Source organism: Sinohyriopsis cumingii, chromosome 12 (genome assembly GCF_028554795.1).
Source record: "Sinohyriopsis cumingii isolate HCF-2022 chromosome 12, ASM2855479v2, whole genome shotgun sequence".
NCBI lineage: Eukaryota > Metazoa > Mollusca > Bivalvia > Unionida > Unionidae > Sinohyriopsis > Sinohyriopsis cumingii.
Window position 1 is genome coordinate 65,920,413 of NC_142972.1, and position 54,090 is coordinate 65,974,502.

Sequence of the window (54,090 nt, forward strand, 5' to 3'; positions counted from 1 at the left end):
ACACAAAAATGAAGGAATTAGAATTAAAATACAAGATGGAACTTCAGAAAGAAGACAGACAAAAACAAATGCACTTACAGTTGGAAAAAGAACAAATGAAATTGGAGAAAGAAAAAGAACAAATGATATTACAATAAAAACAGATGCAGTTACAATATGAGAGAGAGAGAGAGAGAGAGAGAGAGAGAGAGAGAGAGAGAGAGAGAGAGAGAGAAACAAATGCATTTACAAGCGGAAGAAAGAGTAAAGACAAATGGAATTACAAAAAGAACAGATGCAAATACAGTTACAAGAAAAACAAATAGATAAGGAAAGAGAGAAGGAAGAAAGGGAATATCAATGTAAAATGAAATAAATGGAACTGGCAAGTGAGATACACACTCATACTTCAAATTCAAAATTTCAGTTTTGATCTTGCAAAGAACATTAGGTTAGAGCCCACTTTCAGAGAAAGAGAAGTAGACAAATATTTTATTCGTTTTGAAAAAGTTGCTGAAAATTTGAAATGGCCAAGGGAGCATTGGACTCAGTTGATTACAATGTGTAATCACTGGTAAAGGTAGTGATATTTATAATTCACTGTCAGTTCACCAAAGTGGTGACTATGCTGTGGTTAAAGAATGCATCCTAAGGGGTTATGAGTTAGTCCCTGAAGCTTATCGGCAAAACGTCAGAAACTATAGAAAAGAATCTGGACCAACTCATGTCTAATCTGCTAGAGAAAACGAGCAATTATTTGATAGATGGTGCTTAGCCAAGAAAGTTGTGCGAGATTATGAAAGTCTCAAACAACTTGTATTACTTGACGATTTCAAAAATTGTGTCCATAGTGACATTAAGTCTAATCTTGATAAGCATCAGATTGAAACCTTGGAAAATGCTGCTCGTGCTGCTGATGAGTATGTTTTATCTCATAAAGTTCCTTTTGTAAATAAAACTTCTACTCAACATTCTTTTGGCAGAAAGGTATTTCAGCCTATTACAAGCCGTTCTAAAACTCAAACTGGCACAATTTCTAAAAATCAAACTTCGGAGAAGCTTGATTCAAGATTCTTATCTCTTCCTACGTGTACCTATTGCAAGAAAAATAGACACGTTATTTCTGATTGCTACAAATTGAAAAATAGGCATCAGAATCAAGATAGACCTATTAAAAATGCTCTTCTGTCTAAGAGGTTAAGGTCACGGTCATGTATTGAAAGCAAAACATTTGATGGGTCTAACAAACTCCATTCTGATTTGATTATGGAGAATTATGAACCATTCATATCGAAGGGTTTTATATCACTCTTGTGTGATTCGGACAATCATATCCCTATTAAAATTTTAAGGGACACAGGAGCTTCTCAGAGTCTTTTATTGTCGGGTACTTTGCCTTTTTCTGAGAAGTCTTCTTCTAATGAGAGTGTTCTTATTCAGGAAATAGAGTGCGTCTTTGTTAATGTTCCTCTCCATTGTGTAAATTTGTCATCAGACGTAGTTTCAGGACCCGTGACAGTTGGAACTGTCTCTGTTGTACCTGTTGAGGGCATTGATTTATTACTATGCAACGACCTAGCTGGAGACAAGGTTGTGGTTAATCCACTTGTAACTGACAAGCCTTGCTTGGATTGATCAGACAGTCGATCCAATTGAAAAAGTATTCCATGATGTATTTACAGCTTGTGCGGTTACCAGAGCTATGGCAAAGAAAGCTCTTGAGAATGATGCTGATAAGGGTAGTATTCCTTTAGCTGACACATGTATTTGGCCAGGCTTTTCATTAGGTCACTTTCACTCCTTGTTTGGATCAATCAGAAGGTATTGATAAGAGTGATCCTCTTTATTCTAATCAGGGTGATAAATGACAATCACTTGTCGTCGAACAGGAAAAAGATCCAGATATCTCCTGTTTGTTTCAAACGGCTATTATTGACACTGAAGCCACTGAAGTTCCTGTCTGTTATTTCATTAAAAATGGAATTCTTATGAGACAATGGAGACCTCCCGAGGTACCTACTGATGACGAATGGTCAGTGAACTATCAAATTGTAGTTCAGAAACCTTACAGACAGGAAATACTTAGTCTAGCATATGACACTCCAATGGCTGGTCATTTAGGGATCAATAAAACTTATCACAAGATCTTATCTCACTTCTGTTGGCCAAAAATCAAAAGTGATATTGCCAAATACTGTAGATTTTGTCATACTTGTCAAATGGTAGGAAAACCAAATCAGAAGATTCCCAAGGCTCATCTAAAACCTATTCATGCCTTTGACGAAAAATTGAGTTGAATTATGGTAGATTGTGTTTTTCCCTTACCTAATACCAAGTTTTAAGAAAAGAAGTAAACAAACAAACTAGGTAAGTGAAAGTGTGTTGGTCCACTTCCCGTCGATGCTCTTCATTTGCTTATCAAGCTAAATTTTATCTGTGTGATAATATCTACTGTTCTTATATGCTCGAGATGGGGTGGGGTTAATTATATGTGATGAATTATTCTATAAGATATAGATTTGTATTCCTTATAGACAACAATTGTGTTTTTAGTGCTTACTGATTTTCTACTTGCTAAACAATTACTTAACGGCGATTTATCTTCTGTAATAACATTCACATTAAGAGTACCATCTGGGTGCTGGTCCGAGCAACGGACATTTATTACAAATAAATTTTTGTTTGTTTGTTGTTGTTATTTTTTTCTATTTTTTTTTCTTTTTCCTCTTGCTAGTTTGCAGTAGTGCAAACTCTCACAATATATAAACGCCTTGCCTAAACTATTTCTTTCTATCAGCAACTCGTGCAGTCATAGCTGTTCCATAATTGCTTCCTGGCGTAAAAATATCAATCAGTATTCTTGCCTCAGCAGCTAGGTATTATATATAGCAATTTGTTGACATATCTTTTCTTGTTGATATGCCTTTCCTTCAAGAGACCAGTAGGATGCTTAGGCGAAGCACACACACACACACACACACACACACACACTGTTAATACCGGTCTCTGAACCGTAATTTAATAATTCATTCAATTGATCATAATTATTAAACGCTTGTAAGAGAACGAGATTTAAGTAGAGCATCTGTTCAACAAGGACGTTTCAGTGGCACGAAAATAAATAACGCGTGCTCGTTTGTGTTTAGTAATTTTTATTAAAGGTTTGTCAATGATTGGAGCAGGTTATCGATCGGAGAGGCGAATATTTCCATGGATAAGCAGGTCTTCTTTTTGTATAACACGTTTGAGAGTAAATGTAATCAAAATGATGACTAGGTCATGTACACATCGCCAAAAACAGTAGACTGTAATATACTTCTCACACGGCCACAATATATGCTACAGTACTGAACAGTACACACATTATGGATGTGGGATCGGGATAGATTAAGTGCCCATTATACATGGGTGGCTGTCTACTACGTGTTGTGTACATCCATATAATCTACTGAACCCCTAGACTACTGAACCCCGTATCGGATTTGATTGAGCCCTTTTATGGCATACCTCACTGATTATATTATTGCATTCGGCCCGCGATTGGACACACTAAATAAACTGATAGGAGAGACCCTTACTCCGCAAAACCCGTCTATGACAGGTATCAGTGTTGTGGACTGAAACCTCAAGTACGAAATCTGCGAGTACGGAAAACCCCTAGTTCTACAACTTGAGACGTATCACATGATATTTTTGGTACTACGTCTTTCTGCCTCAATAACGGTCTTGTGTAGCGCGTTCCCAAATTTGACTGACTTGTACTTTTAAAAGTCTCAAAGTATGCACCATTTCTCCCTGTAATGCATCCCCATGACGTGCTTTATTTTCACCCAGGATGCCTCCCCCCCCCCATATTTTGGTCATCCAAAGCCAGTCTGCAGAATAGTTAAATACTAGACTTGATTAAACAGGCATGAAGCTAGTGTGACTACTTAACAGTTAATCCTTATCACTGTAATTATTATCTTGCGGAAAAGACTGTCTCTCTGAAGGCTACTCTGATGTACTTCAAGGAAACCATGTTCTGTTGAATGTGTATGTAAGCACCTGTGATTGACTGGCAAAGAAACAATGCCCTATTTTGGTATAACAGTGCTTTACTTGAATATAAATCATGAAAGTAATGAAAGTTTTTTCAAATCATCAATATGCCATAAAAATAATAACTGCTACTTAAGTACATGTGATTTCCATAGGGTACTGCAGTATCAATAAAGTAGAGACTTGTAAAGAATGCAGAAAGTTGATTCATAAAAATGAGCTGGCAAAAAATGTTTTCATTTTTAGGAAGTTGGACTTGAGATGAAAATGACAATAATGCCAACAAAAGGACAACACTTAGCAAACATTCCATTTGACTTGTGATATTTGAGTATCAGTACCTAAAGTTTTTGTAAATTTATCTTGACAACAGTTCAAATCTGCAGTCTCAAGCTGCAAATAATTTGGTAACATACATGTACCAAGATTAATTCATCTTTTCTACAGAGCCCATGTTATATTGCATCTTTATTTCTTAGGGCCAACTCTTAAATCATTTAACACTATACTAATTAACACATTTATTTTGAATTAGGTTTTTTTGCACATATGCTGATATATTTTTTTATTCCTTCATTTCGGTAATTTATGTTGATATATGTTGTATTGTGTAATACCAGGTCTTTACTCATTTTAGTTTCTTTTGTGGTAATGGAGATTCTTGATGAATTTATTGTTGTTTTTAGTGTTGTAGCCGGGGTAAAAAAAAATTTTAGATAAAATTTATATAAATAATATCCAAATTTAACAAATATTTTCTTTTGAGAGTGATATTATAACTAGTGAAGAATTAAATCTTGATATATATTAAAATAATGACCTTTTCTATCATTTTGAAAGTGAGGGACTCCTGAATTTACCTTATGTACTCACTTATAAGACAAGCCCAACTGCAAACTAAACATCCATCTCTGCCATCGCATAATGTGCTGGCAGATCTAAATCTGTGCAATTTCTTAGGAGTAATCAGTAGAGCAAACAACATAGACCCTGATCTGCATGAGCATTATTCTACAGTAGATCAGGAACTTTGTTGCTTATAGTTTGACTCAAATTATAAGCAAACTGATAATACTGTATGCCAGAGACTCACAGAAATAGGCTGGGAACTCCTGAAACTTGGTTGAGAACTCTGTGACTTCAAAGATGGCATTGATTATTTGAAATATGACGGATTTTTTATGTGAAATTTGTTGACATTTTTTTGGCAGATGTGCTGTTTCAGTGACTATTTATATCATCAATGAAGTGATTTTCATGAGAAAGATTACTTTTTTAAAGAATCATTGGGCATCAGCCAAGGAGTGACAGTATTACTTTTAAGACAGATGCTTCACTTCACCTTCCTGGCTTGAGTCAACCATGGCCAGTGAGGAATAACATGAGACGCTGGGCAGCACCTTTAACACTGAATATTGATGTTATTTTTAGCACCAAATTCTCAATATAATTATTAAATACTGAATGAAAATTGTTATTGTCACAAGACCAAACAATGTAAAACTATTAGTTTGTGCAAATGAATTTGGACTTGTTATATAGACTGAGAAATGCAATGAGGTTAGAGACTGAACATTAATATAATGGATAACATTTTTTTTCCTCTATATGTCAAAGCAAGATTTTTTTAAAAAGTGTTTTTGAATAATAATAATGAGGACTTTGTATAGCACCGTATCTTTAGAAGCTCTAAGCACTTTACAACATTAGACAACACTTATAAGATAAAAAAACATATAATGATATGATTACAAAAACAAACACCATGAAATTATAAAACATTAAAAAAATATGCTCAGAATATTTCAGGTAGGAAACATTATTAGGTCTTTAAGTTTGTTCTTGCAGTCGAAATACGTGAGTTTTGAGAACACTCTTGAATGTGATCACTGTCTTTGTGTCTAAGTTCAGTGGGCAATTCATTCCATGTTGACTTCAGATGATTACTTTATTAAAGAATGAGTCACAATTTCAGAAGGATAGAAAGGAAAATGAAAATGTGCATGATGATGTTGTTATTACATATTTGGATTAAATTCTCAGTGGCATAATATCACATTAGACATTTGTTAAATCAGAATTTGTTTTTAAAAAATACATTGCAGGTATATAAAAAAGAAACCCAGCATTAGGTTGTCAGTCCCATACCTCTTTGTGTTTCTCTTATTTTCTTTTATTGTCACTTATAATTGGTTTTTAGTAGTAGCAAGCAAAATAAAAATTAATTTTTGCTCATTTATGTACCACAGAATCTGTTTTTGATTACTTATATTCAAGCACATCATGGGGATTATTTTGAAAACAAAGGACTTGTATGCAATTAAGCCAATACAGATTTTAAAACATTGTAAAGAGTTGAATGAATTAATTTTGATACCATTCTTATTAAAGAATAAATCAATAGACAAATTGAAGAAATTTAAAGTTGAATGAGACAGTCTTGCTGTTGAAATTAAAATGAACATGCAGTATTTACTATGACCCTTCACTTAATCCCAAGGTTCACAGTAAATGAAAAATAATTTGAAATCATATATATTTGAAGTCATTTGATATAAAAAAATATAAATTTAGAGCAATCAATACAGATGCAATTAGAGTTATTTTTTATTAGCCTTTGCAAACATATGACTTTGTAATTGGGGGCAGTATACAAGGCATTGTTAATACAAAGGATGTGTACAGTGTATGTAAAATATAACATGAGAAAAATTATTATGAAAAGATATTCCATTTTTGAGCAAAAATGTTCAAAAACTATTGACATATATTTTACAGTAAATGCAATAATAGCAGTCGTTTAGGCTGGATTTTACAAGATCATTAAGATTATGATAACCACCATCATAATCAGTCTCATCACAGTCATCATCATCATTATCCAGGGCTCTCAACAGAATTTCAGGATATTGGGTCCTGACTTCCTGGAGATCAGGGGTCCCCTGCCTTTTTCTGGCATAACATATGAGTCACACTTTCAGAAGGATAGAAAGGAAAATAAAAATGTGCATGATGATTTTGTTATTACATATTTGGATTAAATTCTCAGTGGCATAATATCACATTAGACAGAAACTATTCTTTAGTAATTGTCCAAAATATTTTATATCATACTGCAGTCTACCATCTGCATCCCTGAGAGGTTATATAATAGATTATCAAATAAAGGTGCTTTTTCTGCATACTTTTGATTTTCATGACATTATAAAAACATGACAAGGGAAAACAAAAGACAATCATTCAAATTATGGTTTGCAGTGTAGATAAATTGTATCCATAATTCCATTCTTATAATTGATTTGTTGGGAGACTAATTGAATCACTATATTGATGTTGCAGAGAGGAGTTCAAGAGCATCTATGAAGAGTTATTTAGTAATGATCCTGAACTTCAGCAGCATGCCCTGAACAGAATCTGTGTTTGGCAAAGCAGGTACTCCACCAGCCCATGTTCTGATTAATAATTAGCTGTTTGATAAATTTATTTGAAATGTTCACCTTGATAAATTTATTTGAAATGTTCACCTTGTAGTTTATAATCTTATTCATAAATCTTAAACTGTCTTTGTAAATGAAAAAATAATTTGTCATCTCCATCCTGTCTTCAGTACTTGATCATACTGTAGTTGTAGATTTTTGGGTAAAATCCATGCTTCATTAATATATCTTTGCTCACAGTCAGTTTTGTGTTCATGATGCCTTGTATTTTGTTTGACATGCACATTATACAGCACTGTCTCAGATAATAAGGGAGTACTTTATAATGAAGGGCCATATAGTGATGGAGTACTTATTAGAAAGGGCATCATAATGAGGGAAGATTGTATAATCAAAGGCTTTATAGTGATGGAGTACTTATTAAAAAGGGCATCATAATGAGGGAAGGCTATAATCAAAGGCTTTATAGTGATGGAGTACTTATTAGAAAGGGCATCATAATGAGGGAAGACTATAATTAAAGGCTTTATAGTGAGGGAGTGATGTATAATGAATAACAGTATTTTGAGGAATTACAGTATAATGAAGCCCTTATTGTAAAAGAATACTGTATAATGAAGGACCAAATGGCAAAGGATTGCTGTGTAATGAAGGGTCTTTTAAAGTAAAGAAGGAGTACTGTATAACAAAGGGCCTCATGATCAGGGAGTACTGCATAATGAAGGATCTTATTGTAACATAGTGTTCTATAGTTTAAAATAATTAATAAAGATTCTGGAGAATCAAAGACTTAAACAGCTAAGTTCAGAATTCTTCCATGTTCTTCTTAAAGATGTTGTGGTTCATATGGGGTGGATCTTTTTTGTCTAAAAATGAAAATGTCCTACAGGTTACATTTGTTAATGCCTCATATTAAAAGAGAATCAAGACTAAAAAATTGGATGTTTTATCTGCTTTGTGTTCCTTACATCAAAATCAAAGGCTGTAAGATATTTTAAATGTTATATGAAATTTGATTTTTATTATTTATAAGAATTTTGTATTCAGGAATGCACATTTGCTTCATATGTTGTCATATCATTCGTACAGTACATCTTATGTACAGTTTGAAAAATACAATGTAGGATATTTATCATTTTGCTTATAGGATGTTAATTTAATTTGGTTTGTTAGTAAGTTCATGATCACATTAAATATTTCTTGCTAAGCAAGTGCAGGTACATCTGTATTTTCTCAGGAAATTAAGTATCAGTTCACATTCATCTGACATATGCTACATCTTTGTTTAATTGCTTGCAAACATACTGAGACTTTTACTTGAATATGAGAAAGCAGGCCTCCTTAGGTTGTGCCCAAAAACTTAAGTTGATGGAAAAACTGTTTTGTAAAACATGATCCAAAATTAGCAAGCCATTACAGATTTATTTTGTAGAAATAATTTTTGGTGTCTAAAGTAAGTGTCCAGAGTCATAAAAAAATATGGTACAAACTCATGCACAAGTCATCATACATATGCAGTAGACTCTCAATTATCTGAAGTCTGGTTGACTAGAAGAAAACTTAAGATAATATTGGGGTTCGAATAAAGGTACCTCAGATCATGAAGGTTTAGGTGTACACCAAGTTGAATACATGTTTTCCTACACTGATTATTTTAGCTCTTTCCAGTTTTGTATAATGAAAATTTGATACACCACTACCTCGATAACTTGCACCTTGATAACTCGCGAACCCGGTTATAAAGCAAGGTCAGGTGTGGATACCATTTTATTAAAATCAGAAAATGCCCAACAAAAATTTATCCCCATTTCCTGAACTTGAAAAAAATCGCAATCAAAACTGGTAACTGGAATGTTGATATATCACTGGTTTTATGGTCAAAAATGGTAGATATGACCTGGAAACTTTAATTAACGTTTTGAAATTATCAACTTTTATTAAGAAGTCATATAATCGGTTACATTTTCTTTCCCAAACAATATTTTTTAGTACACAGTAATTAAAGATATTCAAGGAAATTTCAATCAATGAAAATTTCACTTATGCCTAGTGTAGGCAGTACATTAATAGTTATGTGCCAATTAAATAATTTGTATTAAGTGAAATTTGTGTTTTAATTCTATATTTTAGTTCCACTTAGGTGGCGCTCTACAGTTTCATATTTTGCATAGGTTAGGATTTTAAAGAAAAAGAATTTCCATGGTTTTCTTCACTGGTTATACTGGCTATTTAAAAAAGACCTTTTATATCTTAGGTATAATTCAAAGAACCTTTAATTCCCGTTATTTTGATGTATGATTGATGGGTGTACTATGGGTTATAGAGTATACAGCTTGGCCTTACTTCAGATGTGCACCTTTCAAAAAAGTGCTAGCTCTACTTGGTCATTTTCACTTCTTGAACATCAGAGGTAAATTGTACAAAAAAGAGCCAATATCTCTTTTTTACATTTTATATATTTGGTAATTCATTCATTGCACTTTCAGAAGCTGGTATTGTCTAGTCTGGCAAAATTCATTTTCCCTGTTTTAATAGCTACTATGTATAGTGTACTTTATACTAATTCAGTTATTTTAGTTAGCAGTTTGCTTTAATCATGTAAAATTTCTAAAACTACAATATCCAAAGAAATATCATTCACATTACATTAATGTAGCATAGAGGTATGCCAACATTCTCTCCATTGTGCATGTTTTAAATGCAACATACTTCACCTTACGTATGTCACTCTCTCAAAAGTACATATTAACTGGTGAGCGCCCCCTTAAGCATAATCATCATAAATGCAATGTGTATTTAAATGTAAAATGTGTCAATCTACTGTAACAGCTATGTCTGCAAGCATTTCTCTGTAAACCTAATTAAGTGTCTACCGTGTTTTGATAACTGACTTGCGGAAGTATTTGTTGTATTGTTGCACTGATTTAAAAGCTGGCCTCCTTTGTATTATCATGTTAATTATGTCTTTTGAATCAAATAAAGAAGGTGGAATTTTTAAAAAAGTTAAAAGGCACACAAGTTCTACATACTTCAAATCTAGCATCCCCGGTCCTATGTCGGGTGAACTCACCTCATTTGATCAGTGGATCACTGTTATAAATTTTATTGTGTATGTAACATAAACTACCTTAAATTAACCAACTCTTTCATAACTGTGATCAAAGATAGCAAGGCAACCAAGTGAAGCGAATACTTTGTAAAATAAATAGCTTGGTTTCACAGATATGGACTATTGTGGGCAAGCAATTTTCAGAGAATTTCTGAACTGACACTTAGAGATATCCTTAAGGATGATAAGAAGTTTCACTCTTACTTTCAGTTAAATCACGACATCAATATTGTACTAATTGAACAATACAAAATTGTTGTTGTTGTTGTTGGGTTTAATGCCATTTTTCAGCACACGATTGGCTATACATGGCGGCCAGTATTAATGGTATAGGAAGATCCCGGAAAGAACCACCAACCCACGAGAAGCTACTGGCAAGCTTTCTCACATACCCACATTAGCCGCAATACAAAATTGAATTTCGATGTAGGCGATTATCTTACGAAACAAATGTCGCTATTTTTTGGAAAAAAAAGGAATCTTGTTTGCTGGTATATCAACAGATAGTCTAGTTTATGGCTACTTTGACTCGCGACTTGCTAATATACTATTTAATTCCACTCCGGTAACCAGACTAATCAACAAAATAAAAAGCAGTGACATAATTCATGTTTTCGCGTACACATGATGGTTTTTGAAACCAGTTGGAATGAGCTTTAACATTTTGGAAATTTTGAAAATAAATGTTATTTATACAGAATAACAAACAGCTTCATTAGAAAAAGTGCGATACTAACAATTATTATTGACATGATTGTAAAAGGAGGATTCATTCATTAAATGGCCCAGTTCCTGGCCCCCCCCCCCATTTTCTCGATGTATAAGTGGATTTTTTCAATTTTTGGAGGTCCCTTGATAACTCGTGCCCTTGTTTATAGTGCAGTCTATGTTTGTGGACCCCATTGTGCACAAGTTATCAAGAGAGAAGTGTATCAGGGTCTCCAGCATATTTATGCCACTTCAGAGTTGCCTCTTCAATCTCATCGAGGTCCAGGATTTCATTGCATTCCATTTTAGCCCATATTTCATGTACACATCTTTAATTCTTTGTTTTTCTGCCATGTTGATAGCATGTTTGCTGGAATGTTGTACTGCTTGGTAATCATGGTCTAGTTTCCTGACTGACACTGCACAAATTCATGGATGGCATTACATTTGGTTTCTCAACATTTTGACTCCCTTTTCCACATTGTACCTTCTCCTGTTTCCATGACTTGGTGATACAGACTCAATGTAGTAAGCAGAGTGACTTCCTATAGATGTTTTGAAAATTAGTTTAATGTAGCTTTCATATGGTTTATATGACTTTCTGACTTTCTTTTATCAAACCTACTTTTCATAAAATTATTTCCTTTAATTGAATTAATTAAAGGGTTATAAAAAAATGAGTCAATTGATGGATTAGTGACAGAAAGTAAACATCAGCTGCTTTTTAATCAATTAGTACTCACAGTTTGGGCTAAGATGTGTCACAGTTTAGGAATTCAGACACACCACTCATGACATGTTTTTACACTTCAGATATTGTGTCACAATTTTAATAGGATTGGAGAATTTTGAACTGCTAAGTTTGATTAAACAGGTGAATTCAAATAATCAATTTTTGTATGTAGATATAAACATGGAATAAATTCAACTAGGACTTGACAAATAGTATGGATAATAAAGAGTATTTCAATAATAAGAGTTCAAATAACTGAGTCTGCTGAATATATTTATGTCCTACTTTACAGCCATTTTTCAATTATCACTTCTCTTTGCTTGTTTTTTAATCTCATGTTTGTTGATTTCTTTATCATTGAAACATGTAGAAGTCAAATATCTATATTGGTTTTTGTGTTTATTGTTTGTTTTGTAGATATAAGTTTTGTTTCTTCCACTGACAAAGAGATTGTCTAGCTTGAAATGTTGGAAATATCTGCCTCAGCAAGCTTTAGGAAGAATTGCACTATTGCAGTTAATGAAACATTTAAATTTTATCTTTCGATAAATTCAGTTATTGTTCAGTTGAAAAACTCTGCATTTAAACTTTTGTTTCATTAAAACCCAGATAGCATCTTTCGTTTCACATTACATTTTTTTCTTACAGGGCTTTGCATAAGCTGTCAGTTGCCATAGATAGCACATACACAATAATTAGTGCCAATTTGACCTATCAGAGGTCATTAAATCACCAGGATGATGTCGATGTAAATTTGAGGCTAAGGAAAGACTACAGTCTGGCTCTTATAAGGTAACAGGAATAGTTATTTTTACATGACATTTTTTTTTTTTTACATTTGTTTAAAAATTTCTGCTGTGTTTAATTCTTAGGGTGCTTGTGGAAATTGTTAGTGTGCCTTTGTCTATATAGTCTCTTAAGCATGTCTAGTTCTAGGGTTCTAGGGCTATGTGATGGCTGCAAACATATTCTTTGTTGTAATGTTCAGGGACTAGGTAGTGGAAGTAGGCAGATTCCTTGCCATTTGCTATAACATTATATACTTGAGATACCACTCTGAACAAACATCTGTGCAGCAGAAATCTTTAAAGAATGGCTCATATGCATATTGTATGCAATACATTTTATTAGATATGAAACACTGATAAATCTATTGAATCAAACTTCTATGGGACCAAAAATGTATGCACATGAAAAAACATGAATTTATGGAATTGTTTTATTAATTTATTTTTAATGACTGGAATCATGTTTTATTAAATTGTTTTTCTGGATGGGAATTATTTTCTGTTAATTAATTTGTTTTAGGGATGGGAATTATGCTAATTAATTTGTTGTTTTGGGATTGAAATTATGTTCTGTTTTGTAAATTAATTATTTTCGGGACTGAAATTATTATCAAGACTTTGAAGTAGCTAGGGTTCAAATTTGCTGCTGAAGTCAGTAAAAGTAAAGAAAGTGATTTTTGAATGCAAATATTCACATAAATTACCATAGTATTTTTATACACAGGTTTGTGAATCATTTAACAGAGAAGAATCAAACCAAACAGTATGCTCAACCAATTCACATTCTGGCAGCAGAGGTAATCCATCACTGTTTTGCTAACTTTAATGCATTCTCATGATGTCTTCATCATGCGTGTCATCAATATTTTGTTCCAATTTTGGTTAAACATTTTCTGTATTCTCACACTATATACTTGCTTATAAGTTAATTCCATCTGCAAATAACAGACTTTGATCTGCTATTGCATAATTTGCTGGGTGCTTATAAGTTGATTCCAACTGCAGATAACATAGACTTTGATCTGCTCTCGCATAATTTGCTGGGTGCTTATAAGTTGAGTCCAACTGCAAATAACATAGACTTTGATCTGCCATCGCATAATTGGCTGGGTCTGTATTGTTTGGTCTGCTGATTACTCCAAAATAATGGCATAGACCTATATCTGTCAGCACATTGTGTGATGACAGGTCTGGGTCTGTGCAACTTGCATTTGAACTTAACTTATTAGCAAGCATTTATGGTAAGTACCAATGCTCCAAGGGATTGTTGTCATATTTTGTAGATTCAAATCTATGGACTTCAGTCTACCCATTGCTCATGAGGTAGCGTCAAGGTCATTCAGATATTTAGAGAAAGATTTGGTTGGCTTTTTGGTATATCATTAGTACCAGACTTTTGAACAGTTGCTGTGATAATGGGAGCCATTTTGCATTGACCTTCGATATTTGTAGCCTCCTCTACCTCCTAAAGCAAAAACAAGTTTATTAAAAGGTATAGATGTGTCTTTGGTTAAAATGTTTTAGTAAAATGATCATGAGTTGGAAGCCATTGAAGGGGATTCCTGCTACATATACTTGCAGGGTTAAATCTGTAAGAATATGATTGCTTATCTACGCAACACACTCATCTATCTGTGCCTGAATCAAGGCCTGTTTAGTAAAATTAATACTCAGTTTATTGATTAGTGGACTGAGAGAAGGCCAGACAGGTTTTAGCCATTCCAGAGAAAAATATGCCTTCTGTCATAGTTGCATACCATATGTAGCTGGTGTTTAGCCTTCAGTGATTGATCTTTTGAAAGTGTTTTGTTCTTGTGGGTGGTGAATAAAATTTGCCAACTTTTGTCCCATCATTCTCTATCTTTTGACAATAATGTCTGCCTGTGTTTTTTCAGATTGGTGTTCCAGAATGGATAGTAGAACTTCGTCATGATGCTACACATGGTGCTCTTCCCTCCCTGCCTGTTCTCAGAGCAGGTGCTAGGTGGGCATTGAATTGGCTCAAGGTGATCAGCTGTTTACAATCATGCACAATTTTTTTTTAACTGTAGTGCTACTTCCCAAACATTTTAACCTCTTATGCTGTTAATCTTACATTAAGCTACAACCTTTAATATCCAGCCAGACTTCTTAATGGCATTACCTAAGTGCTGGTAGCTGGGTAATTTAATTACCTTAATCTGCAAGAGCAGCCAGTGTAGTTTGCTGCCGTCTGTACCACCATTAAGGAATCACCCCAAGACACCTCCATTACTTTCAAATATTTACCTGACACTTCCAATTTTATGGAATGTCCTGTTTTTATTTTCTCTTCCTATTATTTCCTGTGCATATTTACCCTCACCTCCTAAACCGTCTCCCTTAAGAACCCAACAATTCATCCGTTATATTGATTAAGAGAACTTGTACTATTCATTTGGTAGATAAGATATAAAATATACACTTATCCTTTCTTAAGGGAGGCTGCATAGATCTTGTGTGATTGACAATCTGGGCATAAGATTGAAATTATGGAATTTGAAGCAGTTATATCCAATTTGTTTATGTCCATTACCAGGGCAGTCAACCTGAATTGAATTAAGCAACCTACTTTTTTTTGCTGTTTGTTTTGGGCACTGTTTGTTTCAGACACCAAAAATTGTTTCCAGAATAATTTTTCTTGCTTTATAATTATCAGATGTAATAAGATCTGCTTTTTGTTTTTGGACTTAATTGTTGTTCTCCATTGATTTGGCAAGGCAGGGGTGACGGGCAAAACTGTAACTGATTGATTTGGCAAGACATGGAGACCAATAATGTTTTAAGAAAGTTGAGGAATGACTTATCTTTAATTGGAAAATGGCTTGTCAGTTGATTGTTACAAATTTAGAGAACTATGATTAAGTACTCATTATGTTTACAACAAGGAGAAAACTATTAAATTTCTAACCATCAGCATGAAAGAGATGCTTAACACCACCATAAATGACAATGCTTAAACCATATCTATTCTTCACTTGATATTTATTCAGTTACAGACATTGAGACTTATCTGATTTATATATACTAGGTGATGGTAAGAGAGTAGCACGACATATTTTGCTTCCTATGTAAAGTTGTGTTTCTTTTATGCTTGCATTTTCTTATTGATAGAAAGAAGATACAAATAGGCAGGTAATGTCAGTTTTCTTTCATTACCATTCATGTAAATGATCAGTTTGCATTTTGGATAAAGGGGTATCCCAATAAGATAATTGCAGTATTCTTTGATTGGCATGCATTTTTAGTTTGTTCTTTTTGGACGCTGAATAAATTATTTGTGTATGTATTTGGACAAAAAGAAAATGGATTTTATGTCTGAGAAACAAATGGTACATACAGTAGTTTAAAACTAGTATGTATGTGGCATTGTCAGAGATAGAGATTAATCTGAATTAGGACATGCCTCACACAAACATATGCTTCATGCCATTGAAATTTGAAAGAATTCTGGTACTTAACATGAAATGGTGGACTTTTAAATGGAGTAAACTCCTCATTATAATGTTGTTGTTGAGTCCGGTTGCAAACTGCAGTGACTCAGATCTTCCTTTTCATTCATGTGCCAGCAGATATGGGTCTTGTAATAATCATTTAAACAGTATAGACCCTGATCTGATGGTGCATGTGATGGCAGAACAGAATCTGGTTTTTTTTTTGCAGTCAGACGTGACTTGAAAGCAAGTATATACGGTAATGGCTGATAATATTACTATCACATATAATGAGGTTCATAACCATACCACCTTACACAAGAGCTCATGTTAGACTGATGTGCCATGGTTGTGATGGACCATTTTACATCCTCATCCACCATGTGCTGTACATAAACGCCTATAAGTCGAGTCTAACTGCTAAAAGCCTAGACCCTGATTTTGCTGTTGTATAATGTGTCAGCTGATCCAAGTCTTTTGTTATACTGATGAACTGAATAGACCTGGATCTGCTGGCATGTTATGTGATGGCAGATCTGGGTCTGTGCAATTTGCAGTTGGACTCAACTTGTAAGCAAGCGTTGATGGCACTCAATTTACAGGTTCAGATATATCATTGTATATACACAAAAACTTGCATCCAAAGTTCCTTCTGCCACAAATGATCACATTATGCCAACATCTGAGCCATGAAGAGTGCTGAAATTAAGTTTGGATGACTTGCACAATCTGTGTAAAATTAATAAATAGAATTGGAACTTTAAACTTTTCATTATATCTTCCAGAATGATTATCCGTATTTTCATGGACAGTGACCCATAGGGTCAGGTTTTGTAGTACATACAGCTCTGCCTTGTTATGAATTTCTTCATGACAGTGCAGTTCCAAATAATACATGATACTGCTATGAAACCTATGACCACAATTATAATTTTTTATTTATTTGGCATGGAATTTTCAACATCACTTAGTTGAACAATTTCCCTTTAATTCATTGTAAAATGAATTGGCTAGCAAATGTAGGACAGTATGGGTTGTAAGAAGTCATGGAACTTACTTAATATTGTATCTTTAATTTCTTTAGAAACAGTATTGGATAAAATTCAGTACACTAATACCATGAGGTGAAGAAAAAAAATTTGATTTAATTAAATAAACTAAAATCACTGATTATTCTTGTTGCCACCCCCACCCCCATAACACACTTACATCTACTCACAGAATTTTTATCGATATTTAACATGGCATGTGATTTTGACTGAGTATTGTTTACCCCAACCCCTGATCCTAACCCCACAACATGTACTTATCAAATGTACAGTGACTCGCACTATAGTATGGTCAACAATTATGGACTCCGACTAATATGCTATTTTGAGGGAGGGCTGTAGCCTTTTACTATTGTTACAAGTTATTATTGCCTTGAATCAAAGACTTTACTGCTAATAAACAGAGTATGCCAGCCTAGTGATTGTCTGTTATAATCAGATGTTGTTATATTTTTATTTTCAATTCAGTAGAATACATTTATGCTTTGATCTATAAAGTACTTAACATATCTTTCTTGCAATTTTTAATAATTGTTGGATATACATGCTATGGAGATACCCATCTTGAGAGATGTGTTCCATTTTTTTAAAATGTTGCTAATGGAGATATCTCTGTTTCAAAAGTTGGCAGTTATCTGAATGCCACCAAGGAGGAAAGAATCATGTTCTTTAGTCGTGTTTCCAAAAGCACAATACAAACCTGAAAAAGAATATTTTTTTTACCTTGGTGACTGTTTTGGTGACTGTTAAGCTTTTCCGTGTTATTTGGGTTAAAAATACCTTGTACAGGATATGTTAAGGAATATGCTAGTCAGAACCACAATCATAAAGTTTGTACAAAGTTCACAGTGATGTCACATACATGCCAACCATTACACTTTTTTCCACTAAATTAGGCCTTATGCATAAACTCATTCGGATTATGCGATTTCAATATGTCCCCCTCCCCAAAAAGTTAATTTGTTTTCTTATTTTTATTCTCATTCCATTAATCTTTCAGACTGTATTCTAGAAAAGATGGCTTCTACGTAGCTGCCAACCCTCACTAATTTGGTGTGAATTTCACAACTTTTTCAGCGATTCACGGATTCACGCCATAAGACAAAAATTCACGAATTTACCGATCCTCAATTATTTTAAATCTTTAATTAAAAAAAAACGATTTCCCATTAAGCGCTAGTCGTGATATTCGCAGTTGCCGAAACGGTCCGGTACCTCTGGTCACGATATTAGTAGATCTACAGCCGATTAGTACAGTTGGCCCGGTTGCAAGCATTTTAGCCTATTTTAATCTTTATGTATAAGAGTAGTTTTACAAGTGCTTTTGAGAGAAACTGGGGCCTAACCAGAAATTTGCTCCACGCATGCGTCAAAACACTAATTCGAGTTACCGTTCAGCATCGCATGTAAGATTTTGAAAATGTCTTCACCACCAAGGAAAAAGAAATTTATTACTCAAAAAGTGAAGTTTAATTTGGAATATATAAAAAATTGGCCGTGCATTCTGCCATTAAACATTGATATTCATTCATGCTTTTTGCACTCAGTGTGCCATCGCAGAGACGATGTGAGGAAGAATGTTGGTTGCAAAAAGCATGTAGAAGTTGGGAAAATTAAGAATTCGCAGATTTCAGCTCTGGAATATTTTAAACCATTGGCAGAAGACCTGCAGGCTACCAACGCTGAAGCATTATTTGTGAATTTTCTTGTGTCGAACACAATCTACCTTTATCAGCTGGAGACCATGCTAAACATTTGTTCTGACATATGTTCCCGGACTCGAAAAACGCTTCCAAATTTTCCTGTGGAAGAACCAAAAATGCTGCAGCTCCTGTGCATTCCTCACAGCAACAGTGACAGCGAAAGAGTATTTTCTTTAGTAAGGAGAAAAAAGACAGACTTTAAGGCCTCCTTAGCTGCAGAAAATTTGTCAGCAATTTTAGTCCCCAAGATCAACCAGCAGGCAAGAAGTCAGATCTGTTTAGAAAACAAATTTACGATCAAGCAGTTGAGGAAGTTCAAGTCTGCCACAGTATCATGTCATGATAAATAAATACTTCTGCATATATGTAGTGTTTTATTTTTATTTTGCAAACTTGATATAGTGTAGTATTGACGGTCGGAGTAGTCAGAGTAGATGGAGTTATTGTCATGGTATTTTTCACGAATTTGTGTCCAAATTCACGACTTTTTATCCCTATTTTCACTAATTGTGAGCCTGGAAGGTTGGCAGCTATGTTTCTACGCAATTGCTACATAAGAGTACGCTTGTCTGTAGACTTGCATGCACTTTCTTAACAATATTATGTTCTATTTATAGCAGCAGCCCTATTTCCAAGAAACATGCTGGCTACTAGTTTCAGACTTTTGACCTTGGTTTCTATTTATAGCAGCTGTATGGCTTAATTAGGAAAACAGACTGGTTTTCTAATGTTTAATGTTTGCTTGCAGATTCTTTGTTCTAATTCATATCTGGTACAGAACCATTCTTTAGGTATTTGGTGCTAAAAGTCAAGTCAGATTTATTCTAGTAGATGCGTGTGTTAGAGCAAAAATGTTTTTCAAATAATTTCACAGATGGATTAGAAAAAGATGAAAAACCGATTCAGAGATGAATACATGAATTACACAATACAGCATTCCATTCTAGGGTAGCTTCACACCCACTGCAGGCAGTGTGGAAAGGATTTTAATTTTGGTTATAATGGTAAAACAATTAAACTTTGAATTAGCTCATTTTACTTACTCCAATACTAAGGCAATGTGTAACTTATTTTTTACAACAGAACTAATAAATGCAGAGGCGTTATTTACCGAGTTCCCAATAGAACACGGACTACCCCTAGCAGTAGAAGACTACATTGGTCTTTTGTTCAAAGAGATGTTTCCTGATTCCAAAATTGCAGAAAATATGCATGTGCAAGAACAAAATCATCTAATATTGTTAGATATTTAGCAGAAGATAATTCTCTTAAAATTGCAGAAGCCATAAAAATTGGGCCTTTTAGTATTGCAACAGACAGGAGCAGTGATTATGATGACAAAATGTTGGACCCAGTCTGTGTAAGAGACTTTGACAATGAAAATGGCAAAGTCAGAGTGCTCTTCTTTCATTACCAGTATTAACAGTAGATTCCACTGGAGAAAACATTTTTTATTTGCTTAATAATGCTTTAAATAAAATAGGATGGCAGAACTGTATGGGGTTTTCAACTGATAATGCATCATTGATTACTGGAATTCATAAAGGAGTTGCATTCTGTATTTTGAAAAATATTTTCATCATTGTACATATCAGGTTGTCCCTGTCATATGATGCACTTTGCTGCAGGAAAGGCTGCTCATAAATTAGAATAAGAACCCCTAAAGTACCATGTTGGCATTCTACCTGACAATGTACTTCATGTGGATAGAGTTGATGTGCAATGGCATCTTATTTCCCAGCTAAAAGATCCAATAACTGGAAGAGTTATATTTCCTCTTCTTTGTCAGGTTATGAAAGGAATATTAGTTCTTTACCATTCTAATGCTGACTGTGAGAGATTGTTCAATATTGTTTAAAAAAATAAAACTGAATTCAGATCCAGACTCTGTAACCCAGCACTTGGTTCTCTGCTGGTGTGCAAAACATTCATAATCTCAGCTGGTACAAAGTGTTTTGAAATGGTATATGAGAGACTGTTGCTTTCTAAAGCTCAAAAGCGCTATATATGAAAATTTGAAGCAGTAATTGATGTCAAAAGACCAGAAGGGGTAAATAAATCATTTTGTGCATATGCTTATTGAATTTTATTATGTTATGTGAGGATTACTCTTTTACTGCTAAGACTACTCTTTTTGTCCACTTGGATTACACTTTTTCCTTGCCAGGGGTTGGCATGTATGATGTCATGATAACTGATTGGAGATTGGAGGTTATAGGTTATTCTGAAATAATTTAATTGTGTCTGATCAAAGATTACTTGCACTTCTTTTTTCAGGTCAGGTATATAATTGAAATTCTATAGCACTTTGATAATTCTCCACAAAATAACATTATTGAAATTTCATTCCTTGATAGACTGAATATTGGGAGAAGCAGGTTGCCAGCATGGAGCTAGCAGAAACAGAGCCTGCAGCAGAAACAGAGCCAGCATGCAGCTCAAAAAGTATGGATTCAGCAGATAACCCAAGACAGATTGTGGAGGACGTACTTATTAGATACCAGCAACACCAATTTCATGTACATATCACTGCCATGACATATGAGTGTTAGGTTTAGTTTTCTTACAATGCTGTTGTTGTAATTATTGTTCTCTTAAACTTCATTTTCTTATTATTATGTATGAAAGGAAAATAGGTTCCAGATCAAAGTTTAATTGAAGACTTTTTGCCTGTCTCATATATTTATAGGGATAATAGTGGACAAATCTCACATCCTACATGTCCATGACATCAGAGGTCCAGTGGTCACATATCAACAGTTTTCCAGTTTTGATGTAAAGAAGTTCAAAAATATTAAACGAATATCACTATAATGTTGATAAAAGAAGTCAGGGATGCCTATATTTTTTCCAAGAATAATGACCAGTAACCTGTCACTGTTGCAGCAACCTAGAGAAAGGTAGATTCACCAAACAGAGTGGAATTGTCAATGTTGGTCATGTGCTCAGTGCTTGATGAATCTTTCTTTCTCCAGGTTGCTGACATGTTTCTGGTCATTATTCTCAGAATAAATATGCTGAGAATTAAGTGTACGTTCATTTTTTGTACATTATGCGACTTCATTTAATATTATCAAATTTTGTGTACAGCAACATCGGAAATTGATTGGTGATATCATGTGACAATTGGACCTCCGATGTCATGGACATGTAGTATGCGAGATCTGGGTAGTCATCTAACTAGCAATACAAAAGGCGAGTTCTGGGCCAGGTTTCATCAATGCTGTAGTTTTGTCTCATCTGTCAGCTGATTAAAGGCATAAAAAACCACATTGTTTCTAGTCAGTTTGAGCAATAACTCCAACGACTACTCCTCGTATACTCACACTTTCTGAGAAAATATATTATCTTCCTATCGATTTCATGAAGGTATGGCCCAGTGTAACTTTGTTTATTTTTGCTGCGCCAACTAGTAAACAGCTACCTTCTGCAGACAACCGAATGTGAATTCCAAATTTTCGATAGGCAGTTGGATTTTACTCTACACCTCATCATAAATGTCCAGATATTAAAAATGGGATGGGAAGGTTCAGATGAAACTTAGGTTACCTCAATTCGGGATATATGTGCACTTGTATGCAAAAAGTGATATAAGATTTTACATATAATTTTGGTAGTGCTGATTTGTTAACATTTCTAACTATGATGATCTAATCATAGCAAAATTGGTTGCATCTTGCCATCTTGATGTACTTTAAACAAGGCTGGATAGTTTTACATCCCGAATTACTTTTTATCCAGGATGTTGCTATAGTAATATTTCTTTTAAATGGTATACAAAAGTTGAAATTAAATTTTGGAGCAAGAGATTCATTTTTGAAAGTTTCATTATGTCAGGTTTGTGTAAACTTCAAGAAATTGTTTTCTTTTTTAGGAATTAAGTAATCCAACAGTAAAAGACCCAGAAGCCAGAGTTGTAATGGAAAACTTGGAAAGAGCCTTATTGGAACATAGGTAATATCACTAAATCGTGGGACTTTCACCTTTCTAGCTTGTGTTTATGGGGCATCATCTGATGATACAGAGAATGCCAGAGACAGATTTTGAAAACAAATAGATTCTGTTTATTTCAACTCAAGTCACAAGTATGATTAATATGAATTTTGATTAGTTATAGAGATCTATTGAGATATGCAAGAAAAGCGGAAACAGTACATGTACCCCTGTTCAATTCAAACATCATAAACTATTATGATTGACTTTATTTCTAAGTGTACTTATAATTCTGTTCTTTGTATAGTTGCCTTTGGGTCAGCTGCTGTGTTTAAAGTTGTGTACACACACACACACACACACACACACACACACACACACACACACACACACATGAAGTGGTTAAGATTTTGCAGAAAACCTGACAAAAATGACATGTTTCTAAAAGAATTGTCTTCATATTTTTGCACATAAGTTGCTTATATTCATGCTTTAACCTTGATAAAACAACAGTCCATATTGGATATCAACCCAGATTTTCAGTCAGAAATACACATCTGCTATAATTACATATTTGTACAGACCCTGAACTGTGTAATTCTACTAGATTATATTTTTCTATGCACATCATTTGCATTTGAAATGCTTGTGAAAATTTATTTTGTTTATGCTTCATTGATGTTTCATTCCTGTTTGCATTTCAGATATCATCTTGTTTTTGGTTTTTTTGTTTATGGTCTTAGAAATGCATTTTGAGTTTATTTGTATTACTTCCATTCAAGTAGAACTGATGCTGATCTGCCTTTAATTATGGCCACAGTTACTAAAAATACAACAATATTTCAGTGACGTATCCCAAAAAGGGCTCATAATGCAATCCACAGCTTTGGAAGAAATTTCTGCAGAAAGCATCCACATGACCCATGTTTTTGGTCAACTGCTCATTTGTTTGGTTGTTGGACAGAGTCTTACAAGTGACTAATCTCCGGCTGTTTCAGAGCTTCTTGTTTTTGTTTTTATTACATTATCTTTAAATTTCAGAGCTGAATTTGTGTCAATTCTGCTAAGGGAAGGATACCTTGTGTCAACTCTTAAACAACTGCAACCATTGGGACTTTGCATCAAGGGTAAATAAATATTATATGAAAATTGATGACCATGGTAGTTCTTTTATGTTTATGGCAGCATTACAGAAAATGTAGGTTTGGAGTAATTTTGCTCCTTTTAAAGTTACTACATTTTTAAAATTCTTCAAGTAAATGTATTCCAGGAAGTAAGATAGACTTCAGATGGAATTGATATGGCCTGCTTTAGTTCTACACAGACGTGGTAAATCACCGTTTTATGTTATAACATAGTTGAGTCAAAAACATTATTATTAGAGGAGTAGAGTTGCATAAAAACCATGAACAGACATTTAATCATGAACAAAATGGTCGCATTACTACATTTTCATACACTCGGTAAAATATTAAGTTGATCTAAAGCATATGTTGTTGTTGTTGTATGGTTTAACGCCATTTTTCAGCACAAGATAGGCTATACATGGCGGCCAGTATAATTGGTGGAGGAAGAACCCTGGAAAACCCCGGGAAAAGTCTAAAGCATATGTACAAGCAGTTCAAACTTGTGTAGTGCAGTGATAATATATATTTTGAACAGACTACCCTATATTTTGGCAAGACCATTTTTTATTTACATATTAGCATAGCTGCCAAGTGTCCCGTTTTTTCCATATTTGTCCCATATTTTGGACCTGAATACGGGTGTACGTTCTTTTGGCAAAAAATAAGTTTTTTCTTATTTGTAAAAAATGTTAAAAGCATTCCTTGCAATTTTCAGTTTAGAACGGGCACTCGGTTCCATTCCGATAGAAATGTATCACATGTATATAGGACTATAGTTCTACAATATGATTGTTTCATTCAAAATCGAGGCTACAATGCCTGTCTTTATCCGCCATATTGGATGTTGCAAACAGTTACCGCTGTCACTGTATCTCATTTTTGTAATATTCAACTTATAATCATGTTGAATAGGAAAGCTGAATGTTCAGAATTTTCTCCAGGAAAGACAAGAAAACAGAACTAAAAGGACAATTGTGCCGTCTTGTTTAGATTTGTGAAACCATCTAGTAAAGGAGAAAACTCTACGTTTTGCAAGTTGTGTAACTTGATTTCGCTATTGGGCACCTATGAAATAAAGAGGATGAAAAAGCTAATAAACATCAGCTTGCTACTTCATCATACACAACTCAGCCTGAACTTATGACGTATATAAATACCAGAGAGAACCTTGATGTAATTTGATTGAAATTCAATGTTTTAGATTTCTTTTGGAAATTAACGTTCCTCTTTCAGTTACTAGTGTTGCTGGTGATTTATTTTGCACACGTTTTCCAGACAATAAAATCACACAGAATTGAGATCATCAATGAAAGTTGATTCATTCAAATTGATAATGATTGGAAAAAAATAAGGCATGGAAAAGGCTACTATAAAAAGTCTGTGTCTGATTGTGTTGCACTCTTGCACCTTCTGAATGGGCACCCAATTGGAATATGGTACAACACATGCATCTTTGACATTAAATAATTGTGTAAAACACTGTCCTACTTTACTGATGGTTCTATATGTTTTAAATAGTTACATATGCATTAAAATGTTAAAAATCGGTATTTGTTCCTGTACTTTACTAATGTTTGTATATGTTGTAAATAGTTATATATGCATTAAAATTTTAAAAATCAGTATTTGTTCCTGAAAATCAGTATTTTTGTCACAAGAAGTCATTATTTTTGTATTCGGGGGTTGGCAGCTATGTATTAGTATTTACTTATGTGCATAACCCATACATGCCATCAAATCTGTGCTCACTTGCAAGTTACTAACATTAAGAAGTAAAAAATGTCAGTAGTTGTGACCCACCAAATAATGTGGAGAGATATTAATTGTTGTCACCATACACTGTGATGGATAGGAAATGTTGTCACCATACCCTGTGGAGGGATATTTAATGTTGTCATCATCTGTCCATATTGATGCCTTGTTTTGGTCTTGAACATAATACTCTGGAAATTCGAGTCAAGTTTAATCTTTCACTTTTTTCTGTTAAATATTGGGTTATGGACCCTTTTCAGCAGAAAGGTTCATATTGTTATTAATGCAGTTCACCCATACATCTGAATGACAAACTTAAACCCATCTTAGCACAAGAACACAAAACTATTTCACTGAATGCCATAACATTTTCCATGTTTCAGTATGGTCACAAGTAGAAGATTTGATTAGATTATCAGACTATTCAAACTTTCCAGAAGAAGGCAATGCCTGTAGGAATGTGGAGGCATTCCCTTCCATCTGTTGGAGTGGTATAGTCACCCCTGGTCCCTGACCAGCTTCGTTATCCATGTAAGTCATAAGAGGGAAAAGTTCTGGTTGACACATTGGTTCAGCTGATCACTGTATCTCACCAGCGTGAGGTTAACCAGTATATAGCACCTAACAGCCACTGCAGCCAACACAGCTACATTTTTGCCCATGTGACATGGGCACAGTTAGTTCATAGTAGGCAGACATCACAAAACCAAGTGTTTGCAGCTGGTGCACTTGGGTTGAAAGTATTATTGTTTAATGCAGCTTGGATTTGAATGTCGTAATTCTAACCTTTGTTCATAAATATTGTTAAGTACAAAAGAAGGGTGCATGCATAGATAAGTAGTTCTGTTATTAATTTAAAACTCTTTGATTTCTGTATCACGTGATGTCATTTAACCAATCTGAATGTTTCTTACAAAGGCTTAAGGTACAAATGTGTAATTATATCTAATACAACAGAAAGCAGAAAGTGTGAAATAAAATAAAAGGATTGTTTCATAATGATTGATATCTGCATCATTTTTACTGGTGGAGTTTACTCTCTATGCTTTTTGCAGATTTGTTAGACTCCAGTGATCTCTTACTACCAGCCAGTTTAGTCAAATTCTGGACGCCTCTACTGAGAAGACTTCATCACAATAAAGTGATCCCCCTTCTCCTTCGTAGTGCTCTATCGTCTTTGCCTTCATCCCTGTCAGCTGACAGTGATACACTTCACACCACTCAGATATTAAGATGGGTCTACACAATACTATATCACATACAGTTAACGGGTATGTATCTCTGTATCTTTATATACTTGTAATTTTGACAGTAGATTTCATCAGCACCTAAACCTGCTCCCCACCCATACCTACTGTAACATGTAACACAAAAAAACGAGATTTTTGACTCCCAAATCCCCTGACAAAGTTGGCTTTAAAATAAGCATGATTCTTTACTCAAGTGTTACAAATAATTGATTTTCTTTTACTGCTAAACCACCTGATACAGTCCTGTCTATAAAAAAAAAATTGACTCTAAAACTCAATACATTTTTATCTGTCACAAAACATATATTTGCACATCCTGTAACCATTATAAACAGTAAACAGTCCTGCTTAGTGCTCACATAAAACTATCCTTGAGGCAGTTTGTACAGTTGATTGTCATAGAGTGAAGTAAAAGGTAAAGTGGCCAGATATAAACAACCACCATTTAACAAGATTACTTAATTGACTTGACAGTAGCTAGGGTGATGCCATTTTAAGTCCTGCTTTGGGAGAGCTCATTAGACTATTTTGCAGAGGTAAAATGCACTTAGTGGAAAAAACCCAATTCATCTGAAGTTAGATCAGAGTGATCCACTTTTGAAGAGAGAAGATTGATTTACACTTTGTTGCTGACACCCACACCCCAGATCCACAGATTTACACCTTTTGAGTCTCACCCCATCCCCCAAACACTGCCAGGCAGGTTGGCAGGTATGCCATACCACCACCACCACACTGTTTCTACACTGGATCTGAATGGTCCTCATTCATATTCACTTCTCATACTTGTATATGAGTTTATTTTTAAGGTAAGATATTTAGATAAAACTTTTAGAATTATATACAGATTTTGTATTGTTCTTTCGTATTACACATATTTCAAAACAACCCAATAATTTAGGAAGGGGGGCAGTAAAATACTAAAGGTATTCTTGAGATAGAACAGGAAATAAATTTACTTACTTTGGGAATGACAAAATTTATTCTTTTATTTAGTCTCAGACAGCCAGATGTATATCTCCAGATCAGTGAAGATAGCAGTCTGGGTAAAGAGCACTATAAACTGCACCTTGGCTGATTGCTTATGTCAGTCAGACATGTTTTTGTCTCACAACTTGATTGAATGTTGACATCATCAAGTTTAGGATTTCAGGTACATGCCATCAGCAATAAAAATGGACTGCACAAAACTGAAATTGTTTTTTATTACATGTACATTCTTTCTAAAAATATTGATTTTATTTAAGTTTACAATGATGAAAAGATTTTATTTATTTTGTTTGTTATTTCTTTAATTGATATATAGATACTGTGATCAAAAATTAAAGCATAGTGTAGCACTGCAAATTTGGAGGCTTCTTTTTTTTCAATGTGTTATTTTCTTCAAGAGTTGGTTTGAGTTTTCTTGCAATGTGTTGACAGACAAAAGTGTTTTGGATGACCTGGGGTTTAAATTATTAAGAAGTTAAGCTAATTTCTCATTTTTATGGTTTGATTGAAAGGTTCATAGTGGCCGAAAGGAAATGCAGAATTAAGCAGTGCTTATATATTGTTTATTAGTAGATAACTAAAAACGAAAACCAGCAAAGTTTATTGCATGAAATGAACACCTTTGATGAAATAATCAAATAGTTCAGGATTATGGGAATCATTTCTTCCCATAAACTTTTATTAATTTTGTTTATGTTTAATAAATTCATTCTTTTATCATTACCGATGCCTTAAATTCATTCATGTGTCTATTCTTAAATGTAACATTGATTGCTTCATCACCCCACCCCCATCAATTTATTACCCAGATCAAAAAGTAGATGCAATTGACTTGTTCAATTCATAAATCCTCGAGTCTATTTTTAACAATCTTTTTCCCTATTCTTAAAGAGCACTTTTTTAAACCTAATAATTCTTTGTCAGATCAGAAAATCATTTATTTACATATGGAATTATACCATGTGGAGAGACTTATTGAATTAACTGCTAGAACTGAACTCTGGAATTAGAAATTACTGTAGGAAATGATCATAACTGAGAAATTTTTGCAGCTCAGTGAAAAAATACAAACCAAAAGGGGTCCCTGAGTGGCCAAGTGGTCTAAAGCACTCACCATTCCGGATCACAGCCATCTCATCTCTGTCTACGTGGATTCGAGTCTCAGGCTTAGTCAACATTGGTATGTGAGAAAACTTGCCGTAGCTTCTCGTGGGTCCAGGGTTTTCCAGGGTTCTTCCTCCACCATTTATACTGGCTGCCATGTATAGCCTATCTTATGCTGAAAAATGGCGTTAAACCGTACAAAAACAACAACCCAAAAGAACAGTATCAAGAATTTTGCAGCATGGAATGATACAGATTTCTGCAGCATGGAAAGGAGGAAATCGAGATGTCAGCAGCATGTTGAATTACTAAAGCAGATATGTAAAGAACTAATTAAAGATAAAGGATTTGTTTGCATTTTATTTGTTTTTCATTGCAATTTACATGAATAATCATAGTAATTGCCAGTTTTACTGGTCAAAACACTCTCATAAATCCATTATGAGCTGTTTTATTTTCGTATAATATAGTATGTGAGAAAGTACTTATCTGTTTTTGACAAGTAAATGAATTGGAAAACATTAAAAGGACAGCAGGTAAAATTTCATGTTATGTTTACACTAGATTCTTATTTAAACCCATTTCCAGAGGCAGGCAAAGGTGTCCATGCTGCTGTGAGAGTTTTCAAGTCATCTTGCAGTCTACCTTATAGAAGTCTTCTACGGTTGGCCCTCAGGAACCCAATCAGTCAGGGATGTGCCCCTCTCATTGACCTGTATGTCACCAACTAACAAAATTATTGTATACAAACACAAATGAATATAATTTAGTATCATTAAATTTTGTTATTTTGTAACATTAAGTGTGGTCATACTGGGCTTAATATGTATTGTGTTACATCACAGTCTTTAATGTGAAAAACATTTTTGCATATTTAGTTTCTGTGCTGAACCGACCTCTCTGAAGAATGAACCAGCTACTAATTAACATTAATTCATTCATTATATATGTTTGGTTATTGTTCAGGAAAAAAAAATATTATTGAGAGAGGTCTTTTGAAGTATGTAGTAAAAAGTTCAAGAAAATTGGAATAGAGTTGTTGAAATTATAAGATTTAAATTGTAGATGTTATATAGTATTACACATAATATCATTGAGTTCCCAACTGACCACTTGACTGACCCTGCTTGTAGGGAAACAATATTACATAAACACCAAGCTTGATGATGGTATTGGTCAGCAGGCCATTTGAACTTACATTAAAAATGACTGTTGCCATTTTAGGGAGAGAGGTCAGTTTTGTGAAAATTTTAATTCTCTTGAAAATATTTTTTCAGAAAGTATTGACTCATCTATGCAATGGATGATCGATATGCTTTTAGCTTTAATAAGATGAAAACTTGAAATCAAGCTGTAAAGCTAAAAATATTTAATAATCTGTAATTTTACACGGAATGAAGTTAGAAGCATAGAACTTCCAGTATCATTTAAAGTGTGTTAAACCCATAGAAACTTAAGATTTTCTGAATATTGTCATCACTCTATGTGAATTTTTGACAAGACATGACCGAACATGTTATTTATAAGAAATTTTATCCACAAAGGAAAAAAAACTTACAAGTTGCCCGCCAGTATTCATTTTGTCTGTGATGATATTAATACATTCGCTTAGTTTTAACATGTTGTTTTATGAACATGTCAATTTTGACATTTTTGTGATATTAGACTGATGAACAAACAAACCACACAAGCACTTTCTGAGGAAAACAGAAGAAAGTACCAAAGGTTGGCAGCAATTTATTTTAACAAGGAAACAGAAACAGATGAAGTAGAGGGTGACATTAATGAAGAACATATCGACATTCACACTGTTGAAGGTAACTGCTTATTTTCATACATGTATGTTAATTAGTATAATTAATGTATGAATTCATGTACCATATATGCTCATTTGTAAATATAGTTCAACTGTAAACTTCATAGACCCAAGTCTGCAGTAGCATAAAGTCCTGGCAGATTGTTAGGAACATTGACCCCAATCTATCAGTGCATTATTCAGTGGCAATCTGGGGTCTATTTTGTTTGACTTATAAGTGAATATATATGTTATGATGATTCAAATTAATTACATGACATTATTAAAATGATGCTTCATAAATCCATCTCATGTTTTTTACACGTTTAATGCTGTGTCTCATCATCATACAAATTGATTGTGATGCATTAACATGTAACTCAAATAATGTGAAGCAGTTTTTTACATTTATTATATGGAATGTGTTACATTACAATGTTGTCCTTCCTTTATCCATCTGTTCCCTATTTCATTTGTATACAATGACTAGAAATCACAGCTATCCACTGCTACCAAACTTTATGGATGGCATGCAAGTAAGGTTAGAAGCAAGCCTATCAGTCTTGGGGTCCAAAGGTTAAAAGTCAAGTTCACTGTGACTGAAAGAACAAAAACTGTTCCTGCATGATAGCATTGGTTCTACATCACAAACTTAGACCATATTTTACAGGTGACAAACTTGGGGTAAGGATAAAGACTACTGATCTTAGGGTCAAAGTATCAAGGTTACTGACTAAAAGGAGAGAATGATGTTTGCACAGTAACTTTAATTTTATATTACAGACCTGGATTAAACTTTATTGATGGCTTGCACTTCAACTAAGATAAAATACACTGATTTGGGTACCAGTAGGTCAGAGGTTAAGGTCATGGGCTGAAACATGAAAAATTATTTATACACAAAAAACGTACTTGATCATATACACTACCTTCACCAACGTGTATGGGATCTTTGGATACAAGAAAAGTCTGTTATTGGGGGGGGGGGTCAGTTGAAAAGGGTCAGAGGTCCTGGTCACTTTGACTGAAAGAAGATGTTTTTATATGCATAACAACTTTAGTTCTAGACCACTTAATACCAATGTCTGGAGGGCTTGTACTTATGGCTTGGAAGAGGTCTTTTGATTTTGGGGTTTTACAAAAAGGCCATGTAAAATGTGACTGAAAGAAATGAGCTTTACACAATAACTTTTGTCAGAGTAAGGACCTTGACCAAACTTTATGGTTAGTTTTCAGTTAGGGTAATAAACAGAGCTATAGATTTTGGTGACTAGGTTATGACCATGGTAAGTCTAATAAGGAAATGGTTTCTTCATAGCTGGTATATTTGATCAGTTATTACCAAAAATTCTGTAGTCGTTCTTAAATGAACTATGAATGATGTTAACATGAGCATTTATAACTAAGACTGCAGCTATTTTTCCTATTTGGCTGCATCACCAATACATTTGTTTGTATTTGCCCTTAAAGACAGCCATGAAGAGTCACAGTGTGTTGTGACATGATTTTTATTTATGCACATATCTAGTATCAGTTCAGTTATTGTAAAGCGATTTGATGCTTCTGTTTAGTAGACAGTTTTTATTGGTGAAAGGTTACAAAAATGTTTAGAACAAGGGTTCATAAGCAAATGGAGGTGTGCATGGTTGAAGACTAAGCCAAGTTAACCAGGATAAAAATTAATAGAATCCTAGAGCTACATGGGAAGGCTTAACCTACCATTGGCCATCAACAGGATGTTGCCCTTGACCCACAAGGGTGCCTCAAGTGGCCCCTTGACTCACAGTCCCAGGTTTTCAGTATAACAGTATCATACACTTTCATCCATGCATACATTGACCTAAGATCCTGTTTTGTCAGGCATGTCCTTAAAGTGTCTACATAGAGGATAATGAAGTAATTAGAGGTCATAAAAGCCACCATTAATGGTACTCTAATAAGCTCAATATCACCAGTTACATGCACACTTTTGCTGGTATTTTGACATTGGTAATGTCCATTGTCCTTTGGTCAATTTTTCTTGTAACCTGAACTCATCTGTAGATTATACTGGTATTGTGAATGATAAGAATGAGTAGATGACTGCAAAAGTTTCTGATCCTAGCTGCAGCTCCCTCAGGACAGAGGGTCAAGGTGGGGGGGATTAAAAATGATATAGCTTTACACAATGGGGACTATTCCATATAACCAGAATCGTGATTGAGGGAGGGTGATCATATTTGGTATCATTCATCGCAAGGAAAATAAAATTAAAGGCTTTGACTCTTGTACTATTATTGTGTAATGGGATGGGAGATAACAGTTTTTTAAAAGAAGACATGTGGTGGCTACCATCTCTAGCTATATGGCTAGAATTTACATGAAATGTCAAATATTCCTTGAAATGTTGCATTATTCAACTTTTTCAAAACATTAATTGGACACGAGTATAATCCATTTAATGGCTCTTGACTGTCCATACAAAGCTCTTAGTTCTGAACATGTAAATATATTCTGGGACAAACTGCATTATAATTTTTTGTCTTATGTGCATTTTTATGGTACATTATAGTAGTCACTTTTCCACTGGTGCCATTATCAAAATTTTTATAATTTGCATGAAAAAATTTTATGTCATATTTCTTCTACATCAGTTGTTTCATTTAGAAAAACTTTAGAATACAGGTCTAATGTTTATGCTGTGATATGCTAGGAGTTCCCTTCTTTATGTCTCACCTTCCTAATCACATTCTTGCATCATGGTGGACAAGTTAAATTTTCTCATTTAAGTTGAAAAGAAATTTATCTTTTTATATCAGAGGCTGCATTCAAATGAACCTTTAGTGTATTATTATTACAGATTTAAAGTTCATATATTGATATGCTAGGAGTTCCTTTAGTATCATATTACCTAAAGTTCTTATACTGATTTTCTAGGAATTCCAGTCTTGCAAGTCATACCTGCTTAAGTGGAGAGAATGTGTTTAACTTAAAAAGTTTGAAAGTCAAACATCTATAGCATTGTATTACTCTTAAATTTTGGAGCAGTACTGCTTTCTGAATGTATATGCTGATATGTGAGGGGTGTAGATGTTGTCTGTGTTATCTGTATTATGGTTGCCATGGAACTATATGACTGAACACAATCCACACTATCATTTCTATTTCCAAACACACAAATTAAGGTTGTGAAGCTCAGTTTAGATATAGAGGTTTTCAGATTTCAAATGTACTTTTTCCATGAGAAAGATGAAGATAACTTCAGTCAAGTATAATAGGAATCAATCAAGGGATTTTGAAAAATATTTGTAAATGGTAATGAAAACATTAACAAGCTGTTGATATAGATGCTGCTACCACAAGAAAGTGACTGCATTGTTTCACTTTCCACTAAAGTGGGTTCAACACCAAAATAGTCATTTATTAGTGTATTGGGTTCAGGTACTTTTTTTTAAAGAGTATTCCGTATCTTTGACTATGAACACATTTTACATATCTTCTTTCAGATCTTACCAAAGGCATTGATAGGGGAGTTGGATCAAATACATCAGCTAGCCTTATTCAGCCTTGTAATGGTAAGAAGATCTACTGTTTCATTAGATTGGACAAAATATATCATAATATTTACTGTACAAATTGCTTATGTTCTGCAGAATCAGCAGCACTTTTGTAGTCATTACAGTGAACAAACAAGCGTCTACTGTTCATATCAGATGGCTGATCACAATACAGAACCCTAATATTTATCCTTTTAAAAACAGATTCTTCATGAATGTGTCTAGTATCGCAACATTAAAAAATGACAAACATTTTGCAGGGCTTCATATGATGTAAAGCATTACTTCTGGAAACTTGTTGATAAGAAAGCACAGTGGGCTAAAAGTTAATTCCATTAGTTAGTCTGCAAGACATAGGTTTCTAGTTGGCCCATTGTAACAAGTAGTTCAACACTGTACACGTGTTGTGATCTTAACATTCATTAGCTGATTAAGAATCCGAGGCATTATATTGGGACAGTAGTTATCATTTTCCAGTATGGCAAGGATATTGAGACAGTAGGTATCACTTTCAAGCAGCAGTGATATTGGGACAGTAGGTATCACTTTCAAGCAGCAGTGATATTGGGACAGTAGGTATCATTTTCCAGCAGCAATGATATTGGGACAGTAGGTATCATTTTCCAGTATGGCAAGGATATTGAGACAGTAGGTATCACTTTCAAGCAGCAGTGATATTGGGACAGTAGGTATCATTTTCCAGCAGCAATGATATTGGGACAGTAGGTATCACTTTCCAGTATGGCAAGGATATTGGGACAGTAGGTATCACTTTCCAGTATGGCAAGGATATTGGGACAGTAGGTATCACTTTCCAGTATGGCAGGGATATTGGGTTCAGTAGACATCACTTTTCCAGTATATCAAGGATATTGGGACAATAGATATCACTTTCCAGTATGGAAAGAATATTGAGACAGTAAATATCACATTCAAACAGCAAGGATATTGGGTAGTATGTAACACTTTCAAACAGCAAGGATATTGGGTAGTATGTAACACTTTCAAGCAGCAAGGATATTGGGTAGTATGTAACACATTCAAACAGCAAGGATATTGGGTAGTATGTAACACTTTCAAGCAGAAAGTATATTAGGACAGTAGGTATCACATTCAAGTAGTAAGGATTTTAGGGGATTATATTTTTTTCTTCTTTGTTGTCTTCAAGAGCATTTGTAACACATTATTGGCTATATCATACTGAGGAATTGGGAGCAAGGTGCCTTTCCAAGAACAAAATGAGGCAGCCAGCTCAGAGTAGCTTGAGTGGGTATGGAGTCCAACACTACCAAACGAACTACCATGGCTACCATGGGACAATATGTATCACATTCAAGCATCAAGGATATTGTAATAATAGGTGTCACTTTTCTATGGCAACAGTGTTCTCATCATCATTTTGTTACAATTTCAAGGAAAGGTTTTGTTTTGAAGTTTTTTAATGTCATTCACAAGGAAGATACATCATGGTGTACCTTGCGGGAAAAACAGTTTTCTGTGTAATTTTGTTTTGCTAAAGAGAGAAATTTTCAATTATGGTGTGGAGGTCATCTGTGCCTGCCTCCGTAGGGAAGAACATGGGAATCATGGAGAAAGAGACTTAGGCAACATGCAAATTTAGCATCACTGCTTTCTGTACTTGTTCAGTTGGTGTCAGAATATCTGATCCTCTTCCCAAGTATCATCTTGAGGAGATAATTTTTCTGTGTCCCCACTTTCCTTCTTTCCACTTTTACTTTGTCCATCCCTTAGGATGACTGAATTGTTTCTGGATAAAAGATACTAGATCTCAGTGGTGCAAGTGACTGCATGTAAACACTACATCTGCCTAAATATATATTGACATTTTTAACAAAAGGACATTAGATAACTTGAATATTTATTTTGAATGAAAATGGACTTCTTCCACAGGGTACAAGAAATTCCGACAATAACAGATAATTTGTGTGATGTGTGCCAATTGGATTTTAAAAATTGTGTGAATCTTTATTGTTTTTTGTGAGAATTCCAATGCCCAGGTAGGATCTCTCGCTAAGTGTACATCCTAGGATTTGAAACCAAAATTGACAGTCTGCTATTCCAAATATGATTGCTTGCAAAACCTCTTATATTGTCATTCTAGTGAAAGAACCCAAACTTATATTTCACCTTTATCATTTATATTGCTCGGCAAAAGAGGCATGTTTCATGAAAAAAAGGGCAATAACTGTAATAAAAACTGCATGTTCAAATTGATTTGTTGTTACATGCATATTTGAGATGTAACCATTACATTAATATGTATATTTACCAAGTTTTTTGGCAATCCATCCAATCTGTTGCACATATTTAGCAACAGGCAATTATGAAGTACAATATAAATCAAACATTTAATAATGAAACATGTAAATAACAATAGTAAAGAAGGAAAATATTTATCCAGATTTCTACAAATGAAAACCATGGTCTATTTTATATTGGAATAAGCATGCTCTTCAGCCTCTGTAGTCTTCGGTGAAAATTAACCTGAACATTGCATTACAAGAAGGAATGAATGGTGATAATGGAATAATTTTTAATAACCTTCTGAATATATATGGTAACTTGGTATATATTAATAAAACCACTGATATAAAATATGCACCTATAAGACTGATAAATTGAATGTTTGTAAGATTTACAAGCATTATTTAAAAAAATGAAAATGTGAAAAAGGTATATTATTCAGATAAAAATAAAATATTTTAAAAAACTGTTATATGCATGACTACATTTATTATGAAACAGATGCAAAGTTAAATTCTCTGCCATGTTAGGTATGGAGATAAATACAACTGAGTAAAAGAAAACAAGACTAGATCATGTGCTAATGTTATTTTATTCTTGCTTGCACTATATGTATGTTGTTCCCACGGTTGGGATAAAATTATTATAGCTCTTGTGCCCTATTGGTTTCTTAATCATGGATTCCATATATACATTTATTTCAGCAAGATTTTCTCTCCATGGATGTTTTTCTTATAAAAGATGAAGAACTTTCCTATTTAAAACAGGGATCGTAGGACAGATATTTTTAATCACATGTGACAAGTTACACCACTCCCTCGATAACTCGCGCCCGGATAAATCGTGATCCCGCTTATAACGCGGTGTCTGTCTTGGCTCCCGATTTTTTCCAGAGAAAATGTATTTAAAATATCTTTAAAATATGCTGAACATGAAAAAATTACGATAAGAATTGATAAATTAAACCTTGATACATTGCTCGTTTTATCATCGAAAATGGTGATTAATGCCCGTAAAAATATAATCCATATTTTGAAATTTGCAAGTTTTAAAGAAGAATTAATTTCAGACATCTCGAAAACGCTTAATTACCCGTATTTGGATGCCAATTTTTGATCTGGGACGCAGAAAATCACTGAGGCGGGAATCCACCGTACGCATGTAATAGGTGCGCGGGAAAATTCAAAGATTTGCCGGTCCTGTTTCAGCCACCTGCTTTGTGGGAAAATGTGTTGATCAGTTAACTATGCTGATATTTACAATGACAGAATTCAGTGACTGAAAGACTCTTTGATGTACTGTTGCCATTTTATAAGAGTACATTTTAAAAAAAAAAGAACATGATGCAACAGCTAGGCGGCTAGTTCAAAGGCTTTGACTGGTGGCCGAATGAGAAAATGTACTGATATTTAGTGATTGAATTCAGAGGCAGAAAGACCCAGTTTTAAAATCCTAGCGAGACCCCTGTTTAAAGATATCATATATTATGTAAGTTTTTATGATAAATAGTTGTCAGTATACTGTAAATGAACAGTCTGGTGAAATAGCGATCAATGAAAACTTCTGGTAAATGCTAACAAGTGGCAACAGAGAATGAAATAAACACCAATTAAATGTCTTCCTGTGTGAAAGTCACGTTCTAATCCTTTAATTCCGTTTTAGTGTAAACATTATAATCACAATATATTCTGTTCATTGAAAACATGAAAAGAGTCAATGACCGTCACATCGAAACCCGTGAGTACTTCTGTGAGAACCTAATTACATGTACATGCCAGCTTTGTTTTGATCAACAACTTGGAGAAGTGTTTGTTGCATTAAAAAAAAAATCGATTACAAGAGACCTGGGGTGCTGGATTAAGGGTCTTGGAGCTGCCTTTGACGTAAAGCAAAACAGTAACAGACAACGACGATGATAGTGACTTCAAATGTTTCAGTGAAACTGATGTCATTAATGCCGAGGATGTTTGGGAGAAATTCGTACAGACTCATGGTCCTGAGAATGGCGTTTCTCTTGATGATATGGAGGAGTGGATTTGTGCTGACAATGATTGCCCCACAGCCGAATACATGTCAGATGAAACTATAATCAATTCTATAACGAACAAATTTGCAGCAGAAGACGATTCTAACTGGAGTAACACAAGTGTTGAAAGTAATGCAGACGCAGATGTTGCACCCCCCACCCCTCTGCACAGGAAGCAATCAAATATTTTGATATTGCCGTAAGGTGGCTGGAGACCCAAAATGTTGACTACGTAAAGCTCATGCAGTTGAGAAATCTGAGGGATTTTGCTCGGCGGCAGAGAAACCAAGGAGTAACACACACAAAAAAGATTAACTGATTTTTTCAAAAAGTGAATTGATATTTGTCAAGCGTGGCACAAACGGCAAGTATTAACTTGTTCTAATTTACGTTGTTTTAAATTCGTAGACTAATTAAATATGTTAGTACTGATTAACCCTTGTCTTTTTTGTTTTCCATTTTACTTCTATCGCATTCAAATCTATCTATCGATCTATCTATCTATCATTCGATTGACACTTTATCGAAAAGAGTCGATCTTTTTGTATATAAAAAACATCTAATTTGGATCAAACAATAAAACTAGAATGTATCCAATTCAACATAAAAATTAGTGACGTAGTACACAATGTGTAAAGTGGTACACATGTTAAGCGAACGGAAACCACGTGGAATAATGTTTTCGATGATCGCCTCAATATACTGTAATTTATCCTGAAATTGATGTTGTCCTATGAGGAAATAATAAAGTACACCGTTATGAAGAGATATTTATTCACAGTTAATCTCAGTACGATTATAAAGTGAATATTCAGCAGTATAATCTGTCTACCCTCCCCCTTATTTTCCGTTATGTCGTCAATCACTTTATTGGTTTTGGGCTTATTTTATAGGTCCCTCGATAACTCGCGCCTCACTTATAGTGCGGTCGATGTTTCTGGACCCTGATGTGTGCGAGTTATCGAGGGAGTGGTGTACTTTGAAGCAGTTACTCATCCCCAAATTCATTTTGCTCAAAACTCCACTCACTACTTACTGTTTTACTAAAAACAAAAAACAGGGACCCAATTTAAGCTCAGTGGGTAAAGAAAATTAAAATATTAATTTTTATTATTCTTATTATTAAGATATTAATGACATGGGTTTAAGATCCTTCCAATACACGATGCCTTAGTTAACAATAGAGCTGTAATTTTAATGGGGAAAGATTTTTCCTTTTTAACAAGCTTCACACATTGTGAGGTAGACCTGTGAGAGAAAGAGAAAATGATTTTTCATATGGTCATATGTAGTATTACACTGGAAGACATATATAATGATAGTTATAAATGGGGGAGGGTCTCAACAAGTTCCACAAACTTTCATACTTGACAATAATACAAAATGTTTTTCAAACTGCCCTTTCTATGGAGCTACACAAGGTGGTATGATGATTGCCCCCCTGTCCCTGCCCAAAACAAATGGAAGGTCTCTATGTTGTGACTCCAATTAAATTTTGACCAGTCACCTACTAGTCTTGACAGTGAGCTTTATATATAGATTATATAATGACATGTTGTGTGAAAGTCAGCCTAAGTTACATGTGCCAACAATTTGAAGTGTGTATGAAAGTCAGCATAAGTTACATGTGTGAAAGTCAGCTTAATTTACATGTGCCAACAATTTGCAGTGAAAAATAATTATGTACTTAAATAAATATATGCAAGCATCATCTCTTTGACAAGACAATGTATCAATAAAGCACAGTCTTGAAAACAGCATTGACCTGACATAAGCATAACACTGTCTAATCAAAAGAAAAATCACACCATTTTGACATTCTGACTTTTAACCTTGCAATTTCTCACAGGTCTAGCTCAAAAGGATGTGATAGCTTGTTAAAAGGGAAAATTTCCCTATATCAAAATGATGCCAAGATTACCAAAAAGTGTTAGTGTAAAAGTGAATAACATTAAAACAATTGCAGGCTAGATGTAAAACTGCAATTTCTTGAGTTCATACAAGCATTGCATCTTATATATTTATCAAACATGCCTTGTATTAGATATGTTTATTTTTACCTGCTATCTTCACTCTGAACTCAATATTTGTATTATTTTGACACATTTTCATTTTAAGCTTGCATCACACATCCATGTATGAAAAATAACCGAGTCAACTTTCTGTGCAACATATTCTATACTGACAACAGTGGGCAAAATAGACAGAAGTGATGGGTAATTCATACACACTGATTTTTAAGAGATAATGAACTCTTGTACTTGTTAAAGGTGGAAAATGGACACATATTTATTGCCAAGTTGTAAATCTACCAGCAGACAAGAATGCAGTCAAGTTTTAGGCAGCCCAGCTAATTTTGACCGATATGGGATGAGAGGACCAGTGGTTTCTTGAGCCCTGTTGAAAACAGATTGCTGTCAAACATTGTTATTGCAGTGAAAGGATTTTTTTCTCATTGTTTTAAATTTTGAATATAGTCATTTCATTTTCTTTTCTTTTAAAATTAACTAAACAATGACCAATGTTACCATCCTGTTGTCTTTTGCTGATCTTATCTCACTTTAAAGTTTGGTGTATGGGTAAGCAAAAGAGAATGGTTTTTTTTGTGCATTAAATTGGTGCAGTGGCACATAGATGCATAATGTACAGACTGGTTACAAATTTCTGCCTTCTTAGAGATGAGTTCCAAAACAACCTGAGTAAATAGGAATGAAACAGTCAAAGAAAAATAACCCCTAAATAACTGAATCTTAAATGGCCCATTCCACTGAAGTCATAACATGTGGCTCTTGTTATCTCTAATAACAACTACATAATAGTTAATTCCATTTTGTAAAAGCAGAAAATCTAATTATTGAAATCAGACCACCTCCAAACTTGGACCTTTTTCTCCAGTCCTGTTGGTGACCTTTGTACTAAAGAGTATTGCCCAGACGTAAGTATCTACATTGACAGTAAAAATTTATTTTCAGATTCTTTGGATTGGTCCAAAGTTCCTATTGGCTTTTTGCCAAATTTCTCTTCGCTGTACCCAAGACTGGATCTGGGAGCTATTCACAGGGAAGAATTAGAAGGGGAGATGTCTGGGATAGAGGATAGCATGTGGTAGTTATATTCATTTTTATGCTTCTTTTAAATTTAAGTTTTGATTAACAAATCATATGGTTAAATTTGTAATGGGAGACAACCACTTCTGCCCACAAAAGTGGTTTCTCATTATAAGTTGTCTCTTCTTAAAGTTTATCCCTTAATATCAACTGTTGATGCATGCATTAAAAATTTGTCTTGCTAGGCAGGTGGTCTTTCAAGCAAGATTTTATTTTGTAATGCATGTTCAACACCTTGCAGGGATGTTGGAACTATTTCTTATATGATGTGACTTGTGGAGGCAAGTAATATTCACTAAATAAGTGGGTTAGCCCCATGAACATGTAATTTATGGATTTCATTGTTGCTTCAAACAACAAATTTAGACACCCAGAACACAATGAATTTTCTGAGGAAACAAAAGTAGTTCTTCCAAAATCTATTAATTTAAGTACTGAGGAAAACAATTTTATTTCAGAAAAGGATGGAACTTAATATTTACAAAAATAAATCAATTCACAGCATGCCAATAAATGAATTCAGTCACTGATCAACCAACAAACTCTACAATTCAGTCAGAATATCTTCATCTCAAAAGGGTCTCGTTTTATTCCCTAGGAACAAATTTGAGGATTTCTTCAAAATTGAGGAATTCCTCAACTCTTTCTTCAAGAATGAAAAGATTCACTGGTGTAAATTTCAAACTAAAGAATCGTGTTTCATCCTCTCTGCTATCTCAGTCTTTGACTACATTAACAGTATTGTCAAGTATGTCATGAGCATGATATTGTTAAGCTCGGTTTAATTGAAACTTTAAGAAATGTAAATGCCTGCCTTATGAAAAAGCTTTTAATATCAGGAATTTTTCTTATAACCCAAAACATCTGGAAATTTCCATAAAACAAACACTGCTGATTGGCATCTCAGTCATTAAATAAGTCGATCAATGAGGTCTTAAACCTTGGGTCAAAATTAAGTCATTGCCAGGGGTTGAAACAGGTCATATGTTTGACATAATCAGAGAAACAGGCCTTTCTCACTTTGACATCATCACCATCAGTGTTGGAGGAAATGATGTTAAGAACAACATCGATAATTTTGTTTGCCATATTCTGAATAATATCTGCTTAGACAACCTAACATGTAAGGTGTTTGTCTCTCCAAGGATTTGGTACTGATGTTGAGACATTAATGCAATAATAGTCACTGTACAATGAATCGGACCGAAATATTACTGACATTGAATCAGATTTGTTACAAAGTCTGGCTTGGTGCTGGAACACCTCATGGCTAAGGACAGAACCCATTTAAACAAAAAGGGACTTTCACACTTTCTAAATGCAATAAATGAACATATTCCAGTACTCAAAGGCAAATACATTAACCAAAGATATGACTTGGACTAGGATAACACTTTCAGCAAACAAGAGGCTTTAAATTGCTTTTAACCTGGGTATGGCTTAGATTCATGTCAACGCAATAGGAAAATTCAATGCCACAACTGTTTGGAATATGGATACAAAGCAAAACTTTGTAATGTTTCACCCTAGCAACAGGTGCTAGAGTAACTTAGATAGTGTCCTATTTATGAGTCACAATTTCTCTGCTGTTTTAATATAAGCCTTGGGAACTCTACTGGGTGATGTTGCCAATGTTGTTTCCTTCCTTTTGGACCTCACTGACAACTATGATAGATGTTTTGAATGTGGAAATCATTAAGTGTTTGTGAATATTTTAATAGTGATTATATGACACTTCAGGACATTTTATAAACATCACAGCAAAACTAATGTTGTGTAACCCTCCTAGTAACTTTTACATTAATTACATATTAGATCTAGGAATTTATGGTAAAAGTATATATATATATATATATATATATATATATATATATATATATATATATATATATATATATATAAATTAGTCCAACTGAAATTACTATCATCCGAGGTCAGTAACATACATATTATGGGTTTAACAGAAAAAATATTTGATGACAGATAAGCAAATTACTTGTTTATTAATGGTTTTGGTACACCAGTCATCTCTGATAGAAATTTAGGGGGTGGAGGCATTGTTTTATATGCCAGAAATGATTATCAGTTGAATGGAAAAAATATCAAAGTTTGATGAAATTGAAACAATATCAATCCAAGTAAATCAGTCAAATGCAAAGCCATTCCTAGTGGACTCTGTTGATCCCTTCTGCAAATTTTGGATGGAATTAGCACTTTGAAGCAGAACTAGTTAAAGTGATTGATCACTTGAAAATAAACGAAATTAGCAGAAATTGGTAAAACTGCATTGAAACTTTTGGACTAACCCAGTTAGTGAACCAACACAGACAAGAAACTGACCACTCAAATACTCCAATAGATCACATAATGGAAGAAAAGCTGACAAAAGTACTTAATCTTAGGGTACGTCTTTGTGATCACTTTCCTATTATCCTAACCAGAAAATCTGGCATAAAAGAGCTGTAAAATCCAAAACTCATAAAATTGTAACATGTAGTTCATATAAGCATTATGATAAAAATGAATTTTGGGAAGGTATCAAAAATCTTCCTTGGAATATAGTACCTATATTTAATGATGTGGATGATATATGGACCCAGTCTGGTATGCAAAAGTGATACTTAACCGTTTACCATTTGAAACAATGAAAAATTATCAATGGGGTAAAGAAGAATTACTATCAATCAGCTTTAGAAAATAAATGCAAAAAGAGTAATAAAATAGGCACCAGTAAAACTTCCCATGGGCATCAAAATCTAAAACCTGTATGTGTAAACATATTATTATTATTAGAACATATTAAATATGTAGTAATAAAGGGCCTCAAGGTAGATTAGCTATCATCTGTAACTTATCCATTCACCTATGAAAATAATAAAGTCATTATTATTATTATTATTATCAGCTAAATGTTAACGTTATCACAAAGGCTACATACAGACATACATATACTGTATTGCATTTGGGGAAACATGTCTGACAAGAATATTTGCAAATTATTTTGCATGCAAAAAAGAACATGCATACTTGTACTTGATAATGCTGAAAATATCTCAGATACAATGAATGATATTAAAATGTCAACACTAAGTAAATAAATACTTTTGAGAAAAGCTCAACTTGTGCACAAAGTATCAAACAGTATGACTCCATTATATCACAAAGAACTATTTCATGCTTGGAAGCAAGTCAACAATTCAAATTTAAGACCAGTTTCAACTGAGCATTACAAAGACAGAAAAGAACTGTTTTTAAAAAACAATTGAAACAAAATCTCAACGGAAATTGGAGAGAGTGTAAATATAAATGCATTTATTTATAATTAAATAAAATAGAGGAAAAGTGGAACCTGTTTGATTTGACAGGTGCATTACAACTTGAAGTATAATTATCAAAACCTTTCACTTTGTTGCCCCCACTATTGTGGAGTGAAATTTTTTTTTTTTTTTACTGGGGTATATGGGCTGGGGATGGAGTATAGAAATAATTATGAGTTTTGTGTGTCTTTCTGTATTGTGTGTGCAGCCATGTCTATATATATATATATATATATATATATATATATATATATATATATATATATATATATATATATATATATATCAGGGCTTCAAGGTTTATTATTTCCATGCAGCAACTAATTGTAATATAAATGTCTTTATTATTATTATTTTAAGCATCTCATCTCTTCACATACACAAAGTTCAAATTAATTATGATGTGAAATATCTTAAAATGTATAAAAGATATTACAAAAAAGTATTAATTTTTAATTATAATCATATGATTGATTCAATATTTGTCCCAATATACTGTATATACTATTATCACACATTTCTTGATAGCATTTAATTCTTTTCCATATTCCTACCCCAAAGCTCGTACAGTAATTCACAGTATTAATAATGTTCTCTTTGAAAGTATTGTAAAGAGGTTTCAAGCATTAACACAAGCAAGTTTTATTGTTTCAGTTTTCCTTGCAGCTCAAGTGAGGATTCATCTACTCCACCATTGATTTCTTCAGATCCTTGTGAATGGAAGTTAAATGCAGTGCTGAAAAATGTCAAAATACTGTAATGCATTCTCATTGTGAATAAAATCATTTATGACATGTCATTATTATGACTCATTCTTGTCTTTCCTGTTCATGGATGTTACTTTTCCTGCAAACATTATCAAAGCTGTGCTTTTAAAATTTATAAAGTCATTTAACTTCTGCTTCATTTGCTGTGTTGACTTGAAATTTTGTTCAATATTAACAAAGTTTTAGCTTTACTGAATGTGCAGTGGTCTGTGTGCAATGGTCCATCATCCATCATTTAGTGACTGTTGTCTGCAAAGTGTGCTAGTACAAATTTGTTATTGTCACTCTGCCTAAAATACTTATAAAACTTGGCCATTTGATCCAAAGATCTAGTTGATCCTAAATGAAAATTGTGCCCATAAGGCAGCCAGTATGTCTGCCACAGTGGCCATCTTGAAAATATTATTAACACTCCTCTTGAACAGAAAGGGTCATGTTGATATGGGGTTTTCACAGGATTTGATGTTGATCATGAATCAAAATTTTGCAAATCTAATATCCATTATAACTACTATGGTATCATGTTGAATTTCTGGTTGTTTGACAAGCAGAAATATGGTGAGATTTATTAGGCATGTTTCTGTTTACGGTTTCATCAATGATTTGTACAAACAGTGGTTGATGACATGCATAAGGATGTTGGTAAGACATCAGGTTTTGCAGAACTAAATGTTACCTCTGAAGTTTGTATTATTATGAGTCAATAAAAGTCTTATAACCCGTAGTTGATTTTGAATAGTGTCCATACAACATCCAACATAGCCACAATGGTGGCCAAACTGAAAAGTTTGATATCATTGCTTCTGAATGGAAGGTCATATTTGCAGGGGATACAAATTTTATTAAAGGAATTTCATGATCGGTAACTGGATCAGACCATCAATATGGCCATCATGAAAATCTTGCTATTGTAACTTCTGAATGGATGGCCACCATCTTGAAGGTCATTATTGCTACTTTTCCAGAATAAATGGTTGTATCAACATGGTCTTTTCAATAAAAGGTTTCTGAATTGGTTGGTCCTAAATGAAAATGACAGCTCATACCTCCAACGTGGCTACCATTGAAGCCATGTTGAAAATATTGTTATTGCTACCTTTCCTAAATGGATGGTTGTATTAAAATAGGAGTTTTCACTAAAGAACAGTTGCTTTTTCTAAACGAAAATGGTGCCAATCAGACTTTCAACATTGCACCATGGTGGCCATGTTGCAAATTTTGTTACTGCAACTACTGATTAGGACAGAGAATTTTGACTCAGAATAAATGTTACAATGCAAGTTTTAATCTTGCCATCACAACTTCTCTTGTACTTACGATATATACTAGATGATTCTAAGTTAAAGTAGTGGTGGTCAGATCTGGTTACCAAGGTGACAGTCTTTAAACTCTTAGTGCTACATTAATTGAACAGATGGTGATATTGACATGTGACTTTTACAGAATATTAAAGCTGATCTGAAATAGAAACGGTGCTCATCAGACCTGCAACATGGTGATAATGGTTATCTTCAAAATATTGCACACAACACTACTCTTGAAGGGATGGTCATAGGAACATGGGGGTTTTTCACTAAGGTGGCGCTCACCAGATAATATGTACCTTTGAGAGAGTGACATATGTAAGGTGAAGTAGTTCGCATTTAAAACATGCACAGTGGAGAGAATGTTTGCATACCTCTATGCTACATTAGTGTAATGTGGATGATATTTCTTTTGGATATTGTACTTTTGGAAATTTTACATGATTTAAGCACACTGCTAACTAGTCTAAAGTACACTGTACATAGCAGCTATTAAAATAGGGAAAACGAATTTTGCCAGACTAGACAATACCAGCTTTTGAAAGTGCAATGAATGAATTACCAAATATATAAAATGTAAAAAAAGTTATCGGCTCTTTTTTATACAATTTACCTCTGAAGTTCAGGAAGTGAAAATGACCAAGTAGAGCTAGCACTTTTTTGAAAGGTGCACATTTGAAGTAAGGCCAAGCTGTATACTCTATAACCCATAGTACACCCATCAATCATACACTAAAATAAAGGGAATTAAAGGTTCTTTGCATTATACCTAAGATATACAAGTTCTTTTTTAAATAGCCAGTATAACCAGTGAGGAAAGCCGGGGACATTCTTTTTCTTTAAAATCCTAACCCTATGCAAAATGTGAAACTGTATAGCGCCACCTTAAAGAAAATAAAAAAATGTTTGCAATTATTTTTTTTTATTTTCATATAATTATGTATGATGTTCTGAGTAAAATGGTACATTCATATTGATGTTAAGCATGAAAATAAGCTAATTATGATCATTTTTCTCTTGCTTACATAATTTGCCATGAGGTATATTTGTGTGAGTAGTGACCTTAATTATGGGGAAATTAGAAGTCTTAGAATATAGGAATAGAGTAAACTTAAATTTAAAACTGTTGCAGTAAGTGACAGAAATATATGGTGAAAATGTTTCTTTTCATTTATTTGCAATGAAATAAATAAATGAAGATAAAGTGAATTCGCTTCTTCCATATTAAACAATAGGCAAATATTTTACACTTTGACCTTTGACCTTTATGAACCTGATGAGTTACCTCCCTTTTCTAATTGTAAAATTCATTGTTGATATCTCAGAAATAATTCTGGCTAGTTTCATGTTCCTGTCATTCAGCATAACATTGGTTGCTATGTTTACAAAATGTAATGTGCATTCTTAAAATAGCTCACTTTTATCATTGGGGGGAGGCTGGACTTGTTAGAGACTCTGACACTCATAAATACTGTTCTGTGGGGGAAAAGGCAGGAGAATTATTCAAAAGGATTGTTTTGATGCTTGCGATTTAAATGTTTCAGCCATATAAACATAATTAAATCATACAAAAATAATACCTATATCTTCTTTATGGTGGCGCTCACCAGATAATATGTACTTTTGAGAGAGTGACGTATGTAAAGTGAAGTAGTTCGCATTTAAAACATGCACAGTGGAGAGAATGTTTGCATACCTCTATGCTACATTAATGTAATGTGGATATTTTTTTTGGATATTGTACTTTTGGAAATTTTACATGATTTAAGCACACTGCTAACTAAAATGACTGTTCCCTTGTGTTAAAAAATCAGTCTGAATTAGTCTAAAGTACACTATACATAGCAGCTATTAAAATAGGGAAAATGAATTTTGCCAGACTAGACAATACCAGCTTCTGAAAGTGCAATGAATGAATTACCAAATATATATAATGTAAAAAAAGTTACTGGCTCTTTTTTATACAATTTACCTCTGAAGTTCAGGAAGTGAAAATGACCAAGTAGAGCTAGCACTTTTTTGAAAGGTGCACATTTGAAGTAAGGCCAAGCTGTATACTCTATAACCCATAGTACACCCATCAATCATACACCAAAATAAAGGGAATTAAAGGTTCTTTGCATTATACCTAAGATATACAAGTTCTTTTTTAAATAGCCAGTATAACCAGTGAGGAAAGCCGGGGACATTCTTTTTCTTTAAAATCCTAACCTATGCAAAATGCGAAACTGTATAGTGCCATCTAAAACACTTCACACCATATGTAGTTAGTCCTAAATACCAATATGACCTCCCAAGATGGCTATTCTTAATGGATGGTCACATTTTTTTCTCTGGAAGAAAATGCACCTTTCTTGCAAAAAGGAATTGTTTTATTTAAATGATGCTGATCCAACCTCTAAAATATATATCTGGATGGTCAGCTTATAAATCTGTACATGTATGCTTCTCCTCAATGAATGTGGTGCTCATCTCACCTCCAATATGGCGCCATGATAGTTGCCATATTGAAAATCTAATCACGGCCCTGCCTCTTTAATGAATACCGCTCCAGTGGCCAAGTGGTTAGAGCATCCGCCTCAGTTGCGGGAGGTTGTGGGTTCAATCCCCGGCCGAGTCATACCAAAGACTTTTAAAAATGGTACTAACAGCTGCCTTGCTAGGCGCTCATCATTACGAGGTTAGTGTTAGGACTAGTTGGCCTGGTGTAAGGATAATGTGGCTGGGTGGGACATCATGCTACATATCTCTGGCATGATATCCCAGTGCTAAACATCACTATAAACTGCCACACTGCAACGTTAAAAATCCAAATCACACACACACACACTCTTTAATGAAATGGGGCACATGCATAGTTTTCACTAAAACACTTTGCAATATGCAACTGGTTCTGATGAAAATGGTGAAGATCAGATCACCAAAATGTTGACTTATTTGAAAGAGTTTGAAAACCAGAGCTGCTGGACCTTAGGGTTAAGTCAAAGGTTATTAGATACCTCTGGAATCTTTTGTCCAATTGGCTGCTATCAGACTTTCAGTGTCGATTTCCATTCCAGACAAGCACAGTTAACCCTCTGGTCAGATTTGGGATGTTTGCTGGGAGGGAATATATAGTTGCCACCTTTTCAACTTAACCCTTTACATCATAGAGCATAGTTACAAAGTGCAGCGCACTATAAATAGAACACCTGTTACCTAGTCGACTCCATACGCATAGGCCTACCTGTTAACTGTAAAGCAATGTAGTGTATGTTACATTTAACAGCAGTTTTAACCATTTTATATTTTTGGTACACATCTATTATGTGTGGAAAAATTTAAAAGTAAAGTCTGATTGTTATAGCTGTGTCATTATTTTTCATGGAAGAATTTTTTATGTGCTTTAAAATCTTGAGAGAACTCGTTCACTGTCAAGTCAGTGAGACCGCATGACCAACTGTAGCTACCATTTCTCATACTCGAAATTTACAAGTTTTTTGTCCGCGTCTACATCACTAAGTCATCTGAATTTGATAATTTATAAAAATAAATTGCTGCCTACATCAATATCAGAGCCTTTACCTAAGTTATTGAAGCTTTCATAGTTATTCTAATCGTGAAAACTTCGTAAGTACTGAATGAAATCCGCGACCTCCATTTTGGAATGGAGATTACGAACCAGTTACTTTAAATAGCAGATATCGACCAGAGCATAAATAGTGACAACGTGATCCATAGCTGCCAACCTTACAGTCTCACAATTAGTGAAAATAGGAATAAACATTAGTGAATCTGGACATGAATTAGTGAAAAATACCATGACAATAACTCCATCCACTCTGACCGTCAATACTACACTATATCAAGATCGCAATATAAAACTAAAACACTATATATATTCAGAAATATTTATTTATCAAGACACGATACTGTAGCAGACTTGAACTTCCTCAACTGCTTGATCATAAATTTGTTTTCTAAACAGTTCAGACTTCTTGCCTGCTGGTTGATATTGGCGACTAAAATTGCTGACAAATTTTCTGCCGCTAAGGAGGCCCTAAAGTCTGTCTCATTTTTCCTCACTAGAGAAAATACTCTTCACTGTCACTATTGCTGTGAGGAATGCACAGGAGCTACATCACTTTTGGTTCTTCAGCAGGAAAATTTGGAACGGATTTTCGAGTCTGGGAACATTTCTCGGAACAAATGTTTAGAATGGTCTCCAGCTGATAAAGGTAGATTGTGTTCAGCAAGAAAACTCACAAATAATGCTTCAGCATTGGTAGCTTGCAGGTCTTCAGCCGATGGCTTAAAATATTCCAGAGCTGAACTCTGCAAATTCTTAATTTTTCCAACTTCTATGTTTTTTGCAACCAGTTTGCTTCCTCACATCATCTCTGCCTCCATGCCCAATACTAAAATTTGTGGCACACTGTGTGCAAAAAGCATGATGTATATCAATGTTTAATGGCAGAATGCATGAGGGCTATTCCATTTAAACAAACCTCTGGAGGGGGGAAGGCACATTCAAAAATGGGTGACCACCTATAGAAGTGATTTTTTCCTACCACCACCAGTCACAGAAGTGAAGTTTGGACACCCATGCCCATGCATAGAAGCAAATTTTGGAAATTCATTACCGTGAATACAAATTACTTTAATAGAAGTGAATTATATGTAGATTAATTTTTATTATTTGTAACTTGAATAGAAGTATTAAACTTAATAGTCAGAAATAAAATATAATGGATCTAATTAATATTGTAAGTTTTAAAAATTATTTTAAAGTTAGACAAGGTAATATGTATTTTATATGAAGGGATTAAAGAATTATTAAAACCACAAGATGCCTGAATTATTTTATTTTCTGTAAACATGGAAAATGTTCCCCAACAGATTGGGAACATGCAGCTTTAGTTGTCTTATATAAAGATGACACGTATCTCATATCACACCTTTTACACACAGTATCATTGGATACTCGGCCAACCCATTTGAAGTTTTTACATGTTTATATGTTCAAACAAACATTACAAAACAAAAACATTACCATATATATATATATATATATATATATATATATATATATATATATATATATATATACGGTTGTTGTCTTTCCCAGGCATTATTGTTGTATCTTGTCTTAATTAGTCAAATATTACACCTGTAAAATTTCTGCAATTTTCAACCATACAAAACTCATTGGATCAGCAGATGCATGTAGTTCAGAAACCAAAAACAATTCCACAAAACAGTTTTCCCATGACAAAGAGTAATATTTTGAAATATGGTAGTTTATCACAAGGTCGACATATTTGTAGAACCATAAAAACCATTATTTTCACAGTGATTTGTGAATAATTTGTCCAATTTTCAATAATTTTTTATTTCATGTCTAAACTTTGCTGTCTTCAAATCGGTGAGAATCCAGAGATACCATTGTTTTAGAGGAAGTATTTCAAAACTCTGTGACTTTTCTATGAATGTTTACATTAGCTGGCCAGAATTGGTCTTTTATCTTACAACTCACAGCAGATTCAAGTAACAGTGCATTATTTATGGAAAATACCAAACTGTATTTGGCCAGCCAGTGGCAAACCCACAGTGAGTAATAAGATAAAAACAACATGCTGGGAACCAGTCCATTTCCGGCTTACATAGAAAAGTGCGAGCTTTTCAAATAAATTCACAGGAAGCATTCAAACACATGTACCGTCCATCATTTTTAATATCGCTTTTTGTCACTTTTTGAAAATTCCTGCTGAAAGTTGCATATTTTTTACATATGGTTATATATAAATGTGTCGTTAACATTCAGCTTCAAGAATAAATTTACTTTTTCTATGTTCCAGGTACTTCTGAAGACTTTCTGTGCCTTTTTATCACATGCCCCCTAACATTTTTGCATGAAATAGCATAATCATGAGTCATACCAGGTTGAAATTGTATGTTACACTTAAAACCAATAGTGCATATTCATTATAGTGTTCTTTGATGGTGCAACATTAAATTTTGGATGTCCTAAATTTGCATATTTTCATAATAATTCTGACCCTTGTTTTGAGCAGTATTATATAGTTCATGAAGTAAAGACAACTGTGGTGTCAGAGATAGAGAAGAAACTGGCACTATGTTGGTTCTCAAGAAACATTTATGATTATGTATTTGTTTAAATGGAGAAATACTACAGATCGATTCTCTATTCCCTGGCTTATGATGACAATATTCATATTGATATTCACAAAATAATGGCATGAAAATTTTAAATGAATTTGTTTTCATTCTTCAAAATTCTGAAAAATATTTGAACTTGTACCTCTTTTCCGTCCTTACTAAACATGAACATTTTAATTTTAACACCAGTGTCTCTAGATAAAAATCCTACCTAGAACAGATGACCTGACATTGATAATATCTCAGTGATCACAATCAACGTCTAGTATCACGTCAGTGAGTGATACTCCCGTCGAGTCTCTAACCTCGAAAATATATTACAAACCAAAAGTTGTACAAATATTTTGTAAAAAGTTTGGTATAATGAATGACAGTACGTCTGTATAATCCGATTCCTTGGTATAAACATCTGCCTTTTCATACAATCGTTTTCGTGTGTTTTTGAACCCAAATTATGTATTACTGTTGTCATTGTTTACATTTCGTACGTACCCATGTACCGGGAAGAGTTACCGTTCTTGCTGGCATGGGTGACCTTTGAAAAAGACGTAATTCGTGGATTTTCCGCAAATATTCGCACACATTTTACCATTATTGTCGTAAAAAGAACTACAAAGTATTTAAAAAGTAGGCATAGGTGAGCGTATATGGTCGTTTAT

The 54,090-nt window shown here is 34.0% G+C and overlaps 1 protein-coding gene across 5 annotated transcripts; it reads left to right on the plus strand.

Moving 5' to 3' along the window:
• The first annotated feature begins 3,072 nt into the window (after positions 1 to 3,072).
• On the plus strand, positions 3,073 to 53,856 carry LOC149786612 (ribosomal biogenesis protein LAS1L-like). Of its 5 annotated transcripts, none has more exons than XM_089977120.1 (14): positions 3,073 to 3,201; positions 7,360 to 7,452; positions 12,656 to 12,799; positions 13,520 to 13,592; positions 14,691 to 14,801; positions 21,357 to 21,518; positions 22,874 to 22,953; positions 23,974 to 24,059; positions 26,867 to 27,082; positions 29,744 to 29,870; positions 30,821 to 30,972; positions 34,436 to 34,504; positions 41,750 to 41,882; positions 53,110 to 53,856. In XM_089977120.1, the coding sequence occupies exons 1-14, from the start codon at positions 3,149 to 3,151 to the stop codon at positions 53,117 to 53,119; spliced, it is 1,509 nt and encodes a 502-aa protein (XP_089833246.1). In that variant the 5' UTR covers positions 3,073 to 3,148; the 3' UTR covers positions 53,120 to 53,856. The 5 variants fall into 5 exon arrangements, with proteins under 5 accessions (XP_089833246.1, XP_089833243.1, XP_089833244.1 ...); XM_089977117.1 differs by lacking the exon at positions 53,110 to 53,856 and adding an exon at positions 45,856 to 45,995; XM_089977118.1 differs by lacking the exon at positions 53,110 to 53,856 and adding an exon at positions 45,868 to 45,995.
• Positions 53,857 to 54,090: the final 234 nt, after the last annotated feature.

Excerpts from the sequence above, each read along its gene's own strand:
- LOC149786612 (XM_089977117.1), top strand. The coding sequence starts at position 3,149 with ATGATTGGAGCAGGTTATCGATCGGAGAGGCGAATATTTCCATGGATA. Across the intron at positions 24,060-26,866 it reads ATTGGGACTTTGCATCAAGG|ATTTGTTAGACTCCAGTGAT; the intron begins GTAAATAAATAT and ends TGCTTTTTGCAG. Across the intron at positions 34,505-41,749 it reads CCTTATTCAGCCTTGTAATG|ATTCTTTGGATTGGTCCAAA; the intron begins GTAAGAAGATCT and ends ATTTATTTTCAG.